Below are 70,789 nucleotides of genomic sequence, written 5' to 3'. Positions count from 1 at the left end.
AGAAACAGTTCTTCCAGACTCCTAACCCTTAATCTAAAAATTTACAGGAAGACCTTGCTGGGTCTGAGCTGTAAGGAACCCATTGCAAAGTCAAGACCTGAGTTTGGCTCAAGCATAGACATTTGAAATCAGCATCTCCCAGCTGTGGCTCTGCCCAGACTTCCACAGAGTGAATACAAGATTCTGCTCATCTAACTTTGGCTATCAGAAAACCTCTATCTGCTTTAAGCTAGGTATGAATGTTTCCTCTACAGCTATCAGAGACAAGTAGTGAGAAGTTTCCTACCTACTTTAGACACCTATTTATTCAAAAGTATTGCAGGAAAAGTATAGTCCAACAAGTTTGCATTAACAATATTATCTCTGTTAAGACAGTTGTTCACACCAATTTTGATCTACAGAAAGATGACATCATAATGCCAAACACATGCATTCAGCTTTTTAAGAAGTTGCACCTTTTTCATGTGGCTCCATTTACTAGCAATGAGGCCCATGTCCATTAAGCCTTAAGAACATGTGCAGTCGTCCACTGTGACTACTAGAAATAATGCTATAATAAGCTGCTCCAGAGGAGTTGACAAAAAGAAGTTCATTAAATTAGTCACTAAAATGTGCTGCTTTTTCTTTGTATTCCAAGCTCCACAACTAAAACATGAAAGGATTTCTATGAAACTGTCAGTATTTGATAACAAGGACATATCAGTTAAAGGTGATATAGTTTTATACAAAACATGTTCAGAAACTCAAATCTATTGACTTCAACTTGCAAGTAAAATTTTCAAAACAGCCTTTAAGAAAGATAATTCCATCAGTTGTATTTGCAAAGAGCAGATCTTAATAATTCAGTCAGGATTTGGTGGGTAACCAGAACTGCACAAAAGTTGGGAAAAAATATCCATATATGCTTATGAAAGTTTTAAAACAAGTTAATCCTCCACCATGTTTGTGCATATATTGGGCCATATGTATTAATACTTTCTGGCTGTACTGACTTGCTCTGTGGGTGTAAGGCAGCAATAAAAAGAATTTAACTAGCTGGTGAAGCAAGGTTTATACCTGCGTTGAACTGATTTTTCCTGTAGTACCAAGTCTCCAGGTCACAACTATGAACGTGGACAAAGAACTTGGTATCTGCTTACATTCTAGGAAACAATATCCCCAGAAGGAATTGGCATAAAACAGAGTTAAAGGAATGTTGCTGAGCATTCACAAGATGTGAAGTTTTGTTATGAAAATCTCTTAAAATGTCATTGAAAGGTGTATTTTTATTCAAACATGAACCTTATGTGTTTGCTCTAAACAATTAACATCAAACACGGAGTGCTTGGAGCAAGCCCCTCACTGCAGACTAAGATTTCTAATTCCTGAATTATCTGTGCAGAATTTCATATGAAACACTAGAGCTGTTAAAAATGCTTTCAGTAAGCCTGCTTTAATGTCTTCTGTGCCCAAGAAGGTTGGTAGCAATATGTGAGGATCACAGCTGGGGTGATCAGACCTTTCTGTTACCATACAAACTGTAGCTATTGCATTTGTAGAAATGGCAGCCCATTTATCAAGTGAGTTAGAATGCCAATAAGTGGGCAGGTGAAAAAAGTTACAAAGATGGGGTTAATGAATGAGGTACAAAGAAACAAACAAGAGCAGCAAAATAGTCCTCAATGCAGCTGAATACTGAAAAGTAAGGTATATGGGAGGTTTCATGGCACTATACCAAGTAAATAATCTCTGAAGTGCCAAACTTCTTAGAGAATTATGTATGTCAGCTTCAGATAGGGTTATACTCTGTTCTCTGATCATTGTGCAGTAAGTGGGGAAAAACAATCTGGGTATTGTTGTTTTTATTTAAGTTTGAAGATGAGAAAAAAATTTCTACAGCAGATGGAAAGCAGCCCATCAGATCACTCTATATTGTTGTTACATACACACACACATGTATATAAAACATAAGATATCTGGATAAATTTATTGATACCACTGAAATCTGGGAAGCCTATCACACTTGCTCAGAGGTTCTGTGCTTGCCATGAACAAAATATGGGCACAGAATGCAAATCTGCAGGGGGGATATTTTTGAAAGATGAGCAATTACTCTGAAAAAAAATCTAAGGCTTCACATTATAGTTATACCAATATAATAGCTTCCTGGCAATGAAGGAACACCCCATTTCCCAACTCAGCCCTTTTACTGATTACATAGCTCTGTCCCCTCTTGCACCCGTATGGTTGCTCATCAGCTCTTCAAGTGAGCCAGAGCAAAGACCTAAAACAGCAGAAAACTATTTGGTGGTTTGGGGGGGGGGGGTCCCTTTTATTTTGGGTGGATTGGGAAGAGGAGACATATTTTAAATGCATTTTACATGTCTGAGTCTACTCATGATGTGATCAGACACCCAACACAAGATAAGTATGAAGGGTGTGGCTACTCCTGTCAGTAGGAGCTATTTGTCAAATTATGATAGCTGAAACACAACACTTAACTCTGAAATCTTCTGAAAAGGAAGAAGACTTAACTTTACTACTACCAGGACCTTGTGAAGTGGATTGCTTAAGGTACCCAGTACTAGGCAGAAATATCCTTGATAAAATGATGCGTGATTAAAGAAAAAGAAAAGAAGGAGGAGAAAGACCATGTTGTAACAGACATGCTTGTTATGAACTTTCATTAATAGACCTGTATAAAAATTTTGTACCATCCTTTCTCAAAGAAGGTATAGTATACATGTGTAGAGGGTTTCAGTTGCTATTACACTGATGATAGGAATTAGGTTTCAACCCTATTTCCTTTCACATGCAGTTCTTCCTGTGCTTCAGTCAGAAGCTGTCTGGATCTTCACACCAGCACAGGAGACCTGGACTCAGGAGAGATGGCAAGCAGTATTTCTGCAGCCTCCTCAAGATGTTCTGCCAGTACAAGGCAGCCTTTATTTAACCTAGGAAATAACGAAGAGATATTCCAGCTACCAATGAAAACAAATTGGTATCAAATCAGAGCACACTGGTAGATTTTCTACCATTGAATACTGCCTGCTATTTAGACCTGTTGTAAAGGGGATGGCATGCTGTAAATAGCTTCTTGGCAGATCGCCATTCGAGGCCCTGTGCCAGGCATCTACCCCTGCCTTGCTGTAAGCCTGGACCCATGGGTTCACCTGCCATCACGAGGTCAGAAGTTTGAAAGGCACTGGTATTATTTAAGGCAACAGTTTAATTTACTTTAAACATTAAAAACAAACAAGCATAATGAAATCCACTGCAATGGTAACTCTGTGCACACTCATGTTGAGCAAATATATCGATCACACTTTGCAAAGATGTACTTCAATATGTTGTAAAACCTTGCTAATATAGTATAATAAATAAAGTGGGGGAGGGTTAAGTGCATGATATTAGATCAGCATATTCTGTAGCAGAGATACGAAATAGCTCAGGGCACTTGCTTCCTAAAGGAGCATTAACTAGCTTCCATATGTGGGTCCAGTGATCAATAGACAGTTCAATTACCAGACCTTCATTCTAGCTCTCAGTAACACGATATCATCTAATCCATGTCCTACCCATTATCAGTAAAAACAAGGGTAGTGTAAACTAGCGTACCTCCATCACCTCCAAGGGAACCCTCTTGAGGTGCTTTGGGCCAGACCTCACTCCAGGTATCTGCTTCCCAACTTTTCTTGGTAAGAAAAAGAAGTTTTAAGGTCACTAAGGAAATAGTGACTAACTGTACAAAACAGCTGCTCTGCAAGCTGATAGAAATATTTTCTTCAAATGAATGAGCTCAAAGTCAAATACATGGAGGCTTTGGGTGTGCAAAACTTTGGGAGATGAACATTTTACATTCCTAGTTTTCTTCCCTTCCTCATTTGTTGCTTCTGTACATCCCACTCCCTGGATCTATCTTTTCTCTTCCCATGTCAGCTGCTCACTGGCAAGAAAAACATTAAGGTCATATTGGAAACAGTTTTGTTTTCCGAGCCCTTTGACTACCTGAAGCTCTAACAAGACTTTCATGTAAAATACCGTATCTGCAAAGGCATTGGTGAAAAAAGTAACATGATCCTGAGATTCTGTGCTCTGCTTACAACATGCAATTTCTACCCACCTGTGAGGTCTTTTAATTCACACATTTTCATGTAATGCTGTTGACTGAGGAGAAAATGAACCTTGGCTTGAAATGGCAAGGTTTCATCTAGAGTAAACACAGACTAATTTTTGGTCTGTAAAAACCTTCAAGCAGGATCATGTGATATGCACAGATGATCAGTATCAGAACACAAAGTATCCTTCCTGAGCATCTAGCAGCCCACAGGAGTACCTGTCAACTCCATTTCTGCTTTCCTTATTCCATGAGTCATACAAAGCAGTCAGAGACCTGGTTTTACCCCCAGAAGCACCAGCCAGGATCACCAAACCACCATAAGGCAGAAAAAGATGAGGTAATGGTTTGCATCACTGGTAGTATAGTAAGTCATCATTCCTGTCCCACCCAGATGGTAGTTGGAAGGGAGTGGTGCCATCTCCATGCTGCTCACTGAGGGGCACAGAGCTGAGTTGTCCCTCACCCGGAGCAGAGCACAGGGACACAGCAGGCTGTGTTCTGGCATCTGACAACAAATAAAACAGTTTACATCAAGTTTGTCTGTGTGGCTTGATGCAGCATACATATGCAGCCAACAGTTTGCACAGAGTTGCTATGGCCTTGATACGTTGACTTTAGTGGAGTAAATCCAAAGCATATTGGTGTAACCAAGTGAAGCATCCCAGTTCCATGGTGCTGAGGCTGAAATCAGAGTAATTGATGTAATTTGTAATCAGTACATTATTTCTGGAAACCTTCTGCAACAGGATGTTATTTAAATGTCTAACAATCAGTACAGACACCTAGAAAAATAGACAGAGTTCAAAAGTCTGTGCTGTTTGGTTTTGTTTTGGTGGTGGTTTGTTTTTTCTTAACAGCTAAAGCAACTGTGTTTCAGGGGCTGAGTACAGAGCATCAGCAATACTTAAATGTAGTTCCTTGGGGAAAAACAGCAGCTCCCCCCCACAGACCCACAGAGGAAAGCAGACGGATTGCCTTTTTGACAACCAAAGCTTTAACAGGAAGAAGGCACAGACAAAAGCTGGTGAGATATGGCTATTAGAAAGCCTCCAAAAATCTCACGCTTGCACAATTACAAGGTAGTATTGCTGTGAAAGAGGTTAAATCAATAAAGAGAAAAGGGAGAGAACAAGAATAGACTGCATTTATTTCTGCCTCTGTTGGTGCCGGTGTATATAATGCAGAAGCCTGGTCATTTCAAATGTTCATCCACATCTTAGCAAATTACATCTGTTTAAATAAATAAATAAATAAATAGACAAATAGTAAAAAGGGAATAAAAATAAATAAATAAATACCAAATAGGGATGCATTTAATCCATTTTTGCCAAGGCAACTTTATTTAGAAAGCTGTTTACCTTTCTGAAAAGTCTCATTAGGCATAAAAACAAAGAATGAAGTTGATTAATGTGCTCTAAGTGTGATGTTCAACTTGTAATTTTCATATACGTAAATGGATGCTTCTGCTGTATTTTGTTTGATAATTTACAGAGTTAGCACCGTCCAAACCACTAATCAGTTTCTTTTTATGAAGACAGCTGCAGAAGATCCTTTTAGAATGCTAATTTTCATTAGTGCCTTCGCTCACCAAGAACTAGGGCCTTTCTCACAGATAACTTCATCACTGTAAACTGGGCTTGGGGAAATTCAGTTCACTTGTAATTCAGCTGTTTGGGGATTTTTTTGTTTATATTGTTTTTTCAGTAGGGTAATCTGAAGAGAAGAAGAAAGAGCAGCAAAAAAAACCCCAGTTGGATGGATTTAAAAGAGAAGAGTGCCTATAAATCAAGACCGAGGTAGTTTATCTTTTCCTCTTTTTTTGATATTATCATCTGCTGAGCTGGCAGAAAAAAGCAAGTTGCACAAAGGTAGCATTTCTCTAGGTACTGTCTGTATATTTTGTAGGATGGTGACATTAATACAGATTAGTTTTAACACACCACTTTTCTAGTAATTCTGTTCTAAAGCTCCTTTAATGCAAAAAGTAGTGCTACAACCATATGCACTGTGGCAGGAAACAGAAAAGACAAACAGATTAATACAATGGGTTACCATGTATGAAAAATCAGGTTTAAATCAGAAGTACTTATAGCATGCTATGCTGTGTTTTACGGAATTTCCTCAGTTTCTCTCAGCAGTGCTAAAGCTGGCTCAGTGACAGCATTAGTTTCTGTTAATTTGGAATTTTCATGCTCCAGTGACAGTATTAATTTTTTATGCCGTTGTAAATAGTAAGTAACCAATCAAATGGTCTAAATATATTAATGTTCTGCCTTTGCACATAGGTATGAGAAGATTAGACTAATTCTGCTGTACAAAGAAAACAGCCTCATGGAAGCACTGAAAGTACATTTACTGTTGCAAGGAAGAATGATTTTTCTCAAAATATTTTGCACAGGACCAGAACAAAATTAGAGGTACTCCCCTAGCTTTAATACTGCAAACAGCAGTAATGAAACAGTCTAGCAGTTTTTATGACAAATCCAAGTATAAGGGTGTTATGACAGTTTCAGAAATCACTCTGAGAACAGCTGACACATGTTCAGGAGCCCCTGCAGTATCTCCACAATGATTAGAGATCTGAATCTACATTTCAAAACGGAAAATGTCCTCTGTTGCCTTTCCCAGAAATACGTGCTTATACCCATAAGCTCCAGCTTGAGTCCCTTCTATTAAAACTTCCCATCTCTTCCACTTAAGTCTATACTGTGCCTCTTCATCTGCCTCTGGATCCTTCCAGCTGCATACAGCCTGCCCACCCCGATCTAAGTCGTAATGCAGCGTAACGGTCAGCAGCGTTCAGTCAGCGGCGAGGCCAGCAGAGGCGACGGTAAGTCGGCGGCTAAGCGCTAGATTGAGGCGGACAGGGAGGTTCCCGAGGCCCGGGAGCGCCGGGGAAGGGCGGAGGGACCCGGCCGGAGCCGGCGGCTGCCGGAGGAGAGGCTGACGCGGCGTGGGCGTTGCCAGGGGCAACCGCGCGAGTTTTGAACGCCCCTGAGGAGCGCCAGCGACCAGGAGCGCGGCGACCAGGGCGTGGTGCGGCAGTTTGCGTGGGGAGACCCAGGTATGGTTGCCACTCGGGGGAAAGCCATTGTTAGGAAAAATATGGCAACGCTGACAGAGGTCCCGAGTAAACATGCAGCTGTCCAGGTCTCTGGCTGCAGGGAGTGCCTGAGTCTATCAGAAATGATGGAGGTCAGCGGGGACACCTCTTGTGTGAGGTGTGACCAGGTGAGTGATTTGCTCAGCCTGGTGGTAGAGCTGAAGGAGGAAGTGGAAAGGTTGAGGAGTATCAGAGAGTGTGAGAGGGAGATAGATTGGTGGGCCTGCACCGTACACACCACACACTCACACCACACCCTACCATCCCTGAGGCAGGGGCAGCAGATGGAGGCTCCGCAAGAATCAGAGGTTCCCCTGCCCTCCTGCCACCAGGCAGGAGGGGACCTAAGAGATGGAGGGGAATGGATACAGGTCCCTGCTCGGGGAGGCAGGCGAATCCGCTCCCGGTCTCCCTCACCTTCCCAGTTGCCCCTACTCAACAGGCATGGGGCTCTGGAACTTGAGGACCAGGCCAGTGAAGGTCAGGGTGTAGATGAAGCCCTATCTAGGGAGGTGCCTAAGCCCAGTCGGGCAACCCCACGCATTCTCACATCCTCTGAAAAAAGCAAAAGGAGGGTAATTGTTGTAGGCGACTCCCTCTTAAGTGGGACAGAGGGCCCGATATGCAGACCTGACCCATCCCACAGGGAAGTCTGCTGCCTCCCTGGGGCCTGGGTAAAAGACATTACCAGGAAACTCCCTGGTCTGGTTCGGACCTCTGATTATTACCCATTGCTGGTTGTGCAGGTTGGCAGTGATGAGATTGCAGAGAGGAATCCAAAGGCAATCAAAAGGGATTTCAGTGCGCTGGGACGATTAGTAGAAAGATCGGGAGCACAGGTAGTGTTTTTCTCAATCCCTTCAGTGGCAGGGAAATACACTGAAAGGAACAGGAAAACACACCTGGTTAATACGTGGCTCAGAGGCTGGCGCCATTGGTGGAATTTTGGGTTTTTTGATCATGGGGAGGCTTACACAGCACCGGGCTTGCTAGCGACAGATGGTGTCCAGCTGTCTCAAAGGGGTAAGAGAATCTTTGCTCATGAGATGGCAGGGCTCATAGAAAGGGCTTTAAACTAGGTTCGAAGCGGGTAAGGGATAAAACTAGGTGCACCAGAGATGAGCCTGGGGGCAGCGTGCCGATGTTAGGGGTGGATTCGATGACCCAGCTCAAATGCATCTATGCCAACGCGTGCAGCATGGGCAATAAACAGCAGGAGCTGGAAGCCATTGTGCAGCAGGATAGATATGACTTAGTCGCCATCACAGAAACATGGTGGGACGACTCCCATGACTGGAGTGCTGCAATGGATGGCTGCAAGCTATTCAGAAGGGATAGGCAAGGTAGAAGAGGTGGTGGGGTGGCTCTTTATGTTAGGGAATGTTTTGACTGTTCGGAGCTACACGATTCTGATGACAAGGTGGAGTGCTTATGGGTGAGGATGAGAGGGAAAGCCAATAAGACAGCTATTGTGCTGGGAGTCTGTTATAGACCGCCTGACCAGGTTGAAGAGACGGATGAATCGTTCTACAAGCGGCTGGCAGTAGTCTCAGAATCGTGTGCCCTTGTCCTTGTGGGGGACTTTAACTTTCCAGACATCTGCTGGAAATACAACACAGCAGTGAGTAAACAATCTAGGAGGTTCCTGGAGTGTGTGGAAGATATAACTTCTTGACACAGCTGGTGGGTGAGCCAACCAGGGGAGGAGCCTTGCTAGATCTGTTGTTTATGAACAGGGAAGGATTGGTGGGAGGTGTGATGGTCGGAGGTCGTCTTGGGCTTAGTGACCATGAAACGATAGAATTTTCAATTCTTGTTGAGGCAAAGAAGGTGGTCAGCAAACCACCACTGTGGACTTCCGGAGGGCTAACTTTGGCCTCTTCAAGGCACTGGTTGAGAGAGTCCCTTGGGAGATGGTCCTGAAGGGCAAAGGGGTCCAGGAGGGATGGACATTCTTTAAACAGGAAATCTTAATGGCTCAGGACCAGGCTATTCCCATGTGCCGCAAGTCGAACCGCCGAGGAAAACGACCGGCCTGGCTGAATGGGGAGCTTTTGCTAGGACTTAAGAAAGAAAGGAGAGTTTATCATCTCTGGAGGAAAGGGCGGGCAACTTGGGAGGAGTACAGGGATCTTGTTAGATCATACAGAGAGAAAGTTAGAAAGGCGAAAGCTCAGCTAGAACTAAATCTGGCCACTATCCTAAGGGACAACAAAAAATGTTTTTACAAATATGTTAACAGTAAAAAGAATCCCAAGGAGAATATCTTTCCTTTAATGGATACAGAAGGGAACGTAGCAACCAGAGATGAGGAAAAGGCTGAGGTACTTAATGCCTTCTTTGCCTCAGTCTTTAATAGTGAGTCCAGTCATCCTCAGGGTACTCCACCCCATGAGCTGGAAGGTAAGGATGAAGAGCATAACATACCCCCCTTAATCCAGGAGGAATTAGTTAGGGACCTGCTACGCCATCTGGACACTCACAAATCTATGGGACCTGATGGGATCCATCCAAGAGTACTGAGGGAACTGGCAGAGGTCCTTGCCAAGCCACTCTCTATCATCTATCAGCGTTCCTGGTCAACAGGGGAGGTCCCAGAGGACTGGAGGCTTGCCAATGTGACTCCCATTTATAAGAAGGGTCGGAGGGAGGATCTGGGGAACTACAGGCCTGTCAGCCTGACCTCGGTACCGGGGAAGATTATGGAACGGTTTGTTTTGAAAGCACTCGCATGGCAAGTCCAGGATAAGAGGGGGATCAGGCCCAGTCAGCATGGGTTTACAAAAGACAGGTCCTGCTTGACCAACCTGATCTCCTTCTATGACCACGTGACCCGCCTAGTGGATGAGGGAAAGGCTGTCGATGTCATTTTCCTAGACTTCAGCAAGGCCTCTGACGCTGTCTCTCATGGCATACTCCTTGAGAAGCTGGCGTCTCGTGGCCTGGATAAGTGCACTATTCACTGGGTGAAAAACTGGCTGGATGGCCGAGCCCAGAGGGTAGTGGTGAATGGGGTGAAATCCAGCTGGCGGCGGGTCACAAGTGGTGTTCCCCAGGGCTCGGTGTTGGGCCCTGTTCTGTTTAATATCTTTATTGATGATTTGGATGAGGGGATTGAGTGCACCCTCAGCAAGTTTGCAGACGACACCAAGTTGGGAGGCAGGGTCGATCTGCTTGAGGGTAGGGAGGCTCTACAAAGAGATCTGGACAGGCTGGATCGATGGGCTGAGGCCAATCGTATGAAGTTCAACAAGGCCAAGTGCTGGGTCCTGCACTTTGGTCACGGCAACCCCACGCAGCGCTACAGGCTTGGGGAAGAGTGGCTGGAAAGCTGCCTGGCAGAGAAAGACCTGGGGGTGCTGGTTGACAGCCGGCTGAATATGAGCCAGCAGTGTGCCCAGGTGGCCAAGAAGGCCAATCGCATCCTAGCCTGTATCAGGAACAGTGTGGCCAGCAGGAACAGGGAGGTGGTTGTTCCCCTGTACTCGGCGCTGGTGAGGCCGCACCTCGAGTACTGTGTTCAGTTTTGGGCCCCTCACTACAGGAAAGACACTGAGCTGCTAGAGCGTGTCCAGAGGAGAGCAACCAAGTTGGTGAGGGGCCTTGAGCACAAGTCTTATGAGGAGCGTCTGAGGGACCTGGGGTTGTTCAGTCTAGAAAAGAGGAGGCTGAGGGGAGACCTTATCGCTCTCTACAACTACCTGAAAGGGGGTTGTAGTGAGGTGGGTGTTGGTCTCTTCTGTCAGGTGTCTGGAGATAGGACAAGAAGAAATGGCCTCAAGTTGAGGCAAGGGAGATTTAGGTTAGCTATTAGGAAAAAATTTTTTACTCAGAGGGTTGTCAAACACTGGAATGGGCTGCCCAGGGAAGTGGTTGAGTCACCATCCCTGGAGATATTCAAAAAGCGAGTGGGCAGGGTACTCCAGGGCATGGTTTAGGGGGCATGGTTAATGGTTGGACTCGATGATCTTGAAGGTCTTTTCCAACCAAAATGATTCTATGATAAGTCACTGAAATGATACTTAGGGTCAAGGAAGCAGTTTTGGGATCTGTCTTGTGGAGAAAGAGTCACACTTATGAGCAGGATGGATTTTTCCAAAAGGCAAAATGATATTCTGTGCTAACGCACCTTGACTATCAGTCTGTACAATTACTGCAAGAAAAAACCTTGCACTTGTGAACTCTCTGTCTTTCGGCCTAACTTCCATAATTCATTGGCTCTATGTGATGTGTTTATAAGCGATTTCACAGAAGAATGAGAGAGAACAATTATGGAAGCTGTGCCTTAATGAGAGCTGGGGTGGGGGAAAGGATTACAGCGTACTACTGAACTGAGAGTATATACACTAAAGTAGCTGGCATAGCAGACAAGAAAAGAAGATTCTGTAAAGATTAGGGGCATGTGAGGTGCGATAAATGTAACTGACAAATTAAGAAAGGCTAAGAACATCGCTTATGTTGACTACTAAAAGGCAAAAGTAGTACACTGCTTATGCAAAATTGCTTATTTTAGACAAATGAACTGCCAAATCAACTACCTTTTTAGGTGCATGAGAATGTCAGTCTTCAGCCCAGATATGTGGAAACAAGACTGTGTTATATGGTGTATGTTATCTGTGATAAATACAGCAGATCAGGATGAGTGAAAGAAGAGGAAATAGAAAATGCTTTTGGGTCATAAATGATTATCAGAGTTAGGGTGCCAAAGGCTGATAGCAACAGAGGTATTGGAGTCAGAGAGGCAGAGTGTAAGAAAAGAAATGAAGGAGCGCTGCTGCTGTTAAAGAAACACAGCTATGGAGGTGCTACAAAAGCCTTCCTTGCTGATATCTGCCTGTTTTCTTTTTATTTCAGATATATAAACAGTTGAGACTGCGAGATTGTCACTATTGAATCCTGTTGCTGCTATTCCTGACTGTGGGATCATCCCAGGCTACAGAAAAAGTAAGTTAACAGAAAGAAAATAGAAAAAAAAAGTAAACAAGTAGTCAGTCAGTCAGGCAGTAAGAGATAATGAGAACCATGGCAAAATTGTCCTCATTTGGCTTTAGAAGGACTTTGACAGCCATTTGGCACCCACAGGAATAATTTCTCACATGTTGACAAGCCAAACGTGGCACCTGTTACATAAGCTGTATTCAATGCTCTTTGTAACATCTGCAAAGTAGGGGTTGCCTATCCATTCCTCATGTTTCATTGGTTTACTGCACAAAACCCATAAAACTGTAAACATGAGCCATAAAGTGTTTTAGTAGCAGAGATATTTTAACTGAATATTCTGAAAGCTAGACTACTTAGCAAAATAATATTATTATATAATTCCAATTTATTTCTATTATCAAGAAAAAAATGTTTCAATACAAATAAACACAACATTATCAAATTGACGTAAGTACAGAAAACAAAGTGAAGTATACCAAAATGAAGATGTCTAGTAACATGAAGCAAAAAACCCTTTGTGTTCTGGTACATTGTCTTTTTCTGGGCGACTTCTTTTCCTCTGAAGTCCCCCAAACAAGCGCTGTCTGAAACATGGTTCACTGAAAGTACAAAAGTTATGGGCAAATTATATTTTCACCTAACATAATCACTAAGTGAAATCTCATCTTTTCACTGAAAAGACACATAGATGCCCTGGAATAGATGAAAGATGGTGTGTTAGTTTATAGCTTTTCCTTAGAGTGATAACTGAATCCGGCAAAACAGATTCCAATGTTAATTGTCCCTGCTGATAACTGGGTGTTTAATTCTATTATTATCAAAGCTTACTTTGAGCCCATATGCTTGCCTTTTGCCCTTGGATATTACTTATATAAAAGACAATGTAGGAAAAAAAATCATTTCCATTAAAAATTTTGCAGTCACGTAGCACATTTAAGAGAATATAGGAACTGCAGTACATTCTGATGTACAGTCCAAAATTATATAGAATCAGACTATAATGGACAGTTTCAAGAACTAACATTAAGGAAACCCACTCAGAAAAAACCCTAGGAGCAGAAGTTACTACACCTCGATCCAAGTATCCACATTTATAGACACGTAGGATAATTTAGGCTGTAAGAGACCTTTCGGGGTCATCTACTCCAAACCCTGCTCATAGCAGGAACAAATTCAGTTACAGCAAGTTACTTGCTCACTGACCAGCTGAGTTTTAAACGTCTCCTAGGAGGGGATTCCACAACCTGCCTGGGCAACCTCTTCCAGTGATTAACTACCCTCACTGAGGACTTTTTTTGTATACATCCAGTTGGAATTTGCCTTCCTGCACCTTGTGTCCACCACCTTTTGGCTCTTTGCTACATGCATCTGTCAAAAGTCCCTACAACTACCTGTTAGGTAGTTGTGCATGATAACTAGATCGCCCTTACCCTTTCTTAAGGTTGAACAAACTGTCACATCCTCCAGCCCCCATCATGGTGACTCTCCTCTGGACTCAGGCTACTTTGTCAACATCTGTCTTGTACTGGGCAGCCCACCACTGGACGCAGTAACCCACTTGTTGTCTCACAAGTGCCAAACAGAGGGGAATGGCCACTTCCGTCAACCTGCTGGCTATGTTCTTCCTAATGCAGCTCACCCTGCCATCAGCCCCAGGGCCCACTGCTGACTCATGTTCAAGTTATTGTCCTCCAGGACCCTTTGTCCTTTACTTCCAAGCTCCCAGTTTTACCATTTCTCCAAGGGGCAGAGCCGGCTCCCAGGCTGTACTGGTGTATGGGGTTATTCCATTCCAGGTGTAGGACCAGGTACATTTCCCCTTATGAACTTCATAAGGATTTTATCCATCCATTTCTCCAGCCTCTCAAGATCTCTCTGAATTTCAGTCTTGCCTTCCAATATATTATCATCTGTTTCCCATCACAGTTTCTGAGAGTGCACTCCCTCCCACTGCCTATTTGCTTAAGAATGGCAATATGTACTTTCAGACCCAGTATCAGCCCCTCAGGTATGACACTCATAACTTGTCATTGCTGAACTTTGACCATTGATCCACCACCCTTTGAGCCAGATGAAGTCTCTACAATTTGAAAAAGATAAGTTTATGATTCTAGTTTTCATTAAAGAATTATACTAGACAGGTTGAATGGTGACACTGCAGGCTCATAGTAAGGACTAGGAAGAGCTGACAAAACAGTTGTAGGTGGATAAGAGTATCCCCCCGAGAAGAAAAAAGATTATGTTATTAACTTTAAAACTGGAGAAAACATGAAATCTTATATACTCCCAGAGAGTTAAGACAACACCTTTTACCCAAAAAGACCGAATTTGGGTGTTTAGGAGCAGGGTTGGGGGGGGGGGGGGTTTAAAGACAACCAAGTCTGCAGATACATTTCTGCGGAGTTTAATAGTCGTACCTCAAAAGAACAGAACAAATTTCCCCACCTCTTTAGTTGGCTTTTGATCAATAATCTTATTCCTTTCTCTCTCCTGAGACCAATGTAACCTTTCTACTTTTTATGGTGTCTATACTCAGCTTCACTTTGGTCTCTCCAGCTCACATCCACTCCCCTTCTCTTCATTCTCTCTCCATAAATATAAACCCAGATGCTACCTGGTTCGATGAAACAATGTAGACTCCTCCAGTAGACAGAAATCTGCCTATATACCTCATGATAAAATGCCTAATAACCCTCTTTATGACACTAAAAATTTTTACAGAAGAAAAGGAAGATTAATTGTTCTTCATGTTTACTGTTATAACACAAGAAAATTAGCTTGATTTGTAGCATAAAAAATTTAATATGAGAAATTAAAATGTTCCTTATTAAGTACAGGAAAAGGCTACCTAAGTTGTCAGCTTTATCCTTAATTTTTTTCTAAACAAGGAAGTGATGAAGAGAGCCACCTGTAAATGTCTGAACTGTGCGTGTTTTGTAACTATCTATACCATGATCCATTCTCAAGACCCTTAGTTTTCTGGCCTGAGGAACCTCAAAATAGCATAAAAGTGTACTGGCTCTGTTTTGAGTGTTTGTACAGCCAGAACCACACAGAGTCTCAGGACAGATGTTGGAGAAAAACTTTGCATGCAGCAGGTCTAGCAGGCAATTCTGGACCACAGCAATGATATAATTTTTTTTCAGCCCTTAATGAAGTGTGCTGTTGGGAAGGGTCTGAGCTGAGGGGTCACTGAGGGTTGTGGAGCAGTTCTTGTGCTGGCAAACACTGCTGTTGAAACATGCCAGAGGCTGGACTTTGTGACCTCCTGAGGTCCCTTCCAACCCGAGTTATACTATGAGCCTATACTACAGTTGCAACTTACCATCTCAAAAACACTCAAGTCTTCCTTTTACCACTACTAGTCAGGTCTGACAATTATAGTACACTTCTATCTGTCAGAGGGAGTAAACAGAGACTTGAGGTTGTATTTCAGCCCTACATTGTTATTACTTTTTGACTCTTTAACCAGAATGGCCTTTTGTCAAGCATTTGCTACATGCTATTTAAAACGATGCTGAAATACTCCATTCTAATGACTCAAAAAGATGTTCTGTTCACAATATTGTATACCCAGATCCTGCAGCTCTACATCTGTTTACCTATGTGAAAATTAGACAAAGGGAGCTCTTGTAAGACTTATTGCCTGGTCATCTGCAAAGATATATCACTGAATTTGGGTCGACAGGTAAGGAAGCCTCCATAAAAAAAAAAAAACCACCACCCCTCCCAAGCCCCAAACTAAATTACCAGGAATATAATTTAGTGAACAGTATTAATAGAGTACAGTTTTAGGGCAGAATCTGAAAAAAGAATCCAGATGGGAAATTTAGGAAGGCAGAACGTAATTGTCCAAACTGGACTTTCATCAGGACACCAGGGCTGGCATCACTGTTCTGGAAAAAGCAGAATCTCTAATGACCAAAAGTGGTGTAAACAATGGTTTTACTCAGCATCTGCCATGCAAGTGTTCTCCCATGTTCTCCTGGGGCATTGGTCTGATTTCAACTCAGAGAAAACCGTGCTCAAGTCACCTATTGAATTACCAGTGAAACTGCCTGAAATATCACCAAAAGAAATACAGGATAATTAATGTGAAGAAAATCAGCCACAACTCTTTTAATTAATTTTTCTTAAGCTGTCAGTTTAAGGAATACAAGGAATGCTGTCAGTAAGCATGGTCATGGAGAGTTCAAGACTCCTACATATTCTGCAGAAAGATATTTGCACAAATGTTCACACTATATTTGCAAGTCATTCTTTATAAGATTTTCAGGCATCCAAATAAGGAATAGAAACAACTCCATGCAATTTCTGTGATCATAAACTATCAGTAGTGAAATCTTACTCAAGGCACATATACTGAAATCTGTTGACATAAGTTGATCAAACAATTATCAACAACCAGATTTCTAAAAATCAAAGCCTACTTGTGGGTAATTTACAAGTAGGAAAAGGTCATGCTTTGTTGATAAATGATTCATTACATGTAGTCTGCTCAGTACAGATCATTCACTCCATTAATAAGCAGCACAGATGACAATCTAATATTTTTAAACCTCCTTTTATAGTCACCCTTTCAGACATCTAGCTTTTATTTCAAAGTTTCAGGAGTCTTCCTAACTATGTTATTAAAAAGGTGCCCAATGTTAAAAACGCACCTTTTTCCGAAACCTAAGTCCTCCACCAACTGCAGTGATCCACATAGTTCTCTTAGGAAAAAAAGCTGATGAACTAGTCAGAGAAGAAGCAACTTCCAAATCCAAGGATTCAAATACCCTTCCTCGAGCTCTTTTGCATTTAATCCCCAGGATCTGGTCTTGAGCATAGCATCTAATTAGAGCTCATACACTGCCACAGAGTCAGAGTGCCTTGGACATGTGTTATTTCATTACATTTAAGGTTTGATTCTGCAGCACTGAAGGCTACAGAAACACTTCCTTTGGTATCTACAAAGGTTGTACAAGGCCATGGTGCTTTATAAGTAGAAGATAGGTTTAAACTTACATCTGAAAATACAGTAGAGCCATTTTTTTTTTCGGTAAGAAACACCACTTATTGAGAGAGCAGCTGTGTACTATAGCAGTTCAAGTTTGAGTGGTTTTAAGAAGCCACCCCACGTAGAGCCTGTTACAGTAATCCAATTTTGATGGATGAAATCCAAGCATACATGCTCTCCTGGTGATTTCCTGCCCTGAAAATATTTAAATACAATGAAAGAATTACAGTATTAAACAAATTTTCTTTTTGATATTCAATAGGCATTGAAATAGGAAACTCCTAAGTGCATGGCAGAGCCCTTATACTTTAAGTGGTACAGAGTATATGCATAAGCAGCTAACCACCAGCGAGGTTTAACAAAGTTATTCTTAATAGCCATTCTGAGTGCTTTGCCTTCATGAAGTGCTGGCCTTTTTCTACCTTATAATCAGCATTTATGGGTGGCATGTCACTCTGTGACCAGCACTGTACCACTTCCGCACTCTTCATGTACCACTTGCACAAAGGCCAATGGAGTTTGCTTTTTTTGGACTACCATCTAAAGAAACTGGGCAATTATATGAAACATTCTCCATAAAACAAAGCAAGTCTTATTACCAGCTTTGCACTCAGAAAGGGACATTTCATGTTAATGACTCCAAGATGCTTTCCAGTAGGTATTTCATCACAGGAAACTAGTATTGGGACAATATACAGAGAAGCTAGCATGAGGAGATTACGACACACCAAGACTAGAATTGCTCCTTGCTTCCCTCAGGTACAAGCAGTCACAAATAATCTTGAGGATTTCAAGAATGGTGAGCGATTTTTCCTGCCATTTTTTCTTTAAAAGATAGGAACACCCAAAGAAAAAGGTCTTTTTTTTTTTTCAGTGATCTTTCCCCATAGATGGCAGTTGCCATGTTAGTACATACCTAGAGCCAGGTTTTGCCAGCCATTTTTATTCCACTAAAATTAGTATCACAGATTACAAGCAGACTAGCAAATCACAGCATCAGTTCAAAGTCCCCTGAATCTCTAGCAGAGTTTCAGTCTCATTTTGATGAGACACTCAAACATTCACCAGTACTTCAACAGTTACCCTTTCCGAGCCTCATTTCTCTGTTAAGGAAATCTGCCTAAAAGAACATTCTACCTTAGCATTTGTCAGAACCATCAGAGGATCAAGACTTGAGGTTGGTGAGTTTCGATTACGTATCTGTAGTTACATATGAATTATATTTTGCAGGGATAATAGAAACATAATACCATGAAGCAGGGTTATTTTAAATCTCTGTGAGGAAAACAAAAAGAAGAAAGCAAGCAGCTAAAAAAAGAATCCTGGGATTCATGTGGTTTTGATACCATTTATCTTGGATATATCTTGAAAAAAGTTTGGAGTTGCCCTTCTAGTTTTTTCAATTAGTAATTTTTAATGAATAAGGATCACATTTCTTTTTGCTTTGTAAAATTGTCATGTGTGACCTCACCCAAAAATTGCAATGTGCAAAACATCAAGCATTTGCACAATAAAAATAATTGCAGTTATTACCATATAATACTGTAAAGAAAGACTGAAAGTTAAGGCAAGACTTTACAAAACTGCTATTTATGATGCATGGACAGACAACAGTGTTTTCACAAAGTTATACTGAAATAAAACATCTTGTCTCTAGCTCATAGTTCCATCACCGAAGAAGGAGTCTACACTATCGCAGGTACTATGCTCCCTGACGTGAAGATCTTGTAATATGATATTTTTTTCATGTCATACAAATAATAATGACGGCTAAATTTGTATATATACATGCCTGGAAGATTCCATTTATTTTGCAGTACTACATAAATTTTAATAAACTGACATTTTACTGAGAAATTTACCCTTAAAATTATTACATAACATTTCCTGCATTGGCGTACATCAAAAAATGTAAAATTCTCCAATGGAAGCAAATGAACTTGAAAGAAAATCAGAAATGAAAAATGTATCTGCATTTTACATATATTGGTATTCTGAGAACTAATGATGAATGAATAATAATAATAATAACCTCTTCTAATTTTAGACCAGCTTTTAAAATGTGTTCCCTTAATATAACTTCATGATTCCAGTTGTTTTCTAGAATAAACGTTATAACAACACATTTTTTTGAAAGGAATATTTACCGAAACAATGAATAGCAGGCCAGAAATATATCCAGCAGCTTTTGAGTGCAAGTACATATGAAAACAAAAATTGTATTTCTTTCCTTGACTGGATGGATCTTCATCGTTCAAGCTATATGACCAAACAGTACCACATAGATTATATCAACAATTCTACTTGAAAATAAACTAAAGCACAATTTGGAATCATTATTCAGTGAGAATATTTACAGAAGAAAATCATAAGAGTATTTTTTCACAAACTGAAGATGTTGATATTCATCAAATACAGTTCAAAAATTAATAGATAAATTATTCACAAGGTAGTAATGAATGATGCTTACCACAAATTCTTATCGGAACAAGAAAATCTTAGTTTTTTTAACAAAGTCTTATATAATTTCCTGCCTCCAGAGCAACTTCTCCCCTCAACTCCATGTCCTAACCAAAACAGTTTCTACCCCAGATCAAAGACAGAGATTGCAAGTCCAGTTGGGTTTATGCTGTACCAACCACTGTTTGTAAATGACATCAGACACAGAAGTGGTAAGTATGCTCTCCAAATAACCATAGCTGTATATTCTCAAAAACTTTTAAAATCAAATATCTTGATTAATGTCACTAGAACAGGCTTAAACATAAGCCTCTCTCACATCACTGTGAGACTTTGCTGATGTCAATGGACATTGCTTAAATGAATGCTGGCACAAGAAATCAAGTACTTAAAACTGACCACAACAATAAAGGCATATGAATATAATTTTTAAATGAGCCTAAGTGACTCAACAACCTGAAGTACCATTAAAAAAGTATATAAATATTTAGCAGTATGAGTATATATATATGAGTATATATAATCCAGTACCTTTGGATTGTAGCTTATATTTGAGTCATGAATAAACAGTTCTTACATAATTAGGAACTTTTGAAAATAATGACCTACATTGCTAGTTGAAATGGCATCTTACAACATTAGTGTTTGGATAATAAGAGTATGAGAGAAATTTGAGAGTATAATAGAACCTTCCATATATCAAGAAGAATTATAGCATGTTTCACTTCCATTATTCTCATCCTCTTAAATTTAAGATTCAGGGACAGTTTCTTAGCAGGTAGGATTCACTATAACAGTACTTAACCCAACATAGCCACAACAGTCTGGATATGTTGTGAGTTCAGTGACAGACCATTCTAAAAACATCACTTTGCTAGCCACTGCTGTAAATGAACCTCTCACTGTGATGTACATGGGTATAAAAATCTAGTAAACAACAATATATTTAGTTGGTATATATTCAGCAAAACCTTACCCTACTAGATAAGGAAGTGCTTATCCCATTCCCTAAACCTGACTATTCCCCTGCAAGCAGCAGCACCTAATACTGGTGTACTCAAGTGATTAGGAAGTCCCCACTGTCATCTGATCACTCTCAGAGAAAGCATCAGACTTAACAGTTAATAGGCTGATCCATCATGACTTTCTCACCTTAACTGCTCAAAAGTACAACTGCCTTTCCTGCAAGAGCAATTCCTGCAATTACATAGCAAATGTGAAGATCAGAGGACTGAATCCAGTGAGAAGTGTTAACAAAACACTACATGGTGAAATTGTATCACTAGCTCTTTAATGAAGAATATTTTGTTCCCTACCAAATATTTTTAGCGTATGAAGTGAGGTGCAGGTCAGATGGAGACAACACTAACCACTTCAGTGAAGAAAGTATAACCTACATCCATATTCATCATATAATGAAAATGATATTTCATGTTGGATTGCAAGAAGATCCATAAAAAGAACCACAACAAAGAGCAGAGAGAATAAAAGTAACTGACCTCATTTAGTAGCCTATACCTATACTATTGAAGTCACAGGGGAGAGTAATTAAATTTAATAGAAGCCATCCATGATTTGAAGCTGCCCTCATTTTAGGAATACAAGGACAAGAAATTCACTGTACAGTTCAACTTCAATTATCCAAATTATTCAGTATCCCATGGTAATCAGATAAAAGTGCTTGTATCATGTTAGAAGTAACAGTTTTTGGGAAACATACACAGTATATAGAAATATATGTCAGAAGGAAGACAGATTAGAGCAGCTTTGATGCTCAGCACAGCTGAACTGGGTAGAAAACTTCATGAGAAGAGTATCATAATACTTTCAGTTTTGAAAATGAAGATATGGGTTAAATTGCTGGGTTTTGATCAAGCATGTATAGGGCATTCACTTCTGTGTAACAATAAATATTGCCATTGTGTTTCTGAAATTGCTTCAGATAGCATGGAGAGATCAACATGCAAGTGAGATGTGATGTACAGTGCTGCCCAATAGGAAGAAGGTAAGGAGAAGGAGCACTGGGCTGACCTGCATGCCTTTTGACAGTTTACTATTTCTGCCCCTCAAGGACATGACAGTTATAATCTGAGAACTCCATTTTTATTTCAGGACTGGGGAGTGTCACAAATCTCTTTTGTTCTTTGGTTTAATAATGATCTGATCCATGCTTGTATCCAAATCTTTTAAGTATTTTTTTATGGCATTCATTCACAAGCTTGCTAGAAGCTGTCATCCTGCATGGCTGCTAGCTTCCCCGTCATCAACAAATCTAGCCTTTTCAGGACAACTTCTGTCATAAACTTTGCATCCCAAAGTGGAACAAACAAACATTAGTGGTGACTATGTTTTACAAATAGAAGAAAAATCTACGGGTTACTCATTTAAAATTCTGAGAAAGTACTGCTTAGGCAGAATGGGGATTCTAATAGTTGGCAATTACCCTTACTATTTCAAACTATTGCAAGAATATGATAGTGAAAACACTGTTTTGCACAACATCCATCCTTGCACAGCTTGGTCATCATAAGACAATAGGCTTAATGTTATTAAAAAAAAAGGCTTCAGCTAAAGATTACTCTGTAACTTATAAATCAATACATGGTTTGACTGAGAATTTTCAGAAAGGTTTGGCAGAAAGTAATAAGTGGGGAGGATTATTGAAATACTGACATCTTGTAATACAAAGTTGCCATCTTCTAAAAGTTTCATCTCTACAAAGATGACAGTCATCATATAATTTAACTCTAAATAGTATCCTTGAAAGCTCTTTTAATATTAAGATACAGAAAACTGTCCAAGAAATGTGTAATAAAAAAAGAAAGTGTAGGTAGAACAACAAAAGATGCATTATGATAGACCTGCAAAAGTGCAGCCAATATTAAATATTTTTCTGTTCATGTATGAAGCAATTCAAGAAGAAAATGGAAAATAACAACATGGACTACATTTATCATGTTCATACATATTTGAAACAAAGACCATAAGTAATGCTGGATAATAGCATGAGAAAATAAAAAGCAAGATATAAATCTATAGGAAGTGTAGAAAAGAATATAAGAAAAATTATCTACATCTGCTGCGATATCAGATGATTTCTAAATAAAAAGATTTTAAAAAGTAGACATTCAGGAAAAGAGATGTAACCCACTGAAATACCATATAAATGCTGACTAGCTGTATGAGAAAAACAGGTATGCTAAGACAAACTACTCACAGAAAAAAAGAAAAATCCTGTTTCATTTATTAACAATAGTGTTTAGTCTCATGCATTTATAGCAATGGATTAGTATCTAGTATTATAATAGCCTGTAAAATGAAATTTAAGCAAATGAAATGCATATATACTCATATTGATATAATAATACTAACTACAAAGTAATAACACTCTAGTTATGTTAGTAAATTATACTTTAGTAAAACAAACATGACAAAAAAATTCCAGAAAGACTCTATTACCATATACCTATATTTTTTAAACAGGTTTTTATTATAGCACATTGAGCATTTGTTGCTGCAATGCACCTTGAAGTCTACAAGGCTTCAGGATGATCAACGATTGTATCTTGCTACTGTGCAAAGATTTGACGTACCTTTTTCCACTACCTTGCACCTTTCAGCACCAGTTCTCTGCATTTTTGCAGAGTAAGTAAAGAAATTTAAAAATGACACTATTCCATCTGAAAGCATTGAAAAAATGAGAACACATCTACCAAGGAGATGAGCAGAATCTAGATCAACTGGAGCAAGAGCCAAGTGCAATGATTTGTCTTCTAATACCCAGTTTAAAGGATAACTTAGGTTTCCCTATCACTTCTGTGTTCTCGGCGAAAAAGAATTCAGCGTATGCAAACTGCCAAGGGACACCCCGTAAGTCCATTTAACTTAGTTATACTATCATTAGTTCCTTCATTAATGAAATAGTTATTGTTTTTATTATACCTGCCTTAAAGGCTTGATTTATGTAAAAGAAAATACAAAAATATGCTAAAAGACTATTAAAGAAAGTGTTTTCCTAGCTCTAATTTTGCAACACCTTTCTCCTTTCTAATTGATTCTTATGTACATTTTTGGCTGTTGACTCTGCCATTCAGGCCACTAAAAGTGTTTTAAAGAATTTACCTTGCCACAATGCTCATGACAGAGCCAATTTGTTGCAACAGAGATAGCATTCTGTGCAGCGGCTATCAGAACAAAGCAAAACATAAGCAGTCTTAGAGATACTGTCTTAAAACTTGGCACCGTGTTCAAAGATTGATCTGTATAATATATCCTGTCCTTAAGCACAACTCTGAATGTCATTCCTATTAATTCAAAGGTCCTTTCAAAGGCCGACCTAGCTGGAGTCTATATTTTGCTGGTTTTATAATGAAACTCTTTATAACCAAAACAGGTATTGTAACACAGCATTATGCTGTCTGCTGTAATCCACTATTACCTCAAAGAGATATAGAGATATATCAATATGTCAATTACCTTTAATTAAATGAATATCATCTCTTTAGAATCAGACCTTTGCCAAAATATAAAAAGAAGTGTTGCAAGTTGGCTAGCCAACCCTTCATCAATTGGCTGATTGCTGACAGCTCAGTGGTACATGAATCAAGAGCCAGAATGTCATTTGCTAACATATTGGGAAAATTATTTCTGGCACCAAACTGCACCTGCATGTTATAAGAAAACACTTTTATACATCTCCACAACTAGTGCAATGAGACTTGCATCAAGTCTTGTATGAATATCACTGCATTAATATGGCAGTGAAAAACATTTGTTTTATTTAAATAAATCCTAATGAACAAAACCAAGAACAGTAAATTGATATATTTTTAAAGTCAGTAGATAGCATTTACAAAAGGCCCTAAGTAGCTTAAAAGCTGAAATTCACTACTGAAAGGAAAAAATAAAGACTTTTATATACATCTCCCTAGTGGAGGGAGGTCCCTGAATCCTAAGAGTGGCAAGACTGAAAACATATGTTTTAGCATTTCTCTATTGAGTTGTTAGTTCAAGCCTTTCCTCCTCTTCTTGGAGTGCAAAGGTCCCCTTACATCTTTCTGCAACCCTCTTCATAGGCAGTGTGTATAATTGCAGACCTATGAATTCTACCATGGGACTAAGCAACTACAAGTTAGACACCCTGGTGCCTTTGGGACAGATTTAAATGATTTGAGTACCTAAGTGAGAACTTATGGGTAGAATTCAGAGCAAGTGGTATCATCTGTGTAACCTTAGGCACTTTATTGAGATACCTAAGAAATATTACCTTAGATTCCTTCTGTGGAGAGAAAAAGCACTCCAAGAAGATAATTTATCTCATTACAATCTGTATCATCATGCTGTCTTTCTTCATGGAATACTAAGTTTACAGCACTGGGTTCTTGACTTCTGTGCCTCAGTTAGATAGGGTAAATACTCTGTAGATGTCCTAGGACAAACTATCAGCTATTTTATCCATATACCTCCCACTACAGTGTGACAGTAATCTACCTTCCTAGGACTGTATTTCTAAGCATGTTTGGAATGGCTCATATCTGTGTATCAAGGTGCCCATCTCTTGCTTCAGCCTAAGGTAGTGGTAGAGGGTAGTGGTCAATGGCTCAATGTCCAGATGGACATCAGTGACAAGTGGTGTCCCTCATGGGTCTGTATTGGGACCAGTACTGTTTAGTATCTTCATCAATGACATAAGACAGTGGGATTAACTGCACTCTTGTCATGACCCATGCTGGACAGACCAGGGAGGGGTCGTGGTGAGTTCCAATTCCCTCAGGCTAAATTAAGGTGAAGCAACACCAAACAATCAGCTGAACGTTTTATTCATGGCAGAATCAGCCTGAACTTGGAGGGTGTAGCAGTAGGTGGTGGGACTGTTCACAACAGGAATTGGCACAAAACTACCTCAGCAAACCGTGTAACCCGCCGTAACCACACATACATCAGTTCAGGGAGTAAGGCGAGCCCTCCCATCGGGTCAGGAGGTTCAGAGCGGACCCCCTCGCTTTCTGGACTCCTTCTCAGAGAGGAGCCCGTGGGCGGCTGGATCTGCTCCTAGTCCCAGACTTGGTCAGCGGTTTGTGTCTAGAGGGATGAGGTGTAGGGATTACGGGGGAAAAGGAAGAGACAAGAGGAAGATCTCACCAGCCCTGGGCCCAGCGTTGCTCCAGCCAGCCTGGAGGCCCAGCTCCAGAGGGCAGGCGCGGGGCTGCTCCCGCCTGCACCTTGTATAGCCCTATTCCCGGCTTTTTTTTCCCTGTCAATCCCGCCACTCCGGGCTTTCTGCGCACCGCCTTGAAGGACTCCTGTCCCTCTCGCTCTCGCGCACAGGCGCCATCGCGGGCTGGTGGTGGCGAAGGGTCCCTGGGGCGGCCGTGAGCCCCTTCCTCACATCAGCCTCGGGTGACCTCTGGCTGGTCGGTGGGAGCTGCCCCTCTCCGCGTAGCCGAACCCGAACTGCGCACGGCAGGTCACGTCACGGCAGGTCAGGCCCTCCGCGCCCTGTCGCTGGCGTCCATTGCTGATGGATCTGCTCCTCACCTGCGATTCCTCATTATGCAGAGTTCATCCTTCTGCAGAACATGCCCCGCGTCACTCTGTGACACATTAACTCCTTCAGTCCCTCACAACCCTCAGCAAGTTTGCGGATGACACCAATCTCTAATTGCCGCCATCAGCTCCTCACCAGGAGCCTGAGCAGTGGGGGCAAGGATCAAGCCCTGACCCCAGGTGCCTGCAGATTGGCAGTCCTGGTTCAGCCCTGATGGATTTGGGCACCTCCCCGGGCTCACACCCCTAACATCCGCTGGCTCCCATGTCGTACGGTGTCGCTCCATCTCCTCACACAGACCCCGGAGAACGATCGTGAGGGAAACCCGACCAGTTGCTGCAAAACGGGAGTTGGCAGCCCGTTGAACGGACTCGGAGAGAGCCCTTTGCCTAACCACATCTTCCTTCACCTCTCATGCTCAGTGGCGACTGAGGGTGCTCCCCGATTTCCCCTCTCTGCTTTGGTCTTTTGTACAGAGACAGGCTGGGTCTTTTCTATTAGATTGACTTTAGCTGAGGTTCTCCCCTGCTTTTAAACCCCGGGGGTGCACAGTGGTAAAGAGCATAAGGAAGACATGGCCCTGCTGGAGTGGGTCCAGAGCAGGGCCACAAAGATGATGAGGGGGCTGGAGCGGGGGTCAGTAGCTCAGGTGTCTAAAGTTAGGTCACCTGCACGCTGTCAACGAGTCTATGACAAAAGGCAGGGGGAAATGACTCCAGCCCTGCTGTTCTCTCAACAGGAAGACTGGATCCGCCCCAGAGTTGCTCTAGCCTCAGGTCCCTTGCCTGTGGCTGAAGCCCAGGATGGCACATCAGAGCAAGGCAAGCAGGTGATCGTTCCCCCAGGTGCTCTCCTGCGCCCCTGCGATCTACAGCACCGATTGTGTGAGCAGCAGAGGGGCCTGGTGACCTCTTGGCCGGCAGCTGGCAGCTCTCCCAACGCTCTTTCCAGGCCACCTGCAACACCCCTCGAGGAGCGGCTGGACCAACATCAGGCCCCGCGGGGCTTTCCTACCGGGAGAGCTCTCACGCGTGCCGAGGAAGCCCTCGCTAAAGCACTGCAGGGAAAAAACCATCATCCACGCTTCTCGGGGAGAAGCGGCAATCCCCTCTCCCCTTGGTACTTTTACACCTTCTTGGCAATAGTAACCGTGATCTAAGCCAAGGCCTCAGCACTAACAACAGACCCAGCCACCCTTTAGACTCAAAAGCCATGTGCTTACTGTTGCACCCCCCCAGAACTGCCCTCTCTGTACTCACGAACGGCCTTGGTTCTAAACGTGTGTTCTGCTTCAGTGTCCTGTGAGGAGTGGCCGCAGCCTTATCACACAGCTGAACTCTTACAAATGCTCCAGCCAGCCTTTCAACACGCTGTGCAAGCAGTGGGGTGGCCACCACTTTGGTACCGCCAAGGCAGTAAAAGCCTCCCTCAGGGGGTGCCTTAACAGGAGGCTCAGCACCCAGATGTGGAGATACTTTGCAGCACCCCCAGCTGGTGATGGCCCATCAGTTAGGGCCCGTCAAGTCAATCGGCGAGGACCTTTGTTGTGCTTGCAGTGCATTGGCTCGGCAGGCTTCTGTCCCTGGAGATGTTCTTGATGGCTTCCCTCTTGTCCTGGGTATCCCATGTGAGGAGGCCCACGGCCAGATGATGCCGCTGCAATAAATGTTCCCTCACCCGACGGACGCTCCCGTGCCAGTCCGTGCGACCAGCCAGGTCAGACTCCCGCCACTGCCTCCCGCACCGTACGTCGGTGAGGCTGGTGTCGCTGTCTGTTGCTGGCCATGGCCATGGGCTCCCCCAGACCCCCGGGGCCCCGGCGCCGGTCGGGGGAGCCGCGTGCCCGGCTCCTGCCTGCCGACACCGTGGGCATCCACGGCTGCGCCCGGGCGCGGAGCTCAGCCAGTGCTGGTGCCTCGCGGGGCTTGCTGTTGGTACCACCCAGCCACTTTCCTGACAGCTCTGTCCCTCTTTATTTTGAAACAAACGGCCCGGACGCTTGCCTGACAGCTCTGTCCTTCTTTATTTTGAAACAAAGGGCTGAACCCACGGCTGTCGGCAGGGCTTCTCTCAGTGCACCCCCAAGCCCTACCCTGGCGGGGCCGCCTTCAGCCCCTGCTGGAGGGTCAGAGAAACGTGTTGCGGGGCTGGGATGGCCGTGTTGGTCGGTCCTGCAGGGTGCTGGCCTCGTCCCGCTGCAGCAGAGCCGCCAGGGACGGGCTGGGGGGCCGCGGGGGCCACGAGGAGGGCGGGCGCGCCGGTTTTCCAGGCAGGACCGTCGGCCGCTGTCGTTGGTCCCATCTCTCGGCGGTGCCGGGGCGGCTGGTCCGGCTGTCCGAGCGCGAGCGGTAGCCTGAAGCGGCAGAGGCACGCCTGTGGAGAGAGGAGGCCGCTGAGGCCCTCAGCTGCAGACGGGACAGAGGGACTCAGCTCCACAGCACGGCCCAGAGCTGGCAAGGCTCACCACCACGGGCAGAGCCGCTGGCACACCTCGGCCAAGGCGGACACCCGCACCTCACGGCACTAGCGAGCGGGGGCGTTCCTGCGGGCAGGTTTGCTGGTCAGGAGCGGGCGCTTGTGCGCGTCTCGCTTTCTCGGGCAACCTCATCCCCCGCTCTTTCTCGTCCTGACCTTGCTTTGCCTATGGCTCTCCCTCCGCAGGGCTGCCCTTGTCCAGGCAGAGTCACTTTGAGCTGACACTGGCTCCAGCCACAGCGGGCTCCCGAGAAGAGGGCCCGGGAATTAAGAGGCCTCAGCAGAGTCTTTTGGCCAACCACTAACTCGCCACTCCACAGCAGCCTGACCAGAAATGCTTCGTGGCTACGAGCAGCCGTCGAAGGAAGCAGTGGGGGAGGGAAATCAAGAACTCACTGTTTCCTCTTCCTCCGCCGCCGGATCATGACACAGCAGAAAACTATTCCAAGCGGCAGGGCAACCATGAGTACTGCCGTGCCTATCATACAGCGCCTCCGCACATCTTGGGGACAGAGGACGCTGGCGGAGCTCTGGGGCTCGTAACCGCTCGTGGTTCTCTTGCCGACCACATCTGGAGGAGCAATTGGGAACGTTAGATCGTCCTGTGCGCCACTGGCAAGCTTGCAGCACGTTTGGTGGGGCCAGGAAGGTCCCTCTTTCCCCACAGTGCCGGTGCCTGGGGCCACGCTCCCACCCTTTGGGACAGGTTGTCCCACCGAACAAAACTCAGAAGGCCAGAAGAGGAGCGCGGCGGGGAGCGCAGCTGCTCCTTTGAGGGACACGGGCAAAAACCATCCCTGCAGCAGGCAGTGCCCCCCCAGTTCTCCCTCCCCTGGGGCCAGCTCCCACACCCCGAGGGGACAGAGGCAGGCCCTCTCAGGAGACACCTGGACCTTGCTCTCCCCTTCGGCCTTTTCTCCAGCATGCGCACCGCTTGCAGCCGCTCCCAGGTTTTAGGACGTCTCTCCCACTTAGGGACCCCAGCAAGACTGCTCAGTACCTGAGTCCGCTCGAAGAAATTCATATACGCTGCCGCGGTGGTCTTCTCCGGGCTTTGACAGCACTGCCAAAAAGCAGAGACGGCAGCTGAAGCCTCAGCATGGCTCGGGCACAGAGGATGCAGGAGGATGGGGAGGCTCCCCCTAAGCCCCTGCCCAGTCTGCGAGTCAGGGCATCGCTCTGGACCTCAGCTCACGGGAGGGATCCCGCTCTGTGCTGCTTTTGCGCCTTGGGCCGCTAGAGACTCCGGGCAACCTCTGGGATGCAGCTACGGTGGGAGGCACATTCCATTAAGAGGCACATCTCCCATCATCTGCAGGACGTGGCCCAGATGCCTCGAACCCAAAACGCTTTCAGCTTTGGCTGCTGGCGTGACGTGCAAGAGCGAACGCTGGGGGAAGAGCCTGCTGACACGCAGCCATCCTGGTGGGTGACACCAGCCGGCCACGGGACAGCAATTACCTGGTGTGCCAGGGGCCTGCCTCGCCTCCAGTTCTTCAGCGGAGACTGGCAGTGAGCCACTGCTTCCTCCCGAAAACAGCTCCTTCTGCACAGCCTCTCGGTCCGTCTCTTGAGAAAGCAAGCGGGACAGTTGGGTCAGACAGAACCGTTCCCCACGAGGGAGATGGCATCTTCAGGAGGCAATCCTTCTCAAGGACATTGGCGGGGTTTAGAAACAGCGCCTGGGCTTTTGGGGCTACGCCTAGTCACCACTCCAGACAACAGCCACGCCTGAGCTGCTGGGAGACCGGGACATTGCACGCAACCTTCCGGCTTGCATTGCACGCAGCGCGTTCCTGGCAAACTGTAAGGTGATGCTCCATGCCTTCCTTCAAAGAGGACGGGAAGAAGCTGCAGCCAGGCCGGACGGGGGAAACAGCCCTTCTGAGAAGGGCTCCTCCGCAAGGCCCTCATGCCCTTCCCTGTAAGCACCGGCAACGGTCACATTCGTCCCATCCCAGCTATCGGTCCGCACATGGGAAGTCGAGCACAACCCAGAAAGCCTGCCGAACCAGCATCTCCACCTGACTTCCAGCAACAGGAAAGGGCAGCCAGCGTTGCTGGGGACCTCGCTCCCGCCTGGAACCGGCCCAGCGGAAAGCAGTGCTGCGTGTGAGCTGAACACAAGTTCAGCGCACGCCAGGCTCTCAAATCTGCCTAGCAGCGGACGGCTGCACAAGCCAGCTCTGACCCGTAATGGTAAAAGCGGGGCAGCGGCTGCCCCTGGCACGCGGCTTGAACCACAACTGGCAGCAGAGGCTCTGCACCATCTCTGTGCCTCACCAGCACCTGCAAGGCGTGAAACCCAGCATCGCTGCTGCGAGGCTCTGATCGACCCCTTCCCGCTGTGCAGGCTACAGCGTGTCCAGACGGGTACCTAAAACCTCTGGTCGCCGAGTCTCACGGCTAAGGCAGAGTGAAATATACCCACCGTGTCCTCTCTCCAGTTCCTCCAGCATTTGCCTTCGGAATTCAGATGGCTGCAGGGACTTTTTTCCTCCGTCAGCTGGGTACTTGGCTCTGGGAGGACCTTAGCAGAAAATACGTGGTTCAATTTCATGCGGATAAATTACAGAAAACCAGCGCTTAGCCCGTGAGGTCGGCAGAGACAGACTACTCACCCCTGCGATGCCAGCCGGGCTGTAGAAAAGCATCCAGCCGAGGAGCTGGAAAAGTCCTCCCTACAGGCCCATCTGTAACTAAACACCCAGAGAAGCTTCCGTCATCTATCGTGATCTACATCGGCAGAACTGAATCGCTAAGGGGTAAGGGGATCACGCAAGGAGAGGGCGCACACGTGCAGGTCTCCATCCTCACACCTGCAGAGCCACCTGGCTGGCAGCTCTCAAAGGGAGGGAAAAGCCGTGACGTACCCATGCCATCTCCCGGAGCCTCAGTCCTGGAGCCCAGCCGGGAAGCTGCATCGCCTTCGCCTGCCGGCACGGCTGCAAAAAAGCGTGGGACAGAACAGCTCCCGTGACACAGTTCAAGATACTTCTTCAGATCGGAGTGGCAGTGAGCGCAGCTCAAAGATGGGATTACCCCACGGCACTCATCTCTCCCTTCCACTCAGGAGCATGGCGCAAAGAGTTCCCGCGTGCCTGCAGTGGCACCATGCTGGGGCAAAACGACCCACGCGCAGAGTTGCCAGGAGAAAGGACTCCCTGGAGCTCACGCCAGCTCTAAACTCAGCCCCAACAAGCCCGCTGGCTCGGCAGCCAGCACCGGGAGCAGCTCAGGCTCCGAGGGGCCGGCATAGACAGCTTCGCAAGGCAAAATGCCTCGGGGCGCGTCACTGAGCCCGACCCGTGCCCTCTCTCCTCTTCTCCGCGGCTGCGCAACAGACACGGAAGGAGCAACTTGCATTTCACACGGAAAGAAGACGGAAAGGTAAATGCTCCTTCCTCCCGCTGCCTTACCTGTGGGGTTGCTCTCGGGCTCACGGACAGGAACAGACCAAGAAGTCGGGAAGCCACCGACTTCGAGAGGATCTTAAGGAAAATTGCACAGGCATAAGCTCTTGCCACATTGTCAATATTTATTCTTGCAAGGAGAGGGACATTGAGAACTTACCTGCAGGATGCCCCAAGGGCTCCAAACCAGCACCCAGCCGAGAAGCTGGATAACCACTGCCACCACCCTCGTCTAGAAGCAAGCACAGATGAGAAACGTTTCCATCGCGCGTCGGGATCCACTTGTGCCTTGGTGAAGTGCAGGCACTGGAAATGGGTCAGGCAACAACGCGGGAGCCAGACATAGGTGGAGATTGCCAAAGCTGCAGAGGGGCCTGGTGACCTCTTGGCCGGCAGCTGGCAGCTCTCCCAACGCTCTTTCCAGGCCACGTGCAACACCCCTCGAGGAGCAGCTGGACCAACATCGGGCCCCGCGGGGCTTTCCTACCGGGAGAGCTCTCACGCACACTGAGGAAGCCCTCGCTAAAGCACTGCAGGGAAAGAACCATCATCCGCGCTTCTCGGGGAGAAGAGCCCGCTGGCCTGTGAAAGGCTGCACCAGCGCCGCCCGCTTACCTGCTCCCCGTGCTCGCCACGGAGCAGCCCAGACAGCCCTGACATGCAGGGCCACCAGGAGGACGAGGAGGATGAGGAGGCGGCGGGCAGGGGCCATGGCTCCCTGCACTCACACCGTGATGCTGCTGCTGCTGCTGCTGCTGCTGCTGCCGCCGCCGCAGTGAGGGCCAGGGGCTGAGCGGTCGGTGCTTATGTCTGGCACGTCACCGCGGGGCTCTGTGACCTCACAGTCCAGCTGTGACCTCACGGCCGGGCCCAGAATACGTGAGGACGTCTTTCGCCACGGGGTGCTCGTGGACAGCCGCTGGAGCACAGCCAGGGGAGCCGCCCTCCTGGGGAGGGGAGCACGTCGCATCGGGCAGCTCTGTCCAAGGGCTGGGACGCAGTCCCCCCCCGGGCTGAGCCCACAGCTCTGCCCTGTTTTCCGGGCACTGTCACAGGGGCAGCGGGGAGCTCACAGTCTCCCAGAACAACAGGAGACCACAGCCGAGGCATTTCTGACCTCCTCGGGTGCTGTTACCAAGAGCTCACGAGGCTCAAGAGTGGGTGATTTCAGTCTCGAGACAAGCGCAAGATCCCCTCCTGTGGGCACCTTCCAGGCTGGAGCCCAGTTTGGTCCCCAGGCGGGACCCCAGGGCTGACGAGTCACTTCCGTTTTACGGCAGAGACGAAGCCTTTACTTTTCCGTTTCTTCTTCCTGTGGACTTTGAGGGAATGCTTTCTGCCAGGGTCCTCAAAGAGCAAAGTCAACCAATAAAACAGAAAAAATATTCTCTTCAATTAGTTGACAGGCAAAAGGAAACCGCGAGAGAGCACGCGGTGGGTATATGCTGCCTGACCAACCTAGTGGCCTTCTAGGATGGAGTGGCTACATCAGTGGACCAGGCAAACGCTACGGATGTCATCCCTCTGGACTTCTGCAAGACCTTTGACACGGTCCCCCACAACGTCCTTCTCTTCAATTGGAGACATGTGGATCTGACGGATGGACTGTTCAGTGGATGAGGAATTGGTTGGACGGTCACATCCAGAGGGTAGTGCTCAACGGCTCAATGTCTGCATGGAGATCGGTGACCAGGGGCTGTTGCGGACACATATTTAGCTAACGGTCGCAAAAGCATTCCAGACGCCTTTAGAAGGCCTTGAACAGAATAAACAAGACGACAAAAAAAGAAAGATGCCAATTAGAAGAACACAGGTGCACATTCCAAGATAAAGGGAACCTGGCACGAAGAACCTCAATTCGGCAGTTTATCTTGACCAATTAGGCTGAGACAAGTTTCGCATGTTTTAGTTAGTATAACCAATTGTGTCCTATGTTTAGGCGCGTGGACAGCGTTAGTATAACCAATTGTGTCCTACGTTTAGGCGCGTGGACAGAGTTAGTATAACCAATTATATTTTAGCTTATGGCGCGTGGACAGCTGATGTTTAGCTTGACAAGGTATATAAGGGAGATTTAGGTTAGATATTAGGAAAAATTTTTTTACTGAGAGGGTTGTCAAACATTGGAATGGGCTGCCCAGGGAAGTGGTTGAGTCACCATCCCTGGAGGTATTCAAAAAGCGAGTGGACAGGGTACTCCAGGGCATGGTTTAGGGGGCATGGTTAATGGTCGGACTTGATGATCTTGAAGGTCTTTTCCAGCCAAAATGATTCTATGATTCTATGATTCTATTTGGGCAATAAAGGGAGAACAACTTTAACCGTATCGGCGTCCGGTTGTTACTCGGCTCACGTCTCCAGATGGTTCCCTGCAACAAGGGGCGTCCCTCAGGGGTCCGTACTGTGACCAGTGCTGTTTAGTATCTTCCTCAGTGACACAGGCAGCGGAATCAAGTGCACCCTCAGCAAGTTTGCAGGCGACACCAAGCTGAGTGGTGCGGTTGACACGCCTGAGGGACGGGATGCCATCCAGAGGGACCTGGACGAGCTCGAGAAGTGGGCCCTGTGAACCTCACAAGGTTCAACAAGGCCAAGTCCAAGGTCCTGCACCTGGGTCAGGAGAAGCTCCGGTGTACCAATACAGGCTGGGGGTTGAAGGGACTGAGAGCAGCCCTGGCCAGAAGGACTTGGGGGTGCTGGTGGATGAAAAACTGGACATTAGCCGGCAGTCTGCGGTTGCAGCCCAGAAGGCCAACCATATCCTGGGCTGCATCAAAAGCAGCGTGGCCAGCAGGTCAAGGGAAGTAATTCTGCCCCTGTACTCCGCTCTGGTGAGACCCCGCCTGCAGTACTGCGTCCAGCTCTGGGGTCCTCAGCACAGGACGGACACGGACCTGCTGCAGCGGGTCCGGAGGAGGGCCATGAAAACGATCAGAGGGCTGGAACACCACAGCTAGGAGGAACGGCTGAGGGAGTTGGGGTTGTTCAGCCTGGAGAAGCGAAGGCTCCAGGGAGACCTGACTGCGGCCTTTCAATACCGAAAGGGGGCTTGTAAGAAAGATGGGGACAGAGTTCTTAGTAGGGCCTGCTGCGATAGGACAAGGGGTAATGGTTTTAAACCAAAAGAGGTAGATTCCGACTAGATGGAAGGAAGACTTTTTTTACAATGAGGGCGGTGAAACACTGGCACAGATCTCCCAGAGACGTGGCAGATGCCCCAGCCTGCGAAACATTCAAGGTCAGGTCGGACAGGGCTCTGAGCAACCTGATCGAGTGGAAGATGTCCCTGCTCATTGCAGGGGGCTTGGACGAGATGACCTTTAGAGGTCCCTTCCAGCCCAAACCATGCTAGGATCCAATATTTCAAGGATCCTGCCTTAGTGATTGCATATGTCCATACATTCTGTATGATATGTCTAAATATTTTTATGGTTTTACTATTTTGTACCAGCCGTGGAAACTGCTTTGCTGCTGGATGACCGTAAAGGCGAGATTTGGTAAACAATTATTAGACATCTAATACTGACACTATGGTTGAAACAATAGACAAAAGTGTAGCCAAGTAATTAAGTAGTAGAGGTAGTCACTCATAAGTTTTGCAGTTCTTTGCTCTTCTGACTGGATGTTCCTGCACATTAGATGAGAATAATATTGAAACTGACCATATGTGACTGAAACCACGTTAAGCTCCAAGGTCAAAGAACAAGGATGACGAACAAAGACTTGAAGGCCGGCCAGCTGAATTTCAAATGGGTCGGTGGTCGCAAAAGCAGCCCTTCGACTCAAATGAAGAACCATTGCGCGCGATCGGATGGAGGCAGTACCATGATAATCGGTTACAATAATTTTTATGTATAGGTATACTAACCTGATTAATACGTAATTAGTTATTCCATAGAACCTGTTTGTGCTGAAGCTGTAGCGTGCACGCTAGGTGGAATTATGCCCTGTGCACCCAGCGCTGCAATAAAGAACGCCCGCTTTCTAAAACTCCAAAATGAGTCTCAGAGAGTATTAATTTACAGGCCCTGAATTTCGGTATCATTAGCTGTGAGACCTGGCAACCGGAGGTTTTAGATATGTGCCTGGACACGCTGTAGACTGCACAGCAGGAAGGGATCGATCAGAGCCTCACTGCAGCGACACTGGGTTTCACACCTTTTCTCATGCCTACTGCATCACAGTAACCTCTTGTGGTAACGTTCATGTTTCCAGCTCTGTGGCCAGCGGAGCACGAGCAGTGGTAGGACTATGTTTCAAACCCTGTGGTAAGCCAGTCAGCGTAAATGGCAGTCTCTGCCAGGTGAAAGCAACCCTCTCCCTATCTGTCCCAAGATACGGGGGGTCTAAAAAACGTATCCTTCCCACCTACTGTTGCCCTTCATGGCAAGGCTTGCTCGTTGAGGCAACGGACTATCAGACCAGAGCGGGAGCAGCCACAGTGGGCAGTTCAGTGGTGGTGTTCAGGGCTCTGTAACCTACCGCTAGTCACCACTCGCCCGGAGGTTTCTCTACCACCCGTGCAGGAGAACCGTAGCGGGAAGGAGGCCTGACCACGCTTCCCCGTTCTTCCAGCTCTTTTATCAGTTCAAGAACAGCCCGGGTGGCATCAGAAGGTGACTCGTATTGTAGGATAAAGGGGCAGGACCTGGAGCTCATGCTAATGGCCTGTTTGTCAGGGATGTGTTGATGCGAGGTAAACTGTGGGGAAGAGCCTGCGGTGCCCCTATCGCCCACTTCCCCCACGAGGCCACCCTCGACGGACCCATTCCATGCACCCATACCTCACCTATTACGGGGACCTAGAAGTAAAGCCGGACCGTCCGTCCATCCCATAGAATTGATTTAGCCCTGACCAGTGGGTGGGTAGTGATTTGCCATTGCCACCTACAAGAGCATCTATTTGCTTGCTAAGTGGAGGCTGTCCTTTGTTAAGTGTCCTTATCTGTCATCGATAGTTGGGCTCCCGTGTCAATGAGGAATGTTGCAAAGTAGCAATCGCCGCCATCAGCTCCGGACCAGGAGCCTGAGCAGCGGGGGCAGAGGCCCCAAGGATCGAGCCCTGACCCCAGGTGCCTGCAGATTGGCAGTCCTGGTTCAGCCCTGATGGATTTGGGCACCTCCCCGAGCTCACACCCCTAACATCCGCTGGCTCCCATGTCGTACGGTGTCGCTCCATCTCCTCACACAGACCCCGGAGAACGATCGTGAGGGAAACCCGACCAGTTGCTGCAAAACGGGAGTTGGCAGCCCGTTGAACGGACTCGGAGAGAGCCCTTTGCCTAACCACATCTTCCTTCACCTCTCATGCTCAGTGGCGACTGAGGGTGCTCCCCAGTTTCCCCTCTCTGCTTTGGTCATTTGCACAGAGACAGGCTGGGTCTTCTCTATTAGATTGACTTTAGCTGAGGTTCTCCCCTGCTTTTAATCCCCGGGGGTGCACAGTGGTAAAGAGCATAAGGAAGACATGGGCCCTGCTGGAGTGGGTCCAGAGCAGGGCCACAAAGATGATGAGGGGGCTGGAGCGGGGGTCAGTAGCTCAGGTGTCTAAAGTTAGGTCACCTGCACGCTGTCAACGAGTCTGTGACAAATGGCGGGGGGAAACAACTCCAGCCCTGCTGTTCTCTCAACAGGAATCATAGAATCATTTCAGTTGGAAAAGACCTTCAAGATCATCGAGTCCAACCATTAACCATGCCCCCTAAACCATGCCCTGGAGTACCCTGCCCACTCGCTTTTTGAATACCTCCAGGGATGGTGACTCAACCACTCCCCTGGGCAGCCCATTCCAATGTTTGACAACCCTCTGAGTAAAATAATTTTTCCTAATAGCTAACCTAAATCTCCCTTGCCTCAACTTGAGGCCATTTCCTCTTGTCCTATCTCCAGACACCTGACAGAAGAGACCAACACCCACCTCACTACAATCCCCTTTCAGGTAGTTGTAGAGAGCGATAAGGTCTCCCCTCAGCCTCCTCTTTTCTAGACTGAACAACCCCAGGTCCCTCAGACGCTCCTCATAAGACTTGTGCTCAAGGCCCCTCACCAACTTGGTTGCTCTCCTCTGGACACGCTCTAGCAGCTCAGTGTCTTTCCTGTAGTGAGGGGCCCAAAACTGAACACAGTACTCGAGGTGCGGCCTCACCAGCGCCGAGTACAGGGGAACAACCACCTCCCTGTTCCTGCTGGCCACACTGTTCCTGATACAGGCTAGGATGCGATTGGCCTTCTTGGCCACCTGGGCACACTGCTGGCTCATATTCAGCCGGCTGTCAACCAGCACCCCCAGGTCTTTCTCTGCCAGGCAGCTTTCCAGCCACTCTTCCCCAAGCCTGTAGCGCTGCGTGGGGTTGCCGTGACCAAAGTGCAGGACCCAGCACTTGGCCTTGTTGAACTTCATACGATTGGCCTCAGCCCATCGATCCAGCCTGTCCAGATCTCTTTGTAGAGCCTCCCTACCCTCAAGCAGATCGACCCTGCCTCCCAACTTGGTGTCGTCTGCAAACTTGCTGAGGGTGCACTCAATCCCCTCATCCAAATCATCAATAAAGATATTAAACAGAACAGGGCCCAACACCGAGCCCTGGGGAACACCACTTGTGACCCGCCGCCAGCTGGATTTCACCCCATTCACCACTACCCTCTGGGCTCGGCCATCCAGCCAGTTTTTCACCCAGTGAATAGTGCACTTATCCAGGCCACGAGACGCCAGCTTCTCAAGGAGTATGCCATGAGAGACAGCGTCAGAGGCCTTGCTGAAGTCTAGGAAAATGACATCGACAGCCTTTCCCTCATCCACTAGGCGGGTCACGTGGTCATAGAAGGAGATCAGGTTGGTCAAGCAGGACCTGTCTTTTGTAAACCCATGCTGACTGGGCCTGATCCCCCTCTTATCCTGGACTTGCCATGCGAGTGCTTTCAAAACAAACCGTTCCATAATCTTCCCCGGTACCGAGGTCAGGCTGACAGGCCTGTAGTTCCCCAGATCCTCCCTCCGACCCTTCTTATAAATGGGAGTCACATTGGCAAGCCTCCAGTCCTCTGGGACCTCCCCTGTTGACCAGGAACGCTGATAGATGATAGAGAGTGGCTTGGCAAGGACCTCTGCCAGTTCCCTCAGTACTCTTGGATGGATCCCATCAGGTCCCATAGATTTGTGAGTGTCCAGATGGCGTAGCAGGTCCCTAACTAATTCCTCCTGGATTAAGGGGGGTATGTTATGCTCTTCATCCTTACCTTCCAGCTCATGGGGTGGAGTACCCTGAGGATGACTGGACTCACTATTAAAGACTGAGGCAAAGAAGGCATTAAGTACCTCGGCCTTTTCCTCATCTCTGGTTGCTACGTTCCCTTCTGTATCCATTAAAGGAAAGATATTCTCCTTGGGATTCTTTTTACTGTTAACATATTTGTAAAAACATTTTTTGTTGTCCCTTAGGGTAGTGGCCAGATTTAGTTCTAGCTGAGCTTTCGCCTTTCTAACTTTCTCTCTGTATGATCTAACAAGATCCCTGTACTCCTCCCAAGTTGCCCGCCCTTTCCTCCAGAGATGATAAACTCTCCTTTCTTTCTTAAGTCCTAGCAAAAGCTCCCCATTCAGCCAGGCCGGTCGTTTTCCTCGGCGGTTCGACTTGCGGCACATGGGAATAGCCTGGTCCTGAGCCATTAAGATTTCCTGTTTAAAGAATGTCCATCCCTCCTGGACCCCTTTGCCCTTCAGGACCATCTCCCAAGGGACTCTCTCAACCAGTGCCTTGAAGAGGCCAAAGTTAGCCCTCCGGAAGTCCACAGTGGTGGTTTGCTGACCACCTTCTTTGCCTCAACAAGAATTGAAAATTCTATCGTTTCATGGTCACTAAGCCCAAGACGACCTCCGACCATCACACCTCCCACCAGTCCTTCCCTGTTCGTAAACAACAGGTCTAGCAAGGCTCCTCCCCTGGTTGGCTCACCCACCAGCTGTGTCAAGAAGTTATCTTCCACACACTCCAGGAACCTCCTAGATTGTTTACTCACTGCTGTGTTGTATTTCCAGCAGATGTCTGGAAAGTTAAAGTCCCCCACAAGGACAAGGGCACACGATTCTGAGACTACTGCCAGCCGCTTGTAGAACGATTCATCCGTCTCTTCAACCTGGTCAGGCGGTCTATAGCAGACTCCCAGCACAATAGCTGTCTTATTGGCTTTCCCTCTCATCCTCACCCGTAAGCACTCCACCTTGTCATCAGAATCGTGTAGCTCTGAACAGTCAAAACATTCCCTAACATAAAGAGCCACCCCACCACCTCTTCTACCTTGCCTATCCCTTCTGAATAGCTTGTAGCCATCCATTGCAGCACTCCAGTCATGGGAGTCATCCCACCATGTTTCTGTGATGGCGACTAAGTCATATCTATCCTGCTGCACAATGGCTTCCAGCTCCTGCTGTTTATTGCCCATGCTGCACGCGTTGGCATAGATGCATTTGAGCTGGGTCATCGAATCCACCCCTAACATCGGCACGCTGCCCCCAGGCTCATCTCTGGTGCACCTAGTTTTATCCCTTACCCGCTTCGAACCTAGTTTAAAGCCCTTTCTATGAGCCCTGCCATCTCATGAGCAAAGATTCTCTTACCCCTTTGAGACAGCTGGACACCATCTGTCGCTAGCAAGCCCGGTGCTGTGTAAGCCTCCCCATGATCAAAAAACCCAAAATTCCACCTATGGCGCCAGCCTCTGAGCCGCGTATTAACCAGGTGTGTTTTCCTGTTCCTTTCAGTGTATTTCCCTGCCACTGAAGGGATTGAGGAAAACACTACCTGTGCTCCCGATCTTTCTACTAATCGTCCCAGTGCCCTGAAATCCCTTTTGATTGCCTTTGGATTCCTCTCTGCAATCTCATCACTGCCAACCTGCACAACCAGCAATGGGTAATAATCAGAGGTCCGAACCAGACCAGGGAGTTTCCTGGTAATGTCTTTTACCCGGGCCCCAGGGAGGCAGCAGACTTCCCTGTGGGATGGGTCAGGTCTGCATATCGGGCCCTCTGTCCCCCTTAAGAGGGAGTCGCCTACAACAATTACCCTCCTTTTGCTTTTTTCAGAGGATGTGAGAATGCGTGGGGTTGCCCGACTGGGCTTAGGCACCTCCCTAGATAGGGCTTCATCTACACCCTGACCTTCACTGGCCTGGTCCTCAAGTTCCAGAGCCCCATGCCTGTTGAGTAGGGGCAACTGGGAAGGTGAGGGAGACCGGGAGCGGATTCGCCTGCCTCCCCGAGCAGGGACCTGTATCCATTCCCCTCCATCTCTTAGGTCCCCTCCTGCCTGGTGGCAGGAGGGCGGGGGAACCTCCGATTCTTGCGGAGCCTCCATCTGCTGCCCCTGCCTCAGGGATGGTAGGCTGTGGTGTGAGTGTGTGGTGTGTAGGGTGCGGGCCCACCAATCTATCTCCCTCTCACACTCCCTGATACTCCTCAACCTTTCCACTTCCTCCTTCAGCTCTACCACCAGGCTGAGCAAATCACTCACCTGGTCACACCTCACACAAGAGGTGTCCCCGCTGACCTCCATCATTTCTGATAGACTCAGGCACTCCCTGCAGCCAGAGACCTGGACAGCTGCATGTTTACGTGGGACCTCTGTCTGCATTGCCCTATTTTTCCTAACAACGGCTTTCCCCCGAGTGGCAACCATACCTGGGTCTCCCTCTGGGCCGACACCCACCACTTGAGCAGCCTGCTCGAGCTGGGAAGAGGGTGGGGGTTGCGCCCTGCCTGCGCGAACTGCCACGCAAACTGCCGCGCCACGCCCTGGTCGCCGGCGCTCCTGGTCGCCGGCGCTCCTCAGGGGCGTTCAAATCTCGCGCGGTTGCCCCTGGCAACGCCCACGCCGAGTCAGCCGCCGGCTCCGGCCGGGTCCCTCCGCCCTTCCCCGGCGCTCCCGGGCCTCGGGAACCTCCCTGTCCGCCTCAATCTAGCGCTTAGCCGCCGACTTACCGTCGCCTCTGCTGGCCTCGCCGCTGACTGAACGCTGCTGACCGTTACGCCGCGTTCAAATCTCGCGCGGTTGCCCCTGGCAACGCCCACGCCGCGTCAGCCTCTCCCTCGTCAGCCGCCGGCTCCGGCCGGGTCCCGCCGCCCTTCCCCGGCGCTCCCGGGTCTCGGGAAGACTGGATCCGCCCCAGAGTCGCTCTAGCCTCAGGTCCCTTGCCTGTGGCTGAAGCCCAGGATGGCACATCAGAGCAAGGCAAGCAGGTGATCGTTCCCCCGGGCGCTCCGATTGTGTGAGCAGCAGAGGGGCCTGGTGACCTCTTGGCCGGCAGCTGGCAGCTCTCCCAATGCTCCTTCCAGGCCACCTGCAACACCCCTCGAGGAGCGGCTGGACCAACATCGGGCCCCGCGGGGCTTTCCTACCGGGAGAGCTCTCACGCGTGCCGAGGAAGCCCTCGCTAAAGCACTGCAGGGAAAAAACCATCATCCGCGCTTCTCGGGGAGAAGAGCCCGCTGGCCTGTGAAAGGCTGCACCAGCGCCGCCCGCTTACCTGCTCCCCGTGCTCGCCACGGAGCAGCCCAGACAGCCCTGACATGCAGGGCCACCAGGAGGACGAGGAGGATGAGGAGGCGGCGGGCAGGGGCCATGGCTCCCTGCACTCACACCGTGATGCTGCTGCTGCTGCTGCTGCTGCTGCTGCCGCCGCCGCAGTGAGGGCCAGGGGCTGAGCGGTCGGTGCTTATGTCTGGCACGTCACCGCGGGGCTCTGTGACCTCACAGTCCAGCTGTGACCTCACGGCCGGGCCCAGAATACGTGAGGACGTCTTTCGCCACGGGGTGCTCGTGGACAGCCGCTGGAGCACAGCCAGGGGAGCCGCCCTCCTGGGGAGGGGAGCACGTCGCATCGGGCAGCTCTGTCCAAGGGCTGGGACGCAGTCCCCCCCCGGGCTGAGCCCACAGCTCTGCCCTGTTTTCCGGGCACTGTCACAGGGGCAGCGGGGAGCTCACAGTCTCCCAGAACAACAGGAGACCACAGCCGAGGCATTTCTGACCTCCTCGGGTGCTGTTACCAAGAGCTCACGAGGCTCAAGAGTGGGTGATTTCAGTCTCGAGACAAGCGCAAGATCCCCTCCTGTGGGCACCTTCCAGGCTGGAGCCCAGTTTGGTCCCCAGGCGGGACCCCAGGGCTGACGAGTCACTTCCGTTTTACGGCAGAGACGAAGCCTTTACTTTTCCGTTTCTTCTTCCTGTGGACTTTGAGGGAATGCTTTCTGCCAGGGTCCTCAAAGAGCAAAGTCAACCAATAAAACAGAAAAAATATTCTCTTCAATTAGTTGACAGGCAAAAGGAAACCGCGAGAGAGCACGCGGTGGGTATATGCTGCCTGACCAACCTAGTGGCCTTCTAGGATGGAGTGGCTACATCAGTGGACCAGGCAAACGCTACGGATGTCATCCCTCTGGACTTCTGCAAGACCTTTGACACGGTCCCCCACAACGTCCTTCTCTTCAATTGGAGACATGTGGATCTGACGGATGGACTGTTCAGTGGATGAGGAATTGGTTGGACGGTCACATCCAGAGGGTAGTGCTCAACGGCTCAATGTCTGCATGGAGATCGGTGACCAGGGGCTGTTGCGGACACATATTTAGCTAACGGTCGCAAAAGCATTCCAGACGCCTTTAGAAGGCCTTGAACAGAATAAACAAGACGACAAAAAAAGAAAGATGCCAATTAGAAGAACACAGGTGCACATTCCAAGATAAAGGGAACCTGGCACGAAGAACCTCAATTCGGCAGTTTATCTTGACCAATTAGGCTGAGACAAGTTTCGCATGTTTTAGTTAGTATAACCAATTGTGTCCTATGTTTAGGCGCGTGGACAGCGTTAGTATAACCAATTGTGTCCTACGTTTAGGCGCGTGGACAGAGTTAGTATAACCAATTATATTTTAGCTTATGGCGCGTGGACAGCTGATGTTTAGCTTGACAAGGTATATAAGGGAGATTTAGGTTAGATATTAGGAAAAATTTTTTTACTGAGAGGGTTGTCAAACATTGGAATGGGCTGCCCAGGGAAGTGGTTGAGTCACCATCCCTGGAGGTATTCAAAAAGCGAGTGGACAGGGTACTCCAGGGCATGGTTTAGGGGGCATGGTTAATGGTCGGACTTGATGATCTTGAAGGTCTTTTCCAGCCGAAATGATTCTATGATTCTATGATTCTATTTGGGCAATAAAGGGAGAACAACTTTAACCGTATCGGCGTCCGGTTGTTACTCGGCTCACGTCTCCAGATGGTTCCCTGCAACAAGGGGCGTCCCTCAGGGGTCCGTACTGTGACCAGTGCTGTTTAGTATCTTCCTCAGTGACACAGGCAGCGGAATCAAGTGCACCCTCAGCAAGTTTGCAGGCGACACCAAGCTGAGTGGTGCGGTTGACACGCCTGAGGGACGGGATGCCATCCAGAGGGACCTGGACGAGCTCGAGAAGTGGGCCCTGTGAACCTCACAAGGTTCAACAAGGCCAAGTCCAAGGTCCTGCACCTGGGTCAGGAGAAGCTCCGGTGTACCAATACAGGCTGGGGGTTGAAGGGACTGAGAGCAGCCCTGGCCAGAAGGACTTGGGGGTGCTGGTGGATGAAAAACTGGACATTAGCCGGCAGTCTGCGGTTGCAGCCCAGAAGGCCAACCATATCCTGGGCTGCATCAAAAGCAGCGTGGCCAGCAGGTCAAGGGAAGTAATTCTGCCCCTCTACTCCGCTCTGGTGAGACCCCGCCTGCAGTACTGCGTCCAGCTCTGGGGTCCTCAGCACAGGACGGACACGGACCTGCTGCAGCGGGTCCGGAGGAGGGCCACGAAAACGATCAGAGGGCTGGAACACCACAGCTAGGAGGAACGGCTGAGGGAGTTGGGGTTGTTCAGCCTGGAGAAGCGAAGGCTCCAGGGAGACCTGACTGCGGCCTTTCAATACCGAAAGGGGGCTTGTAAGAAAGATGGGGACAGAGTTCTTAGTAGGGCCTGCTGCGATAGGACAAGGGGTAATGGTTTTAAACCAAAAGAGGTAGATTCCGACTAGATGGAAGGAAGACTTTTTTTACAATGAGGGCGGTGAAACACTGGCACAGATCTCCCAGAGAGGTGGCAGATGCCCCAGCCTGCGAAACATTCAAGGTCAGGTCGGACAGGGCTCTGAGCAACCTGATCGAGTGGAAGATGTCCCTGCTCATTGCAGGGGGCTTGGACGAGATGACCTTTAGAGGTCCCTTCCAGCCCAAACCATGCTAGGATCCAATATTTCAAGGATCCTGCCTTAGTGATTGCATATGTCCATACATTCTGTATGATATGTCTAAATATTTTTATGGTTTTACTATTTTGTACCAGCCGTGGAAACTGCTTTGCTGCTGGATGACCGTAAAGGCGAGATTTGGTAAACAATTATTAGACATCTAATACTGACACTATGGTTGAAACAATAGACAAAAGTGTAGCCAAGTAATTAAGTAGTAGAGGTAGTCACTCATAAGTTTTGCAGTTCTTTGCTCTTCTGACTGGATGTTCCTGCACATTAGATGAGAATAATATTGAAACTGACCATATGTGACTGAAACCACGTTAAGCTCCAAGGTCAAAGAACAAGGATGACGAACAAAGACTTGAAGGCCGGCCAGCTGAATTTCAAATGGGTCGGTGGTCGCAAAAGCAGCCCTTCGACTCAAATGAAGAACCATTGCGCGCGATCGGATGGAGGCAGTACCATGATAATCGGTTACAATAATTTTTATGTATAGGTATACTAACCTGATTAATACGTAATTAGTTATTCCATAGAACCTGTTTGTGCTGAAGCTGTAGCGTGCACGCTAGGTGGAATTATGCCCTGTGCACCCAGCGCTGCAATAAAGAACGCCCGCTTTCTAAAACTCCAAAATGAGTCTCAGAGAGTATTAATTTACAGGCCCTGAATTTCGGTATCATTAGCTGTGAGACCTGGCAACCGGAGGTTTTAGATATGTGCCTGGACACGCTGTAGACTGCACAGCAGGAAGGGATCGATCAGAGCCTCACTGCAGCGACACTGGGTTTCACACCTTTTCTCATGCCTACTGCATCACAGTAACCTCTTGTGGTAACGTTCATGTTTCCAGCTCTGTGGCCAGCGGAGCACGAGCAGTGGTAGGACTATGTTTCAAACCCTGTGGTAAGCCAGTCAGCGTAAATGGCAGTCTCTGCCAGGTGAAAGCAACCCTCTCCCTATCTGTCCCAAGATACGGGGGGTCTAAAAAACGTATCCTTCCCACCTACTGTTGCCCTTCATGGCAAGGCTTGCTCGTTGAGGCAACGGACTATCAGACCAGAGCGGGAGCAGCCACAGTGGGCAGTTCAGTGGTGGTGTTCAGGGCTCTGTAACCTACCGCTAGTCACCACTCGCCCGGAGGTTTCTCTACCACCCGTGCAGGAGAACCGTAGCGGGAAGGAGGCCTGACCACGCTTCCCCGTTCTTCCAGCTCTTTTATCAGTTCAAGAACAGCCCGGGTGGCATCAGAAGGTGACTCGTATTGTAGGATAAAGGGGCAGGACCTGGAGCTCATGCTAATGGCCTGTTTGTCAGGGATGCGTTGATGCGAGGTAAACTGTGGGGAAGAGCCTGCGGTGCCCCTATCGCCCACTTCCCCCACGAGGCCACCCTCGACGGACCCATTCCATGCACCCATACCTCACCTATTACGGGGACCTAGAAGTAAAGCCGGACCGTCCGTCCATCCCATAGAATTGATTTAGCCCTGACCAGTGGGTGGGTAGTGATTTGCCATTGCCACCTACAAGAGCATCTATTTGCTTGCTAAGTGGAGGCTGTCCTTTGTTAAGTGTCCTTATCTGTCATCGATAGTTGGGCTCCCGTGTCAATGAGGAATGTTGCAAAGTAGCAATCGCCGCCATCAGCTCCGGACCAGGAGCCTGAGCAGCGGGGGCAGAGGCCCCAAGGATCGAGCCCTGACCCCAGGTGCCTGCAGATTGGCAGTCCTGGTTCAGCCCTGATGGATTTGGGCACCTCCCTGAGCTCACACCCCTAACATCCGCTGGCTCCCATGTCGTACGGTGTCGCTCCATCTCCTCACACAGACCCCGGAGAACGATCGTGAGGGAAACCCGACCAGTTGCTGCAAAACGGGAGTTGGCAGCCCGTTGAACGGACTCGGAGAGAGCCCTTTGCCTAACCACATCTTCCTTCACCTCTCATGCTCAGTGGCGACTGAGGGTGCTCCCCAGTTTCCCCTCTCTGCTTTGGTCATTTGCACAGAGACAGGCTGGGTCTTCTCTATTAGATTGACTTTAGCTGAGGTTCTCCCCTGCTTTTAATCCCCGGGGGTGCACAGTGGTAAAGAGCATAAGGAAGACATGGGCCCTGCTGGAGTGGGTCCAGAGCAGGGCCACAAAGATGATGAGGGGGCTGGAGCGGGGGTCAGTAGCTCAGGTGTCTAAAGTTAGGTCACCTGCACGCTGTCAACGAGTCTGTGACAAATGGCGGGGGGAAACGACTCCAGCCCTGCTGTTCTCTCAACAGGAATCATAGAATCATTTCAGTTGGAAAAGACCTTCAAGATCATCGAGTCCAACCATTAACCATGCCCCCTAAACCATGCCCTGGAGTACCCTGCCCACTCGCTTTTTGAATACCTCCAGGGATGGTGACTCAACCACTCCCCTGGGCAGCCCATTCCAATGTTTGACAACCCTCTGAGTAAAATAATTTTTCCTAATAGCTAACCTAAATCTCCCTTGCCTCAACTTGAGGCCATTTCCTCTTGTCCTATCTCCAGACACCTGACAGAAGAGACCAACACCCACCTCACTACAGCCCCCTTTCAGGTAGTTGTAGAGAGCGATAAGGTCTCCCCTCAGCCTCCTCTTTTCTAGACTGAACAACCCCAGGTCCCTCAGACGCTCCTCATAAGACTTGTGCTCAAGGCCCCTCACCAACTTGGTTGCTCTCCTCTGGACACGCTCTAGCAGCTCAGTGTCTTTCCTGTAGTGAGGGGCCCAAAACTGAACACAGTACTCGAGGTGCGGCCTCACCAGCGCCGAGTACAGGGGAACAACCACCTCCCTGTTCCTGCTGGCCACACTGTTCCTGATACAGGCTAGGATGCGATTGGCCTTCTTGGCCACCTGGGCACACTGCTGGCTCATATTCAGCCGGCTGTCAACCAGCACCCCCAGGTCTTTCTCTGCCAGGCAGCTTTCCAGCCACTCTTCCCCAAGCCTGTAGCGCTGCGTGGGGTTGCCGTGACCAAAGTGCAGGACCCAGCACTTGGCCTTGTTGAACTTCATACGATTGGCCTCAGCCCATCGATCCAGCCTGTCCAGATCTCTTTGTAGAGCCTCCCTACCCTCAAGCAGATCGACCCTGCCTCCCAACTTGGTGTCGTCTGCAAACTTGCTGAGGGTGCACTCAATCCCCTCATCCAAATCATCAATAAAGATATTAAACAGAACAGGGCCCAACACCGAGCCCTGGGGAACACCACTTGTGACCCGCCGCCAGCTGGATTTCACCCCATTCACCACTACCCTCTGGGCTCGGCCATCCAGCCAGTTTTTCACCCAGTGAATAGTGCACTTATCCAGGCCACGAGACGCCAGCTTCTCAAGGAGTATGCCATGAGAGACAGCGTCAGAGGCCTTGCTGAAGTCTAGGAAAATGACATCGACAGCCTTTCCCTCATCCACTAGGCGGGTCACGTGGTCATAGAAGGAGATCAGGTTGGTCAAGCAGGACCTGTCTTTTGTAAACCCATGCTGACTGGGCCTGATCCCCCTCTTATCCTGGACTTGCCATGCGAGTGCTTTCAAAACAAACCGTTCCATAATCTTCCCCGGTACCGAGGTCAGGCTGACAGGCCTGTAGTTCCCCAGATCCTCCCTCCGACCCTTCTTATAAATGGGAGTCACATTGGCAAGCCTCCAGTCCTCTGGGACCTCCCCTGTTGACCAGGAATGCTGATAGATGATAGAGAGTGGCTTGGCAAGGACCTCTGCCAGTTCCCTCAGTACTCTTGGATGGATCCCATCAGGTCCCATAGATTTGTGAGTGTCCAGATGGCGTAGCAGGTCCCTAACTAATTCCTCCTGGATTAAGGGGGGTATGTTATGCTCTTCATCCTTACCTTCCAGCTCATGGGGTGGAGTACCCTGAGGATGACTGGACTCACTATTAAAGACTGAGGCAAAGAAGGCATTAAGTACCTCGGCCTTTTCCTCATCTCTGGTTGCTACGTTCCCTTCTGTATCCATTAAAGGAAAGATATTCTCCTTGGGATTCTTTTTACTGTTAACATATTTGTAAAAACATTTTTTGTTGTCCCTTAGGGTAGTGGCCAGATTTAGTTCTAGCTGAGCTTTCGCCTTTCTAACTTTCTCTCTGTATGATCTAACAAGATCCCTGTACTCCTCCCAAGTTGCCCGCCCTTTCCTCCAGAGATGATAAACTCTCCTTTCTTTCTTAAGTCCTAGCAAAAGCTCCCCATTCAGCCAGGCCGGTCGTTTTCCTCGGCGGTTCGACTTGCGGCACATGGGAATAGCCTGGTCCTGAGCCATTAAGATTTCCTGTTTAAAGAATGTCCATCCCTCCTGGACCCCTTTGCCCTTCAGGACCATCTCCCAAGGGACTCTCTCAACCAGTGCCTTGAAGAGGCCAAAGTTAGCCCTCCGGAAGTCCACAGTGGTGGTTTGCTGACCACCTTCTTTGCCTCAACAAGAATTGAAAATTCTATCGTTTCATGGTCACTAAGCCCAAGACGACCTCCGACCATCACACCTCCCACCAGTCCTTCCCTGTTCGTAAACAACAGGTCTAGCAAGGCTCCTCCCCTGGTTGGCTCACCCACCAGCTGTGTCAAGAAGTTATCTTCCACACACTCCAGGAACCTCCTAGATTGTTTACTCACTGCTGTGTTGTATTTCCAGCAGATGTCTGGAAAGTTAAAGTCCCCCACAAGGACAAGGGCACACGATTCTGAGACTACTGCCAGCCGCTTGTAGAACGATTCATCCGTCTCTTCAACCTGGTCAGGCGGTCTATAGCAGACTCCCAGCACAATAGCTGTCTTATTGGCTTTCCCTCTCATCCTCACCCGTAAGCACTCCACCTTGTCATCAGAATCGTGTAGCTCTGAACAGTCAAAACATTCCCTAACATAAAGAGCCACCCCACCACCTCTTCTACCTTGCCTATCCCTTCTGAATAGCTTGTAGCCATCCATTGCAGCACTCCAGTCATGGGAGTCATCCCACCATGTTTCTGTGATGGCGACTAAGTCATATCTATCCTGCTGCACAATGGCTTCCAGCTCCTGCTGTTTATTGCCCATGCTGCACGCGTTGGCATAGATGCATTTGAGCTGGGTCATCGAATCCACCCCTAACATCGGCACGCTGCCCCCAGGCTCATCTCTGGTGCACCTAGTTTTATCCCTTACCCGCTTCGAACCTAGTTTAAAGCCCTTTCTATGAGCCCTGCCATCTCATGAGCAAAGATTCTCTTACCCCTTTGAGACAGCTGGACACCATCTGTCGCTAGCAAGCCCGGTGCTGTGTAAGCCTCCCCATGATCAAAAAACCCAAAATTCCACCTATGGCGCCAGCCTCTGAGCCGCGTATTAACCAGGTGTGTTTTCCTGTTCCTTTCAGTGTATTTCCCTGCCACTGAAGGGATTGAGGAAAACACTACCTGTGCTCCCGATCTTTCTACTAATCGTCCCAGTGCCCTGAAATCCCTTTTGATTGCCTTTGGATTCCTCTCTGCAATCTCATCACTGCCAACCTGCACAACCAGCAATGGGTAATAATCAGAGGTCCGAACCAGACCAGGGAGTTTCCTGGTAATGTCTTTTACCCGGGCCCCAGGGAGGCAGCAGACTTCCCTGTGGGATGGGTCAGGTCTGCATATCGGGCCCTCTGTCCCCCTTAAGAGGGAGTCGCCTACAACAATTACCCTCCTTTTGCTTTTTTCAGAGGATGTGAGAATGCGTGGGGTTGCCCGACTGGGCTTAGGCACCTCCCTAGATAGGGCTTCATCTACACCCTGACCTTCACTGGCCTGGTCCTCAAGTTCCAGAGCCCCATGCCTGTTGAGTAGGGGCAACTGGGAAGGTGAGGGAGACCGGGAGCGGATTCGCCTGCCTCCCCGAGCAGGGACCTGTATCCATTCCCCTCCATCTCTTAGGTCCCCTCCTGCCTGGTGGCAGGAGGGCGGGGGAACCTCCGATTCTTGCGGAGCCTCCATCTGCTGCCCCTGCCTCAGGGATGGTAGGCTGTGGTGTGAGTGTGTGGTGTGTAGGGTGCGGGCCCACCAATCTATCTCCCTCTCACACTCCCTGATACTCCTCAACCTTTCCACTTCCTCCTTCAGCTCTACCACCAGGCTGAGCAAATCACTCACCTGGTCACACCTCACACAAGAGGTGTCCCCGCTGACCTCCATCATTTCTGATAGACTCAGGCACTCCCTGCAGCCAGAGACCTGGACAGCTGCATGTTTACGTGGGACCTCTGTCTGCATTGCCCTATTTTTCCTAACAACGGCTTTCCCCCGAGTGGCAACCATACCTGGGTCTCCCTCTGGGCCGACACCCACCACTTGAGCAGCCTGCTCGAGCTGGGAAGAGGGTGGGGGTTGCGCCCTGCCTGCGCGAACTGCCACGCAAACTGCCGCGCCACGCCCTGGTCGCCGGCGCTCCTGGTCGCCGGCGCTCCTCAGGGGCGTTCAAATCTCGCGCGGTTGCCCCTGGCAACGCCCACGCCGAGTCAGCCGCCGGCTCCGGCCGGGTCCCTCCGCCCTTCCCCGGCGCTCCCGGGCCTCGGGAACCTCCCTGTCCGCCTCAATCTAGCGCTTAGCCGCCGACTTACCGTCGCCTCTGCTGGCCTCGCCGCTGACTGAACGCTGCTGACCGTTACGCCGCGTTCAAATCTCGCGCGGTTGCCCCTGGCAACGCCCACGCCGCGTCAGCCTCTCCCTCGTCAGCCGCCGGCTCCGGCCGGGTCCCGCCGCCCTTCCCCGGCGCTCCCGGGTCTCGGGAAGACTGGATCCGCCCCAGAGTCGCTCTAGCCTCAGGTCCCTTGCCTGTGGCTGAAGCCCAGGATGGCACATCAGAGCAAGGCAAGCAGGTGATCGTTCCCCCGGGCGCTCCGATTGTGTGAGCAGCAGAGGGGCCTGGTGACCTCTTGGCCGGCAGCTGGCAGCTCTCCCAATGCTCCTTCCAGGCCACCTGCAACACCCCTTGAGGAGCGGCTGGACCAACATCGGGCCCCGCGGGGCTTTCCTACCGGGAGAGCTCTCACGCGTGCCGAGGAAGCCCTCGCTAAAGCACTGCAGGGAAAAAACCATCATCCGCGCTTCTCGGGGAGAAGCGGCAATCCCCTCTCCCCCTCGGTACTTTTACACCTTCTTGGCAATAGTAACCGTGATCTAAGCCAAGGCCTCAGCGCTAACAACAGACCCAGCCACCCTTTAGACTCAAAAGCCATGTGCTTACTGTTGCACCCCCCCAGAACTGCCCTCTCTGTACTCACGAACGGCCTTGGTTCTAAACGTGTGTTCTGCTTCAGTGTCCTGTGAGGAGTGGCCGCAGCCTTAGCACACAGCTGAACTCTTACAAATGCTCCAGCCAGCCTTTCAACACGCTGTGCAAGCAGTGGGGTGGCCACCACTTTGGTACCGCCAAGGCAGTAAAAGCCTCCCTCAGGGGGTGCCTTAACAGGAGGCTCAGCACCCAGATGTGGAGATACTTTGCAGCACCCCCAGCTGGTGATGGCCCATCAGTTAGGGCCCGTCAAGTCAATCGGCGAGGACCTTTGTTGTGCCTGCAGTGCATTGGCTCGGCAGGCTTCTGTCCCTGGAGATGTTCTTGATGGCTTCCCTCTTGTCCTGGGTATCCCATGCGAGGAGGCCCACGGCCAGACGATCCCGCTGCAATAAATGTTCCCTCACCCAACGGACGCTCCCGCGCCAGTCCGTGCGACCGGCCAGGTCGGACTCCCGCCACTGCCTCCCGCACCGTACGTCGGTGAGGCTGGTGTCGCTGTCTGTTGCTGGCCATGGCCATGGGCTCCCCCAGACCCCCGGGGCCCCGGCGCCGGTCGGGGGAGCCGCGTGCCCGGCTCCTGCCTGCCGACACCGTGGGCATCCACGGCTGCGCCCGGGCGCAGAGCTCAGCCAGTGCTGGTGCCTCGCGGGGCTTGCTGTTGGTACCACCCGGCCACTTGCCTGACAGCTCTGTCCCTCTTTATTTTGAAACAAACGGCCCGGACGCTTGCCTGACAGCTCTGTCCTTCTTTATTTTGAAACAAAGGGCTGAACCCACGGCTGTCGGCAGGGCTTCTCTCAGCGCACCCCCAAGCCCTACCCCGGCGGGGCCGCCTTCAGCCCCTGCTGGAGGGTCAGAGAAACGTGTTGCGGGGCTGGGATGGCCGTGTTGGTCGGTCCTGCAGGGTGCTGGCCTCGTCCCGCTGCAGCAGAGCCGCCAGGGACGGGCTGGGGGGCCGCGGGGGCCGCGGGGAGGGCGGGCGCGCCGGTTTTCCAGGCAGGACCGTCGGCCGCTGTCGTTGGTCCCATCTCTCGGCGGTGCCGGGGCGGCTGGTCCGGCTGTCCGAGCGCGAGCGGTAGCCTGAAGCGGCAGAGGCACGCCTGTGGAGAGAGGAGGCCGCTGAGGCCCTCAGCTGCAGACGGGACAGAGGGACTCAGCTCCACAGCACGGCCCAGAGCTGGCAAGGCTCACCACCACGGGCAGAGCCGCTGGCACACCTCGGCCAAGGCGGACACCCGCACCTCACGGCACTAGCGAGCGGGGGCGTTCCTGCGGGCAGGTTTGCTGGTCAGGAGCGGGCGCTTGTGCGCGTCTCGCTTTCTCGGGCAACCTCATCCCCCGCTCTTTCTCGTCCTGACCTTGCTTTGCCTATGGCTCTCCCTCCGCAGGGCTGCCCTTGTCCAGGCAGAGTCACTTTGAGCTGACACTGGCTCCAGCCACAGCGGGCTCCCGAGAAGAGGGCCCGGGAATTAAGAGGCCTCAGCAGAGTCTTTTGGCCAACCACTAACTCGCCACTCCACAGCAGCCTGACCAGAAATGCTTCGTGGCTACGAGCAGCCGTCGAAGGAAGCAGTGGGGGAGGGAAATCAAGAACTCACTGTTTCCTCTTCCTCCGCCGCCGGATCATGACGCAGCAGAAAACTATTCCAAGCGGCAGGGCAACCATGAGTACTGCCGTGCCTATCATACAGCGCCTCCGCACATCTTGGGGACAGAGGACGCTGGCGGAGCTCTGGGGCTCGTAACCGCTCGTGGTTCTCTTGCCGACCACATCTGGAGGAGCAATTGGGAACGTTAGATCGTCCTGTGCGCCACTGGCAAGCTTGCAGCACGTTTGATGGGGCCAGGAAGGTCCCTCTTTCCCCACAGTGCCGGTGCCTGGGGCCACGCTCCCGCCCTTTGGGACAGGTTGTCCCACCGAACAAAACTCAGAAGGCCAGAAGAGGAGCGCGGCGGGGAGCGCAGCTGCTCCTTTGAGGGACACGGGCAAAAACCATCCCTGCAGCAGGCAGTGCCCCCCCAGCTCTCCCTCCCCCGGGGCCAGCTCCCACACCCCGAGGGGACAGAGGCAGGCCCTCTCAGGAGACACCTGGACCTTGCTCTCCCCTTCGGCCTTTTCTCCAGCATGCGCACCGCTTGCAGCCGCTCCCAGATTTTAGGACGTCTCTCCCACTTAGGGACCCCAGCAAGACTGCTCAGTACCTGAGTCCGCTCGAAGAAATTCATATACGCTGCCGCGGTGGTCTTCTCCGGGCTTTGACAGCACTGCCAAAAAGCAGAGACGGCAGCTGAAGCCTCAGCATGGCTCGGGCACAGAGGATGCAGGAGGATGGGGAGGCTCCCCCTAAGCCCCTGCCCAGTCTGCGAGTCAGGGCATCGCTCTGGACCTCAGCTCACGGGAGGGATCCCGCTCTGTGCTGCTTTTGTGCCTTGGGCCGCTAGAGACTCCGGGCAACCTCTGGGATGCAGCTATGGCGGGAGGCACATTCCATTAAGAGGCACATCTCCCATCATCTGCAGGACGTGGCCCAGATGCCTCGAACCCAAAACGCTTTCAGCTTTGGCTGCTGGCGTGACGTGCAAGAGCGAACGCTGGGGGAAGAGCCTGCTGACACGCAGCCATCCTGGTGGGTGACACCAGCCGGCCACGGGACAGCAATTACCTGGTGTGCCAGGGGCCTGCCTCGCCTCCAGTTCTTCAGCGGAGACTGGCAGTGAGCCACTGCTTCCTCCCGAAAACAGCTCCTTCTGCACAGCCTCTCGGTCCGTCCCTTGAGAAAGCAAGCGGGACAGTTGGGTCAGACAGAACCGTTCCCCACGAGGGAGATGGCATCTTCAGGAGGCAATCCTTCTCAAGGACATTGGCGGGGTTTAGAAACAGCGCCTGGGCTTTTGGGGCTGCGCCTAGTCACCACTCCAGACAACAGCCACGCCTGAGCTGCTGGGAGACCGGGACGTTGCACGCAACCTTCTGGCTTGCATTGCACGCAGCGCATTCCTGGCAAACTGTAAGGTGATGCTCCATGCCTTCCTTCAAAGAGGACGGGAAGAAGCTGCAGCCAGGCCAGACGGGGAAACAGCCCTTCTGAGAAGGGCTCCTCCGCAAGGCCCTCATGCCCTTCCCTGTAAGCACCGGCAACGGTCACATTCGTCCCATCCCAGCTATCGGTCCGCACATGGGAAGTCGAGCACAACCCAGAAAGCCTGCCGAACCAGCATCTCCACCTGACTTCCAGCAACAGGAAAGGGCAGCCAGCGTTGCTGGGGACCTCGCTCCCGCCTGGAACCGGCCCAGCGGAAAGCAGTGCTGCGTGTGAGCTGAACACAAGTTCAGCGCACGCCAGGCTCTCAAATCTGCCTAGCAGCGGACGGCTGCACAAGCCAGCTCTGACCCGTAATGGTAAAAGCGGGGCAGCGGCTGCCCCTGGCACGCGGCTTGAACCACAACTGGCAGCAGAGGCTCTGCACCATCTCTGTGCCTCACCAGCACCTGCAAGGCGTGAAACCCAGCATCGCTGCTGCGAGGCTCTGATCGACCCCTTCCCGCTGTGCAGGCTACAGCGTGTCCAGACGGGTACCTAAAACCTCTGGTCGCCGAGTCTCACGGCTAAGGCAGAGTGAAATATACCCACCGTGTCCTCTCTCCAGTTCCTCCAGCATTTGCCTTCGGAATTCAGATGGCTGCAGGGACTTTTTTCCTCCGTCAGCTGGGTACTTGGCTCTGGGAGGACCTTAGCAGAAAATACGTGGTTCAATTTCATGCGGATAAATTACAGAAAACCAGCGCTTAGCCCGTGAGGTCGGCAGAGACAGACTACTCACCCCTGCGATGCCGGCCGGGCTGTAGAACAGCATCCAGCCGAGGAGCTGGAAAAGTCCTCCCTACAGGCCCATCTGTAACTAAACACCCAGAGAAGCTTCCGTCATCTATCGTGATCTACATCGGCAGAACTGAATCGCTAAGGGGTAAGGGGATCACGCAAGGAGAGGGCGCACACGTGCAGGTCTCCATCCTCACACCTGCAGAGCCACCTGGCTGGCAGCTCTCAAAGGGAGGGAAAAGCCGTGACGTACCCATGCCATCTCCCGGAGCCTCAGTCCTGGAGCCCAGCCGGGAAGCTGCATCGCCTTCGCCTGCCGGCACGGCTGCAAAAAAGCGTGGGACAGAACAGCTCCCGTGACACAGTTCAAGATACTTCTTCAGATCGGAGTGGCAGTGAGCGCAGCTCAAAGATGGGATTACCCCACGGCACTCATCTCTCCCTTCCACTCAGGAGCATGGCGCAAAGAGTTCCCGCGTGCCTGCAGTGGCACCATGCTGGGGCAAAACGACCCACGCGCGGAGTTGCCAGGAGAAAGGACTCCCTGGAGCTCACGCCAGCTCTAAACTCAACCCCAACAAGCCCGCTGGCTCGGCAGCCAGCACCGGGAGCAGCTCAGGCTCCGAGGGGCCGGCATAGACAGCTTCGCAAGGCAAAATGCCTCGGGGCGCGTCACTGAGCCCGACCCGTGCCCTCTCTCCTCTTCTCCACGGCTGCGCAACGGACACGGAAGGAGCAACTTGCATTTCACACGGAAAGAAGACGGAAAGGTAAATGCTCCTTCCTCCCGCTGCCTTACCTGTGGGGTTGCTCTCGGGCTCACGGACAGGAACAGACCAAGAAGTCGGGAAGCCACCGACTTCGAGAGGATCTTAAGGAAAATTGCACAGGCATAAGCTCTTGCCACATTGTCAATATTTATTCTTGCAAGGAGAGGGACATTGAGAACTTACCTGCAGGATGCCCCAAGGGCTCCAAACCAGCATCCAGCCGAGAAGCTGGATAACCACTGCCACCACCCTCGTCTAGAAGCAAGCACAGATGAGAAACGTTTCCATCGCGCGTCGGGATCCACTTGTGCCTTGGTGAAGTGCAGGCACTGGAAGGGGGTCAGGCAACAACGCGGGAGCCAGACGTAGGTGGAGATTGCCAAAGCTGCAGAGGGGCCTGGTGACCTCTTGGCCGGCAGCTGGCAGCTCTCCCAACGCTCTTTCCAGGCCACGTGCAACACCCCTCGAGGAGCGGCTGGACCAACATCGGGCCCCGTGGGGCTTTCTTGCCGGGAGAGCTCTCACGCACACTGAGGAAGCCCTCGCTAAAGCACTGCAGGGAAAAAACCATCATCCGCGCTTCTCGGGGAGAAGAGCCCGCTGGCCTGTGAAAGGCTGCACCAGCGCCGCCCGCTTACCTGCTCCCCGTGCTCGCCACGGAGCAGCCCAGACAGCCCTGACATGCAGGGCCACCAGGAGGACGAGGAGGATGAGGAGGCGGCGGGCAGGGGCCATGGCTCCCTGCACTCACACCGTGATGCTGCTGCTGCTGCTGCTGCTGCTGCTGCTGCTGCTGCTGCTGCCGCCGCCGCAGTGAGGGCCAGGGGCTGAGCGGTCGGTGCTTATGTCTGGCACGTCACCGCGGGGCTCTGTGACCTCACAGTCCAGCTGTGACCTCACGGCCGGGCCCAGAATACGTGAGGACGTCTTTCGCCACGGGGTGCTCGTGGACAGCCGCTGGAGCACAGCCAGGGGAGCCGCCCTCCTGGGGAGGGGAGCACGTCGCATCGGGCAGCTCTGTCCAAGGGCTGGGACGCAGTCCCCCCCCGGGCTGAGCCCACAGCTCTGCCCTGTTTTCCGGGCACTGTCACAGGGGCAGCGGGGAGCTCACAGTCTCCCAGAACAACAGGAGACCACAGCCGAGGCATTTCTGACCTCCTCGGGTGCTGTTACCAAGAGCTCACGAGGCTCAAGAGTGGGTGATTTCAGTCTCGAGACAAGCGCAAGATCCCCTCCTGTGGGCACCTTCCAGGCTGGAGCCCAGTTTGGTCCCCAGGCGGGACCCCAGGGCTGACGAGTCACTTCCGTTTTACGGCAGAGACGAAGCCTTTACTTTTCCGTTTCTTCTTCCTGTGGACTTTGAGGGAATGCTTTCTGCCAGGGTCCTCAAAGAGCAAAGTCAACCAATAAAACAGAAAAAATATTCTCTTCAATTAGTTGACAGGCAAAAGGAAACCGCGAGAGAGCACGCGGTGGGTATATGCTGCCTGACCAACCTAGTGGCCTTCTAGGATGGAGTGGCTACATCAGTGGACCAGGCAAACGCTACGGATGTCATCCCTCTGGACTTCTGCAAGACCTTTGACACGGTCCCCCACAACGTCCTTCTCTTCAATTGGAGACATGTGGATCTGACGGATGGACTGTTCAGTGGATGAGGAATTGGTTGGACGGTCACATCCAGAGGGTAGTGCTCAACGGCTCAATGTCTGCATGGAGATCGGTGACCAGGGGCTGTTGCGGACACATATTTAGCTAACGGTCGCAAAAGCATTCCAGACGCCTTTAGAAGGCCTTGAACAGAATAAACAAGACGACAAAAAAAGAAAGATGCCAATTAGAAGAACACAGGTGCACATTCCAAGATAAAGGGAACCTGGCACGAAGAACCTCAATTCGGCAGTTTATCTTGACCAATTAGGCTGAGACAAGTTTCGCATGTTTTAGTTAGTATAACCAATTGTGTCCTATGTTTAGGCGCGTGGACAGTGTTAGTATAACCAATTGTGTCCTACGTTTAGGCGCGTGGACAGAGTTAGTATAACCAATTATATTTTAGCTTATGGCGCGTGGACAGCTGATGTTTAGCTTGACAAGGTATATAAGGGAGATTTAGGTTAGATATTAGGAAAAATTTTTTTACTGAGAGGGTTGTCAAACATTGGAATGGGCTGCCCAGGGAAGTGGTTGAGTCACCATCCCTGGAGGTATTCAAAAAGCGAGTGGACAGGGTACTCCAGGGCATGGTTTAGGGGGCATGGTTAATGGTCGGACTTGATGATCTTGAAGGTCTTTTCCAACCGAAATGATTCTATGATTCTATGATTCTATTTGGGCAATAAAGGGAGAACAACTTTAACCGTATCGGCGTCCGGTTGTTACTCGGCTCACGTCTCCAGATGGTTCCCTGCAACAAGGGGCGTCCCTCAGGGGTCCGTACTGTGACCAGTGCTGTTTAGTATCTTCCTCAGTGACACAGGCAGCGGAATCAAGTGCACCCTCAGCAAGTTTGCAGGCGACACCAAGCTGAGTGGTGCGGTTGACACGCCTGAGGGACGGGATGCCATCCAGAGGGACCTGGACGAGCTCGAGAAGTGGGCCCTGTGAACCTCACAAGGTTCAACAAGGCCAAGTCCAAGGTCCTGCACCTGGGTCAGGAGAAGCTCCGGTGTACCAATACAGGCTGGGGGTTGAAGGGACTGAGAGCAGCCCTGGCCAGAAGGACTTGGGGGTGCTGGTGGATGAAAAACTGGACATTAGCCGGCAGTCTGCGGTTGCAGCCCAGAAGGCCAACCATATCCTGGGCTGCATCAAAAGCAGCGTGGCCAGCAGGTCAAGGGAAGTAATTCTGCCCCTCTACTCCGCTCTGGTGAGACCCCGCCTGCAGTACTGCGTCCAGCTCTGGGGTCCTCAGCACAGGACGGACACGGACCTGCTGCAGCGGGTCCGGAGGAGGGCCACGAAAACGATCAGAGGGCTGGAACACCACAGCTAGGAGGAACGGCTGAGGGAGTTGGGGTTGTTCAGCCTGGAGAAGCGAAGGCTCCAGGGAGACCTGACTGCGGCCTTTCAATACCGAAAGGGGGCTTGTAAGAAAGATGGGGACAGAGTTCTTAGTAGGGCCTGCTGCGATAGGACAAGGGGTAATGGTTTTAAACCAAAAGAGGTAGATTCCGACTAGATGGAAGGAAGACTTTTTTTACAATGAGGGCGGTGAAACACTGGCACAGATCTCCCAGAGAGGTGGCAGATGCCCCAGCCTGCGAAACATTCAAGGTCAGGTCGGACAGGGCTCTGAGCAACCTGATCGAGTGGAAGATGTCCCTGCTCATTGCAGGGGGCTTGGACGAGATGACCTTTAGAGGTCCCTTCCAGCCCAAACCATGCTAGGATCCAATATTTCAAGGATCCTGCCTTAGTGATTGCATATGTCCATACATTCTGTATGATATGTCTAAATATTTTTATGGTTTTACTATTTTGTACCAGCCGTGGAAACTGCTTTGCTGCTGGATGACCGTAAAGGCGAGATTTGGTAAACAATTATTAGACATCTAATACTGACACTATGGTTGAAACAATAGACAAAAGTGTAGCCAAGTAATTAAGTAGTAGAGGTAGTCACTCATAAGTTTTGCAGTTCTTTGCTCTTCTGACTGGATGTTCCTGCACATTAGATGAGAATAATATTGAAACTGACCATATGTGACTGAAACCACGTTAAGCTCCAAGGTCAAAGAACAAGGATGACGAACAAAGACTTGAAGGCCGGCCAGCTGAATTTCAAATGGGTCGGTGGTCGCAAAAGCAGCCCTTCGACTCAAATGAAGAACCATTGCGCGCGATCGGATGGAGGCAGTACCATGATAATCGGTTACAATAATTTTTATGTATAGGTATACTAACCTGATTAATACGTAATTAGTTATTCCATAGAACCTGTTTGTGCTGAAGCTGTAGCGTGCACGCTAGGTGGAATTATGCCCTGTGCACCCAGCGCTGCAATAAAGAACGCCCGCTTTCTAAAACTCCAAAATGAGTCTCAGAGAGTATTAATTTACAGGCCCTGAATTTCGGTATCATTAGCTGTGAGACCTGGCAACCGGAGGTTTTAGATATGTGCCTGGACACGCTGTAGACTGCACAGCAGGAAGGGATCGATCAGAGCCTCACTGCAGCGACACTGGGTTTCACACCTTTTCTCATGCCTACTGCATCACAGTAACCTCTTGTGGTAACGTTCATGTTTCCAGCTCTGTGGCCAGCGGAGCACGAGCAGTGGTAGGACTATGTTTCAAACCCTGTGGTAAGCCAGTCAGCGTAAATGGCAGTCTCTGCCAGGTGAAAGCAACCCTCTCCCTATCTGTCCCAAGATACGGGGGGTCTAAAAAACGTATCCTTCCCACCTACTGTTGCCCTTCATGGCAAGGCTTGCTCGTTGAGGCAACGGACTATCAGACCAGAGCGGGAGCAGCCACAGTGGGCAGTTCAGTGGTGGTGTTCAGGGCTCTGTAACCTACCGCTAGTCACCACTCGCCCGGAGGTTTCTCTACCACCCGTGCAGGAGAACCGTAGCGGGAAGGAGGCCTGACCACGCTTCCCCGTTCTTCCAGCTCTTTTATCAGTTCAAGAACAGCCCGGGTGGCATCAGAAGGTGACTCGTATTGTAGGATAAAGGGGCAGGACCTGGAGCTCATGCTAATGGCCTGTTTGTCAGGGATGTGTTGATGCGAGGTAAACTGTGGGGAAGAGCCTGCGGTGCCCCTATCGCCCACTTCCCCCACGAGGCCACCCTCGACGGACCCATTCCATGCACCCATACCTCACCTATTACGGGGACCTAGAAGTAAAGCCGGACCGTCCGTCCATCCCATAGAATTGATTTAGCCCTGACCAGTGGGTGGGTAGTGATTTGCCATTGCCACCTACAAGAGCATCTATTTGCTTGCTAAGTGGAGGCTGTCCTTTGTTAAGTGTCCTTATCTGTCATCGATAGTTGGGCTCCCGTGTCAATGAGGAATGTTGCAAAGTAGCAATCGCCGCCATCAGCTCCGGACCAGGAGCCTGAGCAGCGGGGGCAGAGGCCCCAAGGATCGAGCCCTGACCCCAGGTGCCTGCAGATTGGCAGTCCTGGTTCAGCCCTGATGGATTTGGGCACCTCCCCGAGCTCACACCCCTAACATCCGCTGGCTCCCATGTCGTACAGTGTCGCTCCATCTCCTCACACAGACCCCGGAGAACGATCGTGAGGGAAACCCGACCAGTTGCTGCAAAACGGGAGTTGGCAGCCCGTTGAACGGACTCGGAGAGAGCCCTTTGCCTAACCATATCTTCCTTCACCTCTCATGCTCAGTGGCGACTGAGGGTGCTCCCCAGTTTCCCCTCTCTGCTTTGGTCATTTGCACAGAGACAGGCTGGGTCTTCTCTATTAGATTGACTTTAGCTGAGGTTCTCCCCTGCTTTTAATCCCCGGGGGTGCACAGTGGTAAAGAGCATAAGGAAGACATGGGCCCTGCTGGAGTGGGTCCAGAGCAGGGCCACAAAGATGATGAGGGGGCTGGAGCAGGGGTCAGTAGCTCAGGTGTCTAAAGTTAGGTCACCTGCATGCTGTCAACGAGTCTGTGACAAATGGCGGGGGGAAACGACTCCAGCCCTGCTGTTCTCTCAACAGAAATCATAGAATCATTTCAGTTGGAAAAGACCTTCAAGATCATCGAGTCCAACCATTAACCATGCCCCCTAAACCATGCCCTGGAGTACCCTGCCCACTCGCTTTTTGAATACCTCCAGGGATGGTGACTCAACCACTCCCCTGGGCAGCCCATTCCAATGTTTGACAACCCTCTGAGTAAAATAATTTTTCCTAATATCTAACCTAAATCTCCCTTGCCTCAACTTGAGGCCATTTCCTCTTGTCCTATCTCCAGACACCTGACAGAAGAGACCAACACCCACCTCACTACAACCCCCTTTCAAGTAGTTGTAGAGAGCGATAAGGTCTCCCCTCAGCCTCCTCTTTTCTAGACTGAACAACCCCAGGTCCCTCAGACGCTCCTCATAAGACTTGTGCTCAAGGCCCCTCACCAACTTGGTTGCTCTCCTCTGGACACGCTCTAGCAGCTCAGTGTCTTTCCTGTAGTGAGGGGCCCAAAACTGAACACAGTACTCGAGGTGCGGCCTCACCAGCGCCGAGTACAGGGGAACAACCACCTCCCTGTTCCTGCTGGCCACACTGTTCCTGATACAGGCTAGGATGCGATTGGCCTTCTTGGCCACCTGGGCACACTGCTGGCTCATATTCAGCCGGCTGTCAACCAGCACCCCCAGGTCTTTCTCTGCCAGGCAGCTTTCCAGCCACTCTTCCCCAAGCCTGTAGCGCTGCGTGGGGTTGCCGTGACCAAAGTGCAGGACCCAGCACTTGGCCTTGTTGAACTTCATACGATTGGCCTCAGCCCATCGATCCAGCCTGTCCAGATCTCTTTGTAGAGCCTCCCTACCCTCAAGCAGATCGACCCTGCCTCCCAACTTGGTGTCGTCTGCAAACTTGCTGAGGGTGCACTCAATCCCCTCATCCAAATCATCAATAAAGATATTAAACAGAACAGGGCCCAACACCGAGCCCTGGGGAACACCACTTGTGACCCGCCGCCAGCTGGATTTCACCCCATTCACCACTACCCTCTGGGCTCGGCCATCCAGCCAGTTTTTCACCCAGTGAATAGTGCACTTATCCAGGCCACGAGACGCCAGCTTCTCAAGGAGTATGCCATGAGAGACAGCGTCAGAGGCCTTGCTGAAGTCTAGGAAAATGACATCGACAGCCTTTCCCTCATCCACTAGGCGGGTCACGTGGTCATAGAAGGAGATCAGGTTGGTCAAGCAGGACCTGTCTTTTGTAAACCCATGCTGAGTGGGCCTGATCCCCCTCTTATCCTGGACTTGCCATGCGAGTGCTTTCAAAACAAACCGTTCCATAATCTTCCCCGGTACCGAGGTCAGGCTGACAGGCCTGTAGTTCCCCAGATCCTCCCTCCGACCCTTCTTATAAATGGGAGGCACATTGGCAAGCCTCCAGTCCTCTGGGACCTCCCCTGTTGACCAGGAACGCTGATAGATGATAGAGAGTGGCTTGGCAAGGACCTCTGCCAGTTCCCTCAGTACTCTTGGATGGATCCCATCAGGTCCCATAGATTTGTGAGTGTCCAGATGGCGTAGCAGGTCCCTAACTAATTCCTCCTGGATTAAGGGGGGTATGTTATGCTCTTCATCCTTACCTTCCAGCTCATGGGGTGGAGTACCCTGAGGATGACTGGACTCACTATTAAAGACTGAGGCAAAGAAGGCATTAAGTACCTCGGCCTTTTCCTCATCTCTGGTTGCTACGTTCCCTTCTGTATCCATTAAAGGAAAGATATTCTCCTTGGGATTCTTTTTACTGTTAACATATTTGTAAAAACATTTTTTGTTGTCCCTTAGGGTAGTGGCCAGATTTAGTTCTAGCTGAGCTTTCGCCTTTCTAACTTTCTCTCTGTATGATCTAACAAGATCCCTGTACTCCTCCCAAGTTGCCCGCCCTTTCCTCCAGAGATGATAAACTCTCCTTTCTTTCTTAAGTCCTAGCAAAAGCTCCCCATTCAGCCAGGCCGGTCGTTTTCCTCGGCGGTTCGACTTGCGGCACATGGGAATAGCCTGGTCCTGAGCCATTAAGATTTCCTGTTTAAAGAATGTCCATCCCTCCTGGACCCCTTTGCCCTTCAGGACCATCTCCCAAGGGACTCTCTCAACCAGTGCCTTGAAGAGGCCAAAGTTAGCCCTCCGGAAGTCCACAGTGGTGGTTTGCTGACCACCTTCTTTGCCTCAACAAGAATTGAAAATTCTATCGTTTCATGGTCACTAAGCCCAAGACGACCTCCGACCATCACACCTCCCACCAGTCCTTCCCTGTTCGTAAACAACAGGTCTAGCAAGGCTCCTCCCCTGGTTGGCTCACCCACCAGCTGTGTCAAGAAGTTATCTTCCACACACTCCAGGAACCTCCTAGATTGTTTACTCACTGCTGTGTTGTATTTCCAGCAGATGTCTGGAAAGTTAAAGTCCCCCACAAGGACAAGGGCACACGATTCTGAGACTACTGCCAGCCGCTTGTAGAACGATTCATCCGTCTCTTCAACCTGGTCAGGCGGTCTATAGCAGACTCCCAGCACAATAGCTGTCTTATTGGCTTTCCCTCTCATCCTCACCCGTAAGCACTCCACCTTGTCATCAGAATCGTGTAGCTCTGAACAGTCAAAACATTCCCTAACATAAAGAGCCACCCCACCACCTCTTCTACCTTGCCTATCCCTTCTGAATAGCTTGTAGCCATCCATTGCAGCACTCCAGTCATGGGAGTCATCCCACCATGTTTCTGTGATGGCGACTAAGTCATATCTATCCTGCTGCACAATGGCTTCCAGCTCCTGCTGTTTATTGCCCATGCTGCACGCGTTGGCATAGATGCATTTGAGCTGGGTCATCGAATCCACCCCTAACATCGGCACGCTGCCCCCAGGCTCATCTCTGGTGCACCTAGTTTTATCCCTTACCCGCTTCGAACCTAGTTTAAAGCCCTTTCTATGAGCCCTGCCATCTCATGAGCAAAGATTCTCTTACCCCTTTGAGACAGCTGGACACCATCTGTCGCTAGCAAGCCCGGTGCTGTGTAAGCCTCCCCATGATCAAAAAACCCAAAATTCCACCTATGGCGCCAGCCTCTGAGCCGCGTATTAACCAGGTGTGTTTTCCTGTTCCTTTCAGTGTATTTCCCTGCCACTGAAGGGATTGAGGAAAACACTACCTGTGCTCCCGATCTTTCTACTAATCGTCCCAGTGCCCTGAAATCCCTTTTGATTGCCTTTGGATTCCTCTCTGCAATCTCATCACTGCCAACCTGCACAACCAGCAATGGGTAATAATCAGAGGTCCGAACCAGACCAGGGAGTTTCCTGGTAATGTCTTTTACCCGGGCCCCAGGGAGGCAGCAGACTTCCCTGTGGGATGGGTCAGGTCTGCATATCGGGCCCTCTGTCCCCCTTAAGAGGGAGTCGCCTACAACAATTACCCTCCTTTTGCTTTTTTCAGAGGATGTGAGAATGCGTGGGGTTGCCCGACTGGGCTTAGGCACCTCCCTAGATAGGGCTTCATCTACACCCTGACCTTCACTGGCCTGGTCCTCAAGTTCCAGAGCCCCATGCCTGTTGAGTAGGGGCAACTGGGAAGGTGAGGGAGACCGGGAGCGGATTCGCCTGCCTCCCCGAGCAGGGACCTGTATCCATTCCCCTCCATCTCTTAGGTCCCCTCCTGCCTGGTGGCAGGAGGGCGGGGGAACCTCCGATTCTTGCGGAGCCTCCATCTGCTGCCCCTGCCTCAGGGATGGTAGGCTGTGGTGTGAGTGTGTGGTGTGTAGGGTGCGGGCCCACCAATCTATCTCCCTCTCACACTCCCTGATACTCCTCAACCTTTCCACTTCCTCCTTCAGCTCTACCACCAGGCTGAGCAAATCACTCACCTGGTCACACCTCACACAAGAGGTGTCCCCGCTGACCTCCATCATTTCTGATAGACTCAGGCACTCCCTGCAGCCAGAGACCTGGACAGCTGCATGTTTACGTGGGACCTCTGTCTGCATTGCCCTATTTTTCCTAACAACGGCTTTCCCCCGAGTGGCAACCATACCTGGGTCTCCCTCTGGGCCGACACCCACCACTTGAGCAGCCTGCTCGAGCTGGGAAGAGGGTGGGGGTTGCGCCCTGCCTGCGCGAACTGCCACGCAAACTGCCGCGCCACGCCCTGGTCGCCGGCGCTCCTGGTCGCCGGCGCTCCTCAGGGGCGTTCAAATCTCGCGCGGTTGCCCCTGGCAACGCCCACGCCGAGTCAGCCGCCGGCTCCGGCCGGGTCCCTCCGCCCTTCCCCGGCGCTCCCGGGCCTCGGGAACCTCCCTGTCCGTCTCAATCTAGCGCTTAGCCGCCGACTTACCGTCGCCTCTGCTGGCCTCGCCGCTGACTGAACGCTGCTGACCGTTACGCCGCGTTCAAATCTCGCGCGGTTGCCCCTGGCAACGCCCACGCCGCGTCAGCCTCTCCCTCGTCAGCCGCCGGCTCCGGCCGGGTCCCGCCGCCCTTCCCCGGCGCTCCCGGGTCTCGGGAAGACTGGATCCGCCCCAGAGTCGCTCTAGCCTCAGGTCCCTTGCCTGTGGCTGAAGCCCAGGATGGCACATCAGAGCAAGGCAAGCAGGTGATCGTTCCCCCGGGCGCTCCGATTGTGTGAGCAGCAGAGGGGCCTGGTGACCTCTTGGCCGGCAGCTGGCAGCTCTCCCAATGCTCCTTCCAGGCCACCTGCAACACCCCTTGAGGAGCGGCTGGACCAACATCGGGCCCCGCGGGGCTTTCCTACCGGGAGAGCTCTCACGCGTGCCGAGGAAGCCCTCGCTAAAGCACTGCAAGGAAAAAACCATCATCCGCGCTTCTCGGGGAGAAGCGGCAATCCCCTCTCCCCCTCGGTACTTTTACACCTTCTTGGCAATAGTAACCGTGATCTAAGCCAAGGCCTCAGTGCTAACAACAGACCCAGCCACCCTTTAGACTCAAAAGCCATGTGCTTACTGTTGCACCCCCCCAGAACTGCCCTCTCTGTACTCACGAACGGCCTTGGTTCTAAACGTGTGTTCTGCTTCAGTGTCCTGTGAGGAGTGGCCGCAGCCTTATCACACAGCTGAACTCTTACAAATGCTCCAGCCAGCCTTTCAACACGCTGTGCAAGCAGTGGGGTGGCCACCACTTTGGTACCGCCAAGGCAGTAAAAGCCTCCCTCAGGGGGTGCCTTAACAGGAGGCTCAGCACCCAGATGTGGAGATACTTTGCAGCACCCCCAGCTGGTGATGGCCCATCAGTTAGGGCCCGTCAAGTCAATCGGCGAGGACCTTTGTTGTGCCTGCAGTGCATTGGCTCGGCAGGCTTCTGTCCCTGGAGATGTTCTTGATGGCTTCCCTCTTGTCCTGGGTATCCCATGCGAGGAGGCCCACGGCCAGACGATCCCGCTGCAATAAATGTTCCCTCACCCAACGGACACTCCCGCGCCAGTCCGTGCGACCGGCCAGGTCGGACTCCCGCCACTGCCTCCCGCACCGTACGTCGGTGAGGCTGGTGTCGCTGTCTGTTGCTGGCCATGGCCATGGGCTCCCCCAGACCCCCGGGGCCCCGGCGCCGGTCGGGGGAGCCGCGTGCCCGGCTCCTGCCTGCCGACACCGTGGGCATCCACGGCTGCGCCCGGGCGCAGAGCTCAGCCAGTGCTGGTGCCTCGCGGGGCTTGCTGTTGGTACCACCTGGCCACTTGCCTGACAGCTCTGTCCCTCTTTATTTTGAAACAAACGGCCCGGACGCTTGCCTGACAGCTCTGTCCTTCTTTATTTTGAAACAAAGGGCTGAACCCACGGCTGTCGGCAGGGCTTCTCTCAGCGCACCCCCAAGCCCTACCCCGGCGGGGCCGCCTTCAGCCCCTGCTGGAGGGTCAGAGAAACGTGTTGCGGGGCTGGGATGGCCGTGTTGGTCGGTCCTGCAGGGTGCTGGCCTCGTCCCGCTGCAGCAGAGCCGCCAGGGACGGGCTGGGGGGCCGCGGGGGCCGCGGGGAGGGCGGGCGCGCCGGTTTTCCAGGCAGGACCGTCGGCCGCTGTCGTTGGTCCCATCTCTCGGCGGTGCCGGGGCGGCTGGTCCGGCTGTCCGAGCGCGAGCGGTAGCCTGAAGCGGCAGAGGCACGCCTGTGGAGAGAGGAGGCCGCTGAGGCCCTCAGCTGCAGACGGGACAGAGGGACTCAGCTCCACAGCACGGCCCAGAGCTGGCAAGGCTCACCACCACGGGCAGAGCCGCTGGCACACCTCGGCCAAGGCGGACACCCGCACCTCACGGCACTAGCGAGCGGGGGCGTTCCTGTGGGCAGGTTTGCTGGTCAGGAGCGGGCGCTTGTGCGCGTCTCGCTTTCTCGGGCAACCTCATCCCCTGCTCTTTCTCGTCCTGACCTTGCTTTGCCTATGGCTCTCCCTCCGCAGGGCTGCCCTTGTCCAGGCAGAGTCACTTTGAGCTGATACTGGCTCCAGCCACAGCGGGCTCCCGAGAAGAGGGCCCGGGAATTAAGAGGCCTCAGCAGAGTCTTTTGGCCAACCACTAACTCGCCACTCCACAGCAGCCTGACCAGAAATGCTTCGTGGCTACGAGCAGCCGTCGAAGGAAGCAGTGGGGGAGGGAAATCAAGAACTCACTGTTTCCTCTTCCTCCGCCGCCGGATCATGACACAGCAGAAAACTATTCCAAGCGGCAGGGCAACCATGAGTACTGCCGTGCCTATCATACAGCGCCTCCGCACATCTTGGGGACAGAGGACGCTGGCGGAGCTCTGGGGCTCGTAACCGCTCGTGGTTCTCTTGCCGACCACATCTGGAGGAGCAATTGGGAACGTTAGATCGTCCTGTGCGCCACTGGCAAGCTTGCAGCACGTTTGATGGGGCCAGGAAGGTCCCTCTTTCCCCACAGTGCCGGTGCCTGGGGCCACGCTCCCGCCCTTTGGGACAGGTTGTCCCACCGAACAAAACTCAGAAGGCCAGAAGAGGAGCGCGGCGGGGAGCGCAGCTGCTCCTTTGAGGGACACGGGCAAAAACCATCCCTGCAGCAGGCAGTGCCCCCCCAGCTCTCCCTCCCCCGGGGCCAGCTCCCACACCCCGAGGGGACAGAGGCAGGCCCTCTCAGGAGACACCTGGACCTTGCTCTCCCCTTCGGCCTTTTCTCCAGCATGCGCACCGCTTGCAGCCGCTCCCAGATTTTAGGACGTCTCTCCCACTTAGGGACCCCAGCAAGACTGCTCAGTACCTGAGTCCGCTCGAAGAAATTCATATACGCTGCCGCGGTGGTCTTCTCCGGGCTTTGACAGCACTGCCAAAAAGCAGAGACGGCAGCTGAAGCCTCAGCATGGCTCGGGCACAGAGGATGCAGGAGGATGGGGAGGCTCCCCCTAAGCCCCTGCCCAGTCTGCGAGTCAGGGCATCGCTCTGGACCTCAGCTCACGGGAGGGATCCCGCTCTGTGCTGCTTTTGTGCCTTGGGCCGCTAGAGACTCCGGGCAACCTCTGGGATGCAGCTATGGCGGGAGGCACATTCCATTAAGAGGCACATCTCCCATCATCTGCAGGACGTGGCCCAGATGCCTCGAACCCAAAACGCTTTCAGCTTTGGCTGCTGGCGTGACGTGCAAGAGCGAACGCTGGGGGAAGAGCCTGCTGACACGCAGCCATCCTGGTGGGTGACACCAGCCGGCCACGGGACAGCAATTACCTGGTGTGCCAGGGGCCTGCCTCGCCTCCAGTTCTTCAGCGGAGACTGGCAGTGAGCCACTGCTTCCTCCCGAAAACAGCTCCTTCTGCACAGCCTCTCGGTCCGTCCCTTGAGAAAGCAAGCGGGACAGTTGGGTCAGACAGAACCGTTCCCCACGAGGGAGATGGCATCTTCAGGAGGCAATCCTTCTCAAGGACATTGGCGGGGTTTAGAAACAGCGCCTGGGCTTTTGGGGCTGCGCCTAGTCA

At 50.7% G+C, this 70,789-nt stretch overlaps 2 protein-coding genes across 2 annotated transcripts; both read right to left on the bottom strand.

The window, feature by feature from the left end:
* Positions 1 to 28,560: 28,560 nt before the first annotated feature.
* On the bottom strand, positions 28,561 to 33,342 carry LOC128141370 (uncharacterized). Its single transcript, XM_052786021.1, has 9 exons — positions 32,653 to 33,342; positions 32,198 to 32,269; positions 32,044 to 32,115; positions 31,498 to 31,569; positions 31,246 to 31,323; positions 31,056 to 31,154; positions 30,086 to 30,193; positions 29,625 to 29,687; positions 28,561 to 29,195 (listed from the first exon to the last, which is right to left on the bottom strand). Exons 1-9 carry the CDS (start codon positions 32,747 to 32,749, stop codon positions 29,017 to 29,019), a joined length of 840 nt encoding a protein of 279 aa, XP_052641981.1. The 5' UTR covers positions 32,750 to 33,342; the 3' UTR covers positions 28,561 to 29,016.
* Positions 33,343 to 53,449: 20,107 nt separating this feature from the next.
* Positions 53,450 to 58,533, bottom strand: LOC128141073 (uncharacterized). The gene is made up of 10 exons (XM_052785631.1): positions 57,826 to 58,533; positions 57,371 to 57,442; positions 57,217 to 57,288; positions 56,671 to 56,742; positions 56,419 to 56,496; positions 56,229 to 56,327; positions 55,260 to 55,367; positions 54,799 to 54,861; positions 54,195 to 54,369; positions 53,450 to 53,696 (listed from the first exon to the last, which is right to left on the bottom strand). Exons 1-10 carry the CDS (start codon positions 57,920 to 57,922, stop codon positions 53,450 to 53,452), a joined length of 1,083 nt encoding a protein of 360 aa, XP_052641591.1. The 5' UTR covers positions 57,923 to 58,533.
* Positions 58,534 to 70,789: the final 12,256 nt, after the last annotated feature.

Source organism: Harpia harpyja, chromosome 4 (assembly GCF_026419915.1).
Source record: "Harpia harpyja isolate bHarHar1 chromosome 4, bHarHar1 primary haplotype, whole genome shotgun sequence".
Taxonomy (NCBI): Eukaryota; Metazoa; Chordata; class Aves; order Accipitriformes; family Accipitridae; genus Harpia; species Harpia harpyja.
This window is presented reverse-complemented; position numbering and strand designations above follow the sequence as displayed.

Bases quoted from the DNA above. Each gene is read 5' to 3' on its own strand.
- LOC128141370 (XM_052786021.1), bottom strand. From the start codon at position 32,749: ATGGCCCCTGCCCGCCGCCTCCTCATCCTCCTCGTCCTCCTGGTGGCC. The intron at 32,270-32,652 runs GTAAGCGGGCGG...GCTTGCTTCTAG, and splicing joins GTGGCGAGCACGGGGAGCAG to ACGAGGGTGGTGGCAGTGGT. The intron at 30,194-31,055 runs GTGGGTATATTT...TGCTTTCTCAAG, and splicing joins GGAACTGGAGAGAGGACACG to AGACGGACCGAGAGGCTGTG.
- LOC128141073 (XM_052785631.1), bottom strand. From the start codon at position 57,922: ATGGCCCCTGCCCGCCGCCTCCTCATCCTCCTCGTCCTCCTGGTGGCC. The intron at 56,497-56,670 runs GTACGTCACGGC...CTGGGTGTTTAG, and splicing joins GGCTCCGGGAGATGGCATGG to TTACAGATGGGCCTGTAGGG. The intron at 54,862-55,259 runs GTAATTGCTGTC...GCTTTTTGGCAG, and splicing joins GCAGGCCCCTGGCACACCAG to TGCTGTCAAAGCCCGGAGAA.